This window comes from Aythya marila (assembly GCF_965140915.1).
Source record: "Aythya marila genome assembly, chromosome: 9".
Taxonomy (NCBI): Eukaryota; Metazoa; Chordata; class Aves; order Anseriformes; family Anatidae; genus Aythya; species Aythya marila.
Window position 1 is genome coordinate 22,765,331 of NC_139050.1, and position 63,025 is coordinate 22,828,355.

At 36.3% G+C, this 63,025-nt stretch overlaps 1 protein-coding gene across 1 annotated transcript; it reads left to right on the forward strand.

Annotated features, from left to right (window-relative positions):
- Positions 1 to 5,777: 5,777 nt before the first annotated feature.
- Positions 5,778 to 26,113, forward strand: ZBBX (zinc finger B-box domain containing; the record flags this gene model as incomplete). Its single annotated transcript, XM_082767242.1, has 18 exons — positions 5,778 to 5,845; positions 6,661 to 6,774; positions 8,543 to 8,636; positions 10,879 to 10,927; positions 11,080 to 11,189; positions 15,801 to 15,968; positions 16,444 to 16,618; positions 17,878 to 17,998; positions 18,508 to 18,644; positions 18,864 to 18,979; positions 19,269 to 19,375; positions 20,362 to 20,531; positions 21,108 to 21,355; positions 22,121 to 22,288; positions 22,837 to 22,984; positions 24,713 to 24,949; positions 25,305 to 25,443; positions 26,038 to 26,113. The coding sequence occupies 18 exons, from the start codon at positions 5,778 to 5,780 to the stop codon at positions 26,111 to 26,113; spliced, it is 2,445 nt and encodes an 814-aa protein (XP_082623368.1).
- Positions 26,114 to 63,025: the final 36,912 nt, after the last annotated feature.

Sequence of the window (63,025 nt, forward strand, 5' to 3'; positions counted from 1 at the left end):
ATTATGTAAAACAAAGTATAGAACTGAACACTGGGGAAGACACATAAAATGGCTGAAGTATAAATAATCTAATTATAAATATGTTGATGTGTAGAATCAAATTCTGCATTACTTCATCTCCCATCTATGTAAATCTAATGGTCCAAGTCTCATACAAAATAGGCTCTTGATACTCTTCCAGCTAAAGTACTTGATCCAAAGCCCACAAAGTCAGTATGAATCACTTAAATTTTGGAAATAAGATGCCAGTTTTTCTGCAGAAAGTTATCTTACATTATAAACTGAAAGGTTTGCATTTTTCCGAGTGGAAACTTTGAAATTAAAAGTAGTCCTGAGCATTGTAACAGTGATTCAGACATAATTCATCTAGAATAACATTAAGGGTCTCATGTACAGGCTACTGAAAGACATCATTATAGAAGATGTGATATGAAGAACTGTATTTAGGTGGCTACTTAGGATTTTCCTACAGGAAAGAATGTGTTTAAATGCTACAAATGTGCTCCAAATATGGCCCAGAATACACATCAGCTATTGCTAACGATATATATATTGCACTGGAAACACCTGCTCTGTGCAGTCATAACAGAGCCTAAACTAGTTACAGTTTGCATAGTTTGAAATTATTTTATTAAAATGAATATCAATTTATTTGTACTTTTTCATCAAAACATCCTTGATGAAACAGAAAACATCTCCAAATTTGTTTCAGAGAAGAGAGCATTAGGACATATTTTTAAATTTACACATATTATGCAAACTATGATTCCTTCTCAAGAACAAAAAATCCATATGTGTTTCCACAGGCTCTCAACACAAATTGCCTGTCACAGTAAAATCTTGAAAACTGTACTGTAACCAAGATGATGAAGGAAAATTACTGCCAGACAGATTATACAGTCAAGAAAAACTGTGTAACTTATTTTGTGCCTCCTAGCTTGACTACATATGGGACAAATGCAAATTCTCCAGATGAAGTACAGCTCAGAGTACATAAATTTCAAACAGATAGTAGTTTGCACTTATTAAAGCTTGGCTTGGATCATAAACAGAGTGTTTTTTTTTTTTTTTTTTTTTTTTTTTTCCTCAAATGCCAGCTTTTCTGTAAAGACTGTTTTTTTTTTTCCCCTAAAGGAGCATCCATTATAAATAATGGTTTAGCCACCAATATTGGAAGGGCTAGACTCAAAGCAAATAAACTGGAAGACATGATTGATTAGAACATGATTATCCTGTCATATAATCTAGGTATCCTTGGAGGGGATGGTTCGGGGGTTATTGCTTACTGGCAGATACATAAATTCCTGGTCTGGAATATCCAAGACGTGATGTTAGGGCTACACATATCTGCGGGATGTGTGTGCATAGAACTTTCCCCAAAAGTTAAATGTCTCAAGCAAGCCCTATAGTTCTCAGGGTTCTGCTAATGGGACAACTTGTATGAAAAGTTTTTAGAAGCTCTAGGTTGATTTAGGTTTAGCTTCTTATAGCATGGAGCTAATCAGTAAGAAGTGTATATTGATTCTTCTAGAGAGGAAGTTCTAAATAAACAATAATTTTGAATGAAAATATGGAAGAGTCCACATTCAAACATAAATGAGGCATACTTCATTGGGGCCTAGGGTATCATGGCTGAAATGAGATGGGAACACTTGTGGCATAAACAGCATGGATGTTGTCAAGAGGATGTGGCCTCCTTTCGCAGCACAGACACGCATCCCTGCCCCAGGGAAAGTCTGTGTCAGATACAATTTGAGATAATCCCAGTGCTGCCAAGCTTTTTAGGGTACCTAAAGTTACCACTTCTGCTTGGAGGAAGGCAGTTAATAGAAATATCACCTCATTCAGTGGTCTAAAAAGCACCTGCCACATATTACTGTTTTTACTGAATAGAAACCTCTGCACTTCTTGTGGGGGAAAAAATGTGAAGAAAGTACGTCCTGAAAACTCGGAAAGTCAAAGGATAGAAGTGCTGTGAAAGTATTATTGTGGCTCTGGGTTCTTGGTGGGCCTTGCTCTTGGCTCCTGGGCCTGGTGGCCGCTGTGTGTGCCAACACCAGCACTGGGTTTACTTGATGTGAGAGGACCCTGAGGGCCAAATTTAATCCACCTGGGTGGGAAGCTGAGAGGCCCAGGCACCAAGGTTGGACATTATAACATTTATTCTCAAAAAGAGTGGTCAGGCATTGGAACAGGTTGCCCAGGGAGGTGGTAGAGTCACCGTCCCTGGAGGTATTCAAGGAAAGGTTGGACCTAATGCTTAGGGACACGGTTTAGTGGGTGACATTGGTGATACGGTGATGGTTGGACCAACTGATCTTGGAGGTCTTTTCCAACCACAATTCTATGATCTGTGTCACAAGGGCTGGGCCCCGCTCTTCAGCGGCTGGGGCTTCTAGCTCTGGAGCCCCACATAGAAATATCAGCAGGGCTGATGGATATCACAGCCTGCAGACGGGTGGCTGCCGAATGGGGCAGCTCACAGCGCTGGCCCTGGGTGTGACTTTATCTAAAACCCAACGCGTCCCCATGGGGAATGGCAGAGGACCAGGGCCCCACAGCCCTTCCCCGGCCCCTCTCTGCCGAGGGGCGGACACCTCAGCGCAGCCCCGCCTGCCCCCCCCTGCAGGCAGTAGGCTCTCCCCGCAATCCCCTTCAGCCGAATGGACTCTCCTCCTCCGCGCGTCCCGCTGCCAGGGCAACGGCGACGGGGACGGGGACAGGGACGGGACCGGGCCGGGCCGGGCCGCCGGGGGTCGGTGGGGAGGGAGCTGGGGGCCGGGGAGCCCAGCCCGTGTCGGGGCAGGGCCCGGCGTCCTGCCCGTGGGTCAGGGCTGCGGCTGATTGCTGCTGCCTTGCTTCGGGGGGTGGGACGACAAACAAACCCCAGAGCCACCGGTAGCGAAATAAACGAGCAAAGAAAGAAGGCCGTTCGGTAACGTTTTGGGTAACAGCCTCGCCTGGCAGAGCCTCCGGGCTGCTCAAGGCAAGTGCTGCCCTCCATCCATCCCCTCACGCACCCCTGCTGTCCCCGCTCTGCAGGGACCCCACAGGGCCCTTGCTGGGGCTCTGTGACACTGATGAGCCGGTGGTTATCGCAAAATGTCCTCGGTGATTTTTTATTTTTTGAGAATTCTGCATGGAGAGACTATCCTGGTAGCATGGTCTGTATTTGGAATTAGAATAAAGTTGAAATCGTAGTTCTTTGTTTAAATGGTGAAGATATACCACAGGTGGTAATCGCTTCTCAGGTGTTTGCTTCTCAGTCCCTGTGACATCTTTCCAGTGTGTGATAACATTAACTTCAAATGGGTGGCTGATGAGTGATGTTAGACAAAATCTTGGTTACATTAAGAAGTCTTCAAAATAAATGAAGAATAGTGACGTTTGAATTATTGGTAAATGGCCAGGACTCAGTCTAGCATGAAATCCGTGTTCATGGGAATGATAATTAGATGCAAGTTATAACATATACTGTATGCATGTAAAATCCTCTTGGATTTTATGGGTTTATTGATATGAAAAAGCTGTAGGAATTTCATCAGCTCTAGTAAAACTCATGTATTTAGAAATAAACTGCAGTAATCTTTAGCTGTTTTAAGTTATGAAGTTATCATTTGATTAGGAAGAAAATTGAGCTAAGCTGAGATACAGGGTAGACGGTGTTTGTGTTCATTTAGCTTTGCAGACTTAAACTTCATTTAGCAGAAGCAGCAGTTTTTGCTTTCTTCAGTTGCACTGCATATCAATTAGCAGCACTGAGGAATCTGCTAGAACGATGAAATTTGAGTACTGGAGTGTGTACGAGAGCAGGCAGAAAGGAGGTGATATTTACTGCTTGATTTATCTGCATTGATGAGTTGCTTTACTCTCTGCCTCACTAAAAAAATGTTTTATATGTTAGAAAGAGAAGGGATCCATAGGCAGACAACAACCTCTCAGAAAAAGGGAACTCTCATCTGTTTCTGAATTACAACTTTGTTTGCAGGTACTGGCTTGGTTTATGAGGAGTTACAGTTTGGGTTTTCCACAGAAGTACTTAACTTGCTTTCAGTGGAGTTCTCTGGCAGTCCTCACAGCCCATTGCGTGGGTACTTAAGGACATCCTACAAGCTTAAGAGGGTGTGTGTTTCCCCAAATGGTGCATGTTTAACTTTCAGACTCTTACATTGAGACCATAACATTCAATGTTTAACAGCTGTTCTCATGAACATTAGGGTTGCGTTTGCTATTACAATTGACTAATATTTAATAATGGTTAAATGAGTTCATGTATTTTCTTGGAACAATTCAGGTTTATGATCACCCGCTGTCTGTCCATGACACCTGCTATCAATAACTTCATGCTTTTATTTCAACCAATATTACAATATTCTTGAAACTTTGTGGATTGTTTTCTGTCTGACACTATCAGAACTTGAAAGCTACCTCTTTAAATGTTTGCTTCCAATGGAACATGTTAAAGTTTATGGAAATAATGTTCATGACATAAGTCTTTCCCTCCTTGAGCTTGTTAAGCTGGCCCCAGTCATTTACCTCCATTTTTACTTTCCAGTAGTCTTCAGGCTACATCTAAACCAGAGCGTTATCCTGCCTGTCTAGCTGCACTAGTCCCGCTAGCACACTGGAAGAACCTTCTGTTCTAAGGTAATAGAATCTCATTTTATCTTACTGTATAATAAAAGAATAATTGTTATTGGGAAGATGGGGAAGAAGGAAGTGCTTGCTTTTTCCAGCACAGTAAGAAACATGTTTTGTGTGCACATCTGACGTTTCTGTCCGGGCTGAAACATCATTGGTTAGGTTCCACCAGATGCTTTCAACCTAGGTTATACACTATTGATGTGCATTTTGCTTCATGAATGGGGGTGTCGTGAGCATGGCCACTAATGGGCATTTTCAGGTTTAGGTGTGAACATACTGCTGAACTTTTGCTCTTGAGCTCAGATACATTTGATGTATTTCAAATACTAAGCTTCTCCACATCTTTTAAGTCTTGCTTTCAGCTGGAATCTGTCAGCCAACCGTTGAAGAACAGTTTCCAAATGGCCTGTCAGCTGGAAGTCTCTGGACTTTGGCACTGTGCTTGAAATTGAGTGTTGGCATGTTTCTTCCAGCAGCCTATTTAGCCTGTACTAGTTATACTGCAAACATTCAAGTGCAGGGAGGGTATGGATATTAAGTTTTGTTTTGGACTCTTTGCTATATAGATTTGCTCGTTGGAAGAGTATTTTACAACCTTGGGGAAAAAAATATCTTTAAAACATCACTGTCTTGAAATTTTGAGAGTAGGTAATAACTCTGTCTGCTCTGCAAGTTATTATGCTATTTTGAATCAATTTGTATAGGATTGAAGACATTTGTCATTCCAAATCAGATGAGATGGTTTTGCAGCCATTGTTACTATTTTCTCCTTCTCTGTGCTTTCTATGAGTCTGGTTCAAGAAAGCTGAAATTTGTTTAATATTAAGCTGCTTTCTTTGAACTTTAGGGAATTGCCCAAAAGAAACAGACAAGTAAATATTTTCCCTGGTACCATAAATGTAATAAAAAGTTTCTCTTTCAGTTAGATTTAATCTAGGGTTGGTTTAGGTTTTTATTGAATTTCATATAAACCGCTTCTACTCTTTGTTCCTCTCTTTCTGTGTATTAATAGTTCTTTGCTTTGTAACAAATTTTTACCATTTTAATTTCAATCAAATTCCCATTTCAACAGGTTGCTAACCGTAGATCATTCAAATTTTCTCTCTCTCTCAGAATAGATTGTACTGGGAATCATGAACAGCAGTGGTTTTGTAATACTCCCAGGTTCAAAAAGTGGAACCTCAGTGAGATTAAAAGCAAAGTAAGTGCATTTTATCTGAATATGATAGAGATATTGTTTCAGCATTTTCAATATGTTTTAATGAAGCATTAAAGTAGAAGAACTTATTTGTGTAAGAGCACAGAGAATTATCATTTAAACATAAAATTGATCATGCAATCTTCACAACTTTCACTTACGTTTCACTTCTGGCATTTTCCCTACGCTTTTATGCTTGAGCCTTTCTTCTTTCTTAGGTTTTAATCTACTTTCTGAGTAAGGTACAGGTCTTATGACTCTGTATGCTAACATATATAAAGAAATACTAATAAAGCATTCACTGGGATAGTTTATTTCATCATCATTAAGCAACAAGTCTTTCTGAATACAGACACAATTACATCACTTTACATTGGCACTATAAGTTTATATTGGAGGAGCCATTATCACTGTGAAAACCAAACCAAACAAAAAAAAACCCAAACCAGAAACAAACAGAACAAACACCAACAAACCACAAATATCTTTATAGCAGTGTGGGTTTTGCTGTATAATCTTTCTGTTCCTATGTCTATATCATGAGAGGGCATGCAACTTGGCAGAAACTTAGCTTGTCTGTCTAATAGGATGACTGTGCCATTTGAACTGTAAAAACCGCTCTGTGACGAGGTATTCTTGGGTGCAAGGATTTTGCACCTGACCTGCAGTTCATTTTCCTTTGTTGTTTTCAGTCAGAAAGGTGTCCTGCCTTTAATAACATTTTTTTTTTTTTGGTCTTGCTACTTTAAACTCTTTCAGCTATCTTACTGTCTTTCACATAATTTCTATTGCATATTTGATCATTTTAACTTTTCTAGAACTGTTCGAGAATTGCGGTTGGAGAAGGTGCAGTTAGAAATGGAGAATAAAGAGATGGAGAAGAAATTACGGCAACTGCAATCCAGCATGAGCAGAGAAAAAGAAGAGAGAAAGTAGGTGAAATTTCTGTTTAAAAGATGGAATCCAATGTGGTGCTGCCTTTGCATCCCTCCCAGACAGGATCTTTTGCAAAGTGTAGAATTCACAATGGTATTCAGTCTCCTCTCTCCAATCTTTCTTTTTCAGTGATAAACTTGCTATTTTTAAACTCCCATGTGAAACTTTGATTTTTTAGAAGTAAATTAACAAATTCCCAACAGGGATATTCCTTCAGAGGCAGAGATCCCTTTTCCTCATTTATTTTATTTTCTTCTTTTTTTCATGTGCCATTGGATTTGTCAACTTGGTTTTAAAGAAGGATACAAAAAGTTGTTGCTCTTGCACTATTCCTGTCTTTTGACATTTCTGGAGAGGATCCTGTTCTTAATATTGCTTTAATCCTGTTTTGCATGCATCCGTATAGCTTCTCGGAAAGCTGTTTTCTGTGTGATGGAAAACATGGCTCAGAAAGTAAGCATAATGTAATGATGCAAGTGCTAGGGTGGAAGTTTTAAGCGTTGGCCCTGTTACTGATGCACTCTAAATGTTAGCAAATCTCTGCAACATCTGCTTCTGCTTCTTTGTATTTCTTCCTGATGTATTTTGACCCTGGAGGCACACCTACTGTTGCACAGTGCCTTGGATACATTAGTGCCTTAGTCTTGGTAATTCTAAAGACTTGCTTTTGGCAGCTCTGTTAGCTTTTAATTTTGCTGTTGAAGCAATGTTTTCCAGATAGTGTGTGGCATTGTTTTTCCCCATATTGTTTTCCTGGCCTTGTACCTGCAAACCCTGATGGTGTTGTTACGGTGAGTTCAAATGATAGGAATCATTGGCATTTGCACCACAGCTGGGAAGATTGTTTCTTTCCCCTCCAATAAGTTTGCCTTCTTGTTTTGTATGCTTTATTATTATTTTACAGGAAACCAAACACAATGTAAAACAAGGTAGATAATAGTCATTTAAATACCTGAAAAATATTATGCAGTAGTGTATCTGCATTGAAGCTTAAAACCCCATGAATGTGAAGAACTTGTGCTTAACTAGCATACTACAGTGCAAATAGCACTGTAAACGGGAATGATGAAAAGTATACAGCAGTAGGAAAAAGCAGGCTGAAAATAATCAACACCCTCACGACCAGTTCCTCTGGGGACCTTGGTACTGCTCTTCTCAGCTGGCCCCCCAAAAAAGTTTTTTCCCTGTCCTTTTTCATCTCCCTTTTAAATATATATATGTCACATATATAAATATATGTCATATATTCCCAAAGTAACCTTCACTATTAGAGTTGGTGGCTGCCATCAGCTACGGAGTCTGCTAATAAATCTCTTTGTGAGTGAACCTGTCCTAACATCCTTTATGCAACAGTGTGCTAAAGCTGAAAAATACCATCTCACCTCCCTTAGTCTTAAATTCTTCCCCACTGTCTTCCACATTAGTCATAGTAGTTAATATCTAAACTGACATTCCCTGAAATCTGTATTTTAGGTGTGTATGCATGGCTTGTTAAAAGATGTTGTGTTTCAGCTGTGCTGGATGAATGTCCTAGGGTAAATTGGGATAATGAAGACTTATCTAAAATGCACTTCTGTTACATGTTTATTCATCAGTTAAAATTCAGTGGAAGGGAGGGTCTTGTGTTATGGGTAATTGGTGACCGTATAAACCAGTGTTTTTTCTGATGCTCTGTTCTTGTTTAAAATCCCCAAAGAAAATGTATATGCTTCTCTTGTTTCCAGAAGACATGATGAGTAAACTCTTTCTTGCCTTGCTTCATAGGAAATCAAGCGCTTATCACTGGAAATCTGGACAGGCAGGACCAATGACCATCCAAGCCCGAGTTTTGTCACAAAGCAAAGAAAAAAATAATAAGGTAATAGGCTATCAGTATATTCGCAGATAAAGCTATTTTAAACAAAAGAAGGTTTAGAAAATTAATGCTACAAAATATGGTAATTTTAAATACTGTAAAAATAAAAGATTGAGCAATTCTGAGTAGAATTTTTAGCTGTTTATTTTTCCATGCCAATCTTATGTTTCCCTTTGAGCTGGAGGAACATCAAGTTCTGTTTGGTGATCTGTTGTTTTTTGATTGTAATAGATACTGAATTGGTAGAAGTAATGATTATTTGCTATTGTAAGAGTTTAATTTGGTACTGGTGGAAGTCATCGGGAGCCTGTCTTTCAAATTAATTAGGCCTTGTCTAGTGTCTATTGTGAATCTGTAATAAAAGACTCCATGTGAAGTTTTGAGCACAAGTTTACGATCTTCACAGATATTAACTCTGAGAAAGGCACACCATATTTAAAAATACTACAGGTACATCTTTTTCTTTTCCTCAGTCACTGTGTAAAGTAGTACCGTCATATGAATGGCACAGTGAAATGTGGTTCTTTTTTTTTTTTTTTTTCCACTTCCGTATGTCTTAAGATGCTTCTGCATTTCTTCCTTCTCAGTAAGCACAGAAGGGGAACACAACTTGTCATGTGGTCCATAGTACATGGTAGGATTCCTACATTTGTCCCTTGAGGACTGATGCTAATGGGTCAAATGCAGGCTAACCAGATCTCTGAAGCATTCTTTTTAACAAGGGCCAACAAAGACTGGATATTTTGAAATGTGGATTAAATTTGTCTATGGAGTCTTGTTCTATGAGGTCCTCGCTCGGCCCTGGAGAGGGGTGTAGAACTTTTCTAGTCAGCCATTGAAAGACGTTTGCTTTTTAATATGTACAAAATAGGGTATTTCCTTATTTCTTTTTTAAAATGGCTAGGGCAATTTTGCAGAAACTCTCCAAACATATTAAGCATAAAGCAGATGTGTCTTAAGAAACTTGAGCTGAAAGTGAGTAAAGTTGGTCAAATTTATAAGCAGCCTTTCAGACAGTGTTATCACTTCAAACTGCAATAACCTACTCTCAATATTTCCTTCTGTGGTGAAATAAAATCATCACTTTAATAGCTTAGGCTTTTGTCCTTGAAGCTTTATACATCCTGGAAGCAAGCATTAGGTATATCCACGATCAAACAATGTTCATGAATGCTGTTAAAATACCAATTATGATAACAGAACTGATGGTTTTTACTCATTCCCTGAATTAGTGTGAAAAATCTGTAGGAGATTTCCAATCCAAACTACTTCAATTTAGAGATACTTCCTATTTCCTTTAGCAGACATTGATGTGTCTGAAGAGGCACAATAGGTCTGAATGGGACATAAAAAGAGAGCTTTATGATTTTTTTTCTGGAAGCTATGCTATGTATGTTGTGGTGAAATGGGAGCTGTTAATTAAGGGAGACCATTCAAAACTGGCTGAAATGAAGCCTGTGTAAGTCTTAAAAGAAAAGCAGACAATGACAACTTCAGACTAAGCCATCACAGTTGCTATTTGACGTCTTTTGAAGCAGCAGCAGTTTGGTGTGAAGGTCTTTTTCAGCCAACGCACTCAATTTCAATAAAATTGCCTACTTGCCTCTGAGTAGAAGAGAGAGGATTGGAATGAAAGGGTTTTCTTTAACCCACCTCTTTCTCCTTCCACTTCTCTGAGACAAGTAGCTTAGAGCTGTTACTACTTCAAAGTCTTCAGATTTCAGCTGTGTTGGCAAAGGAGAAGAGGCAAAACTTTCAAAATTAAAATGCCTGCAGATTCACAGGGGGGTGGGGGTAGAGGGGTGAGGGTGCAGTGTGGACCCTGTGGAAGGAAAAAAAAAATGTTGAAAATGATCAGTTACTGGGGTGCAAAATCTTGGAAGGATGATGAGGGGAAGCAGAATGAAAACCATCTAATTCCTCCCTTCCGGCCCCCAAGATCTATAGGTAGGTATATGTGCAGATGGCTGGACAGATTTGCAGTCTGTGCAAATGACTTCACTGGTTGAATTTTGAGGTTAGGTCACTACGGTTGTGAAAGTTCTGCAGGTCTGCACATGTGGAATACACTTGCTGTGTACCTAGTAAATAATACGTGCCTAGCTATTTTCCTAGAAACAGTAATTTTTTAATTTTATAAGTTATACGTGCATTCATTTTCATTAGCACCTTAAGCTTCTTTTTAATATTCATACTCTAATACCTTAATGTTTATATAAATGTACATAAATATTTTTTCATATAGGTTTCTTCAGGAAAAGTGAAGTTGCAAATACTGAAAGAACAGACGAAAGGTAAAGGCATCTTTGTTAAATTAAAACTCACAAAATTCTGATAGTGTTTGATTCTGGGAGGTTGCTGCAATTAAATAATAAGGAGGAAATCAGAGATTGGAATCATTTTTATTTTTATATATATAAATATATATATATATTTTTTTTTCCAGAGCCAGTGAAAGAACCATTTAAGCATGAAATGTCAAATTCTGTAGCTCATGAGAAATCTGAAGTGAAGGAGCTAGCATGTGGACAATGTGAAACTAAGAGCACGCTGCTGGTAAGTAAATTACACACTATATTCTGCTGCTACAGAGTATACATAATAGCTGTGTAGTAGTATCCAGATGTACTTATAATGTATAGCAAAATGATTTATCTTGGATTTTTCTAAGCTGTAAACTGTATGTAGTCTACAGAGACAAGTCATCTGATGTGGGATTCACTTTCAGGCTCCTTCATGAAAATATGTACGTATACACCTAAAACACAAGGGCAAGTCTAAATGTTATGTTAGTGTTGCGTGTGCCAGCTTTTTTGTACATTGTGCTTGTACTATGGTAGTTAATGGAAGTTGTATTAGTTGCCTCCTGCCCTTTTATTAAAAGGAATTATTTTAATGACAGTGTTGCCACTTTGAAATTATAATGTCAGGGAACTGGTCTGAACTTTTCACCAGAGAAGGTAAGGCTAATGCAAGATTTTTATACTTTGTTTTTGCCTTTTGTTCAGCTGCTGGGACAAGTAAGTCATTAAAAGGATTCTCTAATTCTCTTAAAAAGGTCCATTTGAGCTGCCAAATTCAGCTATGCACAGCAATTTAAAAAGAGGAAAAATATAGTTAAAATTTTTGAAACTATTTTGATCATACTTTATTTAATATAACCTTACCTTGCTGGAATTGAAGTTACAGTAAATTTTTTTTCACTTGTTTGTCAAAATATTTTTGTATGTTCTATATGATTATATCCATGTTAATTTTATGATTCCTCAGTGATAACTACTTAGTTCACATGAGGTAAAGGAAAGTTTTACATCCTGATCTCATGAATGGCAAAGAAACAGATAAATAACTGTTATCTGTTCTTTAACAGGGTGTTTCTTTAAGTTGTATTTTTTTTTAATTGACTCAGCATGTGAACATAGCTGAAGAAGACTAAGACCACACCATGTGTTTAAAATAAGCTGTAGGGTTGCAGGCAAATAGGGCAAATTGAATAGTCTGTGCACACTCTGTAATTTAAAGTACTTTGATAAGCACCAGGGCAAATGGTTAATTCTGGCTGCTTTCTGAGCTGGTATTTTCTGGCTAAGTTACAGTGGAAATTAGTATTATCAAGTATGAGGTTATTTTTATTTAATAAAGAGAGTTTGCCTCTTAGCAAGTGTACATAGAAAGCCTAACCTCCAAAATATGATAGCCCCTTACTATTCAGTTATTTAATTTCTGAAGTAGTTTGTGGAAAGAGAGTAGATCTGTTGTTGAATGAAGAAATGACACTTTCTTTTAAAGAATGCAGTATTTTTTTTTTTCTTCATGTAATACATGCTACAATATATTTGAATCACTTTTATGGCAAATTAGAACACTTGGAGCTGCTAGTTCTCAAAAGGAAAAGACCTTTTTTTAATTTATTTTTTTATTTTTTTATTTTTCCGCTTCCTTTGGGAAAAAAACACGTGTGGATTTGAAATCCCCGTGAAGATCCCTGCGCACCAAAGGCACCTGCGTTTTGCTCCCTTGGATTCTTTGACTGCTTCCCCTTCCCCTTTCCCCCCTCTTCAGCGGCCGGGTGTGGGGAGCCGGCCGGCTCCGGCTGCCCCCAGCCCCTCAGGGCTCCCTCAGGGGCGGCGGGGCCGGGCCGGGCCGCCAGGGGCCGCTGCGGCTCCACGGTGCTGCCGCCGCCGGGCAGGCCCCGGCCCGGCCCGCCCTGAATGCCTGAGTGTGGTTGTGTGTGTGTGTCTGAGGCAGCAGCTCTTTCACCTCAGAAATATTTGAAATTGTCCCTGAGCTAGAAATCCTTGCTTCTGGGATGAGTGAAACTACTGCTTGCTTTTCCCGCCTCCCTAAATTCACCTGGAGCTGTGCTTCAGAGCGCTCAGCTCGTGATCCCAGGAGGTCTCCTGTGCTACCACTGGCTTTGAAGACAAAGCGGGTGGATAGCAAGGTGGTGCTTTATCACACCTTAGGTTACAAAGGCATTACTTTGACACTATTGAATGTGAGTTTCTTATCCACTAGTAACTTTTACAGTTAAAAATTGTGATTAGAAAGAATCAAGGTTACTTTATTGCGAGAATAAAAGTAACAAAAATAGAGAAAATGTTGGTAGGGGCTTGACTGAGCGCAAACCAATTTAACTCTTTCTGTTCTACAATATGAGGTTTTCACGAAGACAGATTTTGCTTTTCAATAATCGCTCGATATAGTGTCCTGTTATTCCTCTAAAATTTGTTTGTTTTATTCCTTCTTCCTAGAGAGGTAGTCCTTTCAGTAATGCAGAAAATTATAAAAGTTGTTGGTCTGATAAATGCATCCCTGTCAAAAGGATACTTGCTTACAGTATTTTAGAAGAAAGATGACATCATTTGGTACAAAAAATTCAGGTGGAATTTAAGGCAGTTACAGAAGGTTACAACATCTACTGAGTATAGAAATGCCAGCAATAAATAATATTTTTGGCATGACATGTTATACTGAGTTATAAAAATATTTCACCACACATACTTAAAGGCAGGCTCTTTAGGATTATTATTATTATTATTTTTAATCTACTGTAGCAAGTCTTTTGAACCTAGAACTGAAAACTGGGTGGTGGCAGTAGTAAGATAACAATGATATATCTTGACATTTGTAATGCATTCTTTTTTAGATGCTTTTTTAAAAGGAAATGCTATTTATCTCATTTTTTAGCGGTAAACAAACTGAATTGAGATGTTGGAAGTATATTTGTGGGGATTAAAGGTCATGCAGCAGTTTGATGGAAGAATACAAGGATTTAAAATGAGAGTCATAGAGTGCTGTGAGCACTTCATCTGTGTGAGGAGAGTTTCACCTTAATTGTCTTGATTTATTTTTTTCCCCTTTTACTTGTCTTCTTCCCTCTTCTTTCCAATCCTACTCTGAAACTAATTAGTAATTGTTTCTATTAATAAAGGGAGCTAACAAAACAACACTGCAGTTTTGCACAGATGCAAAAAGTGTTTTTTTTTTTTTTTTTTTGCATTTGGAATAGAAAACAGTAGCTATAATTCAGTTTTTCGTAGGGAGAAAGATTATTGCAGTCCAAGTGAGATTCTGCAATTATTAATCTAGAATTTTAGCTGTATAATTGAGGAGTATTGGATGTTTTTAGAGAAATTACACAGCAGAAAATTTAAAGGCAGTCAGTCTAGTGAGAATCTAGAATCGTGTTTTCTAAATTTCTTTATGGGTCCCATTGCTGCTGCCTCTCTTTCTTGTCCCCTTACTCCTGGTACTTCGGGAGAATTTGATACCTGTGTTGGTTTGGCATCATACTGGGAGAAAATTAGCACCTGAGTTCAGCTGCTGGGCAGTTTAACATGAGGCCAAAACAAATCAGCTTTGCAATTCTTACAAATTGCAAAATCTAGCTTCTTTTTTGAAGCAATTGAGCAGTATGTGAATTAAAATGCCATGTTTTTTAAATAAATAATGCAGCAAGCTAAGTCTTACAAACATTGATCAATTATTACATACTGTGTGCTAGACTACCAAAAAGAACCATACATAATGCAACTGTTCTTTCTCAAGGAGAGTAGTTGCATAAAGCTACATCAGTAAAACTATTTCCTTCAAACGTGACTTCTGAATTCTACTGTAGTCTAAGATTATTTTCTTCATGTGGTGAAAAAGAAATCAACGCAATCTTTAGCTGTGTACTTTTGGATGCATGTACATTAGAAAACAGAATGAGACAAGGAGAACGGCAATTACAGAGACAAATTTAACTGTTTCTCCTTTAGTGTATGTTTGTCATCTTTATGTGTTTTAGCAACATGTTGGTGAAAAAACAATCATGATTAAGGAACATGACAAAACATGCATGTTCATACAGTAGCCATTGAAACTTATTCATCCAGCAGTGCAGTGTAAGAAACAGAGGAAGACAGCAAAAGGAAAAAAGTAACAGCTATTTGAAGCAGTTAGTGTCCTGGCATGCTCGCTGGTATGTCAAAGTACCATTTAATGCGTAACCAGCAATTGCAAAGTTGCTGGGTCGATTATAGTGTAGAGTAGGTGGAAATGAGAAGATGTGAGTAAATTCTAGTTTTGCAATGACTGCTTGACATCTTGTGACTCTTTAAGATTAAACGTTCTGCCTGTACCTCTTCTGCTCATGTGTTTTGGTGGTAAGAGTATGTGCCATGCTTTACTTTGACTTTATAGACAAATTATCTTCCCTTTTGGCCTTTCTCTGTGTGTAGAAAGGATTGACATAAAATAATTTTCATTCCTGCTTGATAATCATTCAGGAGTTGGTAATCAAAATCTTCATATTACATTTTAACAGTAATTTTTTTTTTTTGTTCTACTATAGGTTGCACATCAGTGAAGTTCCAGTGGAGCAAAACTCTTGTTCTGTAGCAATTTTTAGTCAGTTATCTAGTTCTTCCTAGGACTTTCCTGGATTTTTAAGTGCGAACTGATATTCCAGTTGGTTTGTCCTGTGTCATACCCAGTGGAGTATTCAGATTATTGACTTTTGTTCACGTTTTTGCACTGGGATTATTAAAATTAGTATGTGTTTGCATTGCCATCATTCTGTTTTCAATATGCAGTTCTCTTGCTACCTTCTATTTTGCTGTTTGGTGGAAAGTTGGATTATATTTATATTAAATTAAAGGTTTTGTAATATTCTATCAACAGACAGAAGCCAATATGCATTTTGGAAAATTGAAAGTTGTCCATCACTTCACCAACGAAGTAAATCTGAATGAATCTAAAATTAATCATGAGGAGAAGAAAGTAAACTGCAAACATCAGGTCACTTCAAACAGATTTTCATCTTTGCCAGTGTCAGTGAGCAGTGCTGAGGTAGTACACAGTTCAGAAACAAAAAATAAAAATATTGTCAATGTTTGTGACATCTTAAACAGAGTGGTCTTAGGTTTCTCACATTGTACCAAATGATGGATCAGGCTATCGGACTTGCTCAGTCTGTTAACCTCTGTTTATGTCTCTAGGCATAATATCTATCCTATACATAGGATGTAGGCTACCTGTGACTACTGCTTTCTGCCTACTAAAAGTATTTAAATATATACTTTTATGTGCTTATACCAGTTTTTTTGTTTGTTTGTTTGTTTGTTTTGCTTTTTTTTGCTCTTGATAGAACATTGCAATTCAGTCATGAGCAAGATCACTTGAAAATCGAGTGACTCTGTTTACCAGGGTAGCTAAACTAAGGCCAGAAAACAGGGTGCTCCATTTCCATAGCTAATAAAAATGTTGGTGCTGGGGAGAGGATCATTAGAAGTGCTGTATTAATTATGTTGTGGAACTGATTTAGGAACTCTTCTCGGAATCAGCCTGGACAGGCCTTGACGATCAGGACAAAGGGTTATTACTAAATGGTACATTTAATGAGGAGGAATCTGCAAAGTCTTTTCAGGAAGCTTTGATTCAATGGAGAAAGGGTAGTTGTGATCACAGAAAAGAACAGCATGCTGGCAAGGTCCTATCAGGTATGAATTTTTCTATTTTAATTGCACATTAAAAACTCGAGTGGCCATTTTGATGAGTTAGCAGCTAGTTAGCAGCTAGTGAAGATAGGTGTTCTGTTAGAGTAGTAAATGTTTTTTCTTCTTATTTTTTTTTCTTTTTTTTTTTTCTCTGCATTTTGTTATATATTACCATCAACCTCTGAAGTTTTATTTTTTTTATTATTATTTTTTTTTCCTAGATATATATAATGTACATGTTGTTGTTGTATTAGAATTTTTGTAATTAACTGTTACCTTAGCCGGATTGTTCAATCTGTGTCTATACTTTTCTATAGCATTTTTTTCTCATTTAAGAATTTAATGTGAATGGTAATGCCAAACCATAAAGTCCAAGTTTTTAACTAAGACAAAGAACGTGCATGGCTTGGGACTTTGTATGTTGTATCAAAGTATATTTTCTGTTTACATTCCACAGGCTCCTAATATTTCTTTGTTCCAGTGAAAAGATGCAATCACTTCAAGTATTCATGGAAAAATACAAAATAACTCTTGTCTGATTGGATTTGTGCAAATTGTCTTCATTCATTTGTCTTCGTTCATTGTCTTCATTCTTGGATTTTCGTACAAAAATACACAATACCGTTGTTTCCCCCTGCACTGTTTTGGCTTTCCCCAGTTTGTAGTAGTCTCCCTTTATATGCGAAGTTGCAAGGAATGAGGTTTTACTGGCTACTGCTACTGCTAAATATTTTGTATAAATATGTTTTTTAAGATCTCATGCATCTAGAAAGTAGATTTCTGTGAATTAAAGGCAATCGTATATGTCAAAGGATTTACAGGTGCAATGAGAAATGTGTTATATATCATTAGGTGCAAGGAATGCTTGCATATGTTGCTGCTTATCTGTAGAATATTTATGTGTGTCTTGAAATTTATTTACTGACCTTTTAGTCATAAAAGGAGAAGCTGGGTAACCTTTAGATATGCAGTCCTATCTAAATCTAAGCGAAGACCATATTTTCTGCAGATTCTGACAGTCCGTGAATTCTTTCCAGCTGAATCCAGTAAATCCAAACAAGTTTGCAAATTATTTATGTGACTCCAAACTCCCTGTTTCTTTTTGTCTACTAGAATTATCCTGACACTTTAAATTTTAGAATTATGCAAAGACTTAGCTAGGCATAAGCTACTAATGTGACATTCATTCAAAAATAATATATCTAAATAGCAGGTTTATAAATTTGAACTTTTTTTTTTTTTTTTTTAAATAATTCTACTAGAGTCTGTTGGAATTTGTGAGGTACAGACCAATCTGACTAGTGTGAAAGAACGTTTCCAAATTCAATTCAAGGAGGGTGGCCTGAGCTACATGGAGAAACTCTTGCTTAAGAAATACAGAAGGTATTGTAGAAATTGCTGGTGCTGGTGAAGGTCAGAAACGCTTTATAGCATTAACAAAATTGCATTGAAACTTTTTAATATTAGCTATATTACCAAGAGTTAATTAAGGTGACAAAGTACTTGATCTTAAAAAGTAATAATTATAGCCAGAGTTGATGACTTCGTGTATCAGAATTACAGCAGAGGGAATATTTGGAGAGATTCTCTCTGCTATCAGTGTGTTGTAGAATTTGAAGAGCAATAATGATATTTGGAAGCCTGTTTTTGCTACAGGAGTTTTATAGAGAAAAAGAAGGAAGATCTTCATGATACTTCCATAAATATAGCAGAATTACTTTGTTAGTCCCTGAGGTGTGAGGTCATTGCACGGAAATTAGGAGTTGCTGCTTTTTAGCAGTGGTAAATACTGATGCAGTAAATAGTGTGGATTTTCTTTAATGACATAAGAAGACTTCTTTTTTTAATCTGTTTTTTTTTTTTTTTTTTTCTTTTCATTTTTTTTTTTGTAGAGCTGCTGTTGATGAAATATCTGGTAGTTGCATTAAAGATTTAAGGCCTATGCAAACACAGACAGTGCCACATCAGGCTGCGATTGGAGGAAGTGAAAAAGGAGATGATGATGATGATGATGTCAATGATTTAACAGGTATAATAGTTTTTTTTTTTTTTATTGAAACTAACTATTAAATATTTTGGGGGGATTTTTTTTTGAGTATGATTTCTGAACAGTTACTTAAGCCCTTTCTACCTTTTAAAAAAAGAGTAACAATAATGAAGAAAGTAGAAAAATACAAGTTTTGCCTTTTTATAAGTGTATCAAAAGTGAGAAAAAAAAAAAATGCATCAAATTAATTATATTTCATAGTTGAAGAGGTGAAGAGATATTGGACATCTGTATTTAGAGAGCCGGTACCTAAAACTGTTCCTGAAACTGTTCCTGAAAGTGCAGAGCCCACTCTGAAAATTGAATTTCTTGATGATGTAAGTATGTAGTCAAGAACTTCATGGATCTTCAGAGTGATCTTAAATGATTTGTTCAAGTAGTGATCTATTAAAAACTTAAATTAACAACAGTTAAATAATTTCTAAATTAAAATATATATCTATACATACCTGTTCCCTTTTACAATAGTTTTCTCCTGTTGTGTCCATGGACTCTTAATGTATAGAAATTATACAAAAAAAAAATTCTATACACTTTTAATCACTTGAGTTCATATTCCTTTTTGTAATCATAATCAATTGCTGAATATATATTTTTATAACTTAGTCTTATTGCACGGACTTGGAAGAATCATGTAACTTTTTGGTGACAGAAGCTGGGGCTATAGAAACGAATAACCAAAGAAAAACCGAACCACTTGAAGAGTTTGAAAGGTATGAGAAATACAGAGATTATTTGGAACAGAAAAGGAAGTAATCCTAACTTCTGATTTAGTTATATTCATAAATAGCAGGTTCTTTTCTTTGCAGACGATCATACTTCATATGAATGGGGAGAATCCTTGATTGTAAATTGTTTTAAAGCACAGTTAAATATATGTCTGCTCATCCTCATCACAAGACATAGTCTTTGGCAGTGTCATGACACTGTCAGTTACTACTTTCCCTTCCTTTACATTTCTTCCAAGATACTGTCTGAATGCTGTTTGTTGTCCTTGAAAGTTGTTCTCTCCACCTCCTCCTCCATTTCATAGAATCACAGACTGGCTTGGATTGAAAGGGACTTTAAATCCAATCCGGTTCCAATCCTCTGCCATGGGCAGGGACACCTTCCTCTAGATCAGGCTGCCCAAAGCCCCATCCAACCTGGCCTTGAACACTTCCAGGGATGGGACATCTACAACTTCTCTGGGCAACCTATTCCAGTGCCTCACCTCCCTCATAGTAAATAATTGCTTCCTATTATCTAATTTAAATCTACTCTTAGTTTTCTTGTTGTTTGAGTGACCTAATGATATGATGACTATACTGTTGACTGTCTGTAACTGGAGATATATCACTTTGAAATGTATTTTATTTGCTTGATCACTCCAAATGTTAAACCATCTAAGATATATTCCTTCCTGTTAAACCGTCTAAGATATATTCCTTCATATGTTTGGAATTAAAGGTAAAATTCTGTATGCTCTTAACTAAGTAGGAGCAGGGACTACATGCAGGCAAATATGTAACATGTCAGTGTTATGCACTGATACTCATATAACTAATTTTGTAAATCCTGATGAAACTTAGAGCCCTAGTATTGACTGTCATTTTAAATGATACGTGTGATTCTTCTGACATGCCACAATATATTCATGATAAGATGTGCTATATTTTCTTTTGCTCTTCTGATCTTTCCTGCTTCGTCTGTTTCAAAGTTTTCCAGCAGTTGCAAGTCAGAACAACACACTACTAGACCTTTTGCCAGAAGAAACTGTGGGCACGATGAGGAAGTCATCGTGTCATTTAACTGCCACAGCTGACACTCTGTATCTTTTACATCTTCCTCTTGACAGAAATCCTGTTTCTTCTGAAGAAATTTTGCATGGTAAATTTTGAAAACTATTTTTACTATATAAATTACTTTTTATCCTGTGACAAAATAGTAAAATGGCTATGTCTTGTATAAACAAAGCAAAGCAGTATGTAGAATTATTCACAGTCTAATAAAATGAATTTCAAACCATTATTACAATTTTTAAAGAAAGATTTCAAAATTGCTATTATTGGAGTTTTTGTGTTGACTCTACCTAGACTATAATGGTAACTGTGAAATGTATTATCGTGGACTAGTTGGAAGTATGTTAAGAGTATTATCAAGATTTACTCTTTTCATGAACAGTGATGTATGGGAACATATGCATTAGATATGGAACAGGTCCTACTAGCTGGTAAGTCTGCTCTGGGTATGTTAGCATCTCAGGATATCAGTCAGGAAGCTGATGAATATTAACTGTTCTTTTTATTTTATGCCATAATGAAAGCCCTATGAAAATTAAAATGTAAAGTTTGAATGGAGGTTTTGTATTCTAATCTCATAAAATATAGTAGACTTGCAGATTGTAATTCATAGCAGTTTCCATTTAAGAAAAAAAAAGGCACAATTTTGTTTTTACTCTTGTAGGAAAAATGGTTGTCTGCAATGTTCTTGAAAGAAATGCAGAACAAAAGGACACTATCGAACTAAAGACTGCGGGAAGATCACTCAGCTCCTGTAAACTACCTGAGAAGACCTCTGACCCTAATGAACTAAAGAGCAACAATTATCTCTTCAAGATACGATTGCAGAAAAATGATAAAGATTCACAAGAACTGGATGGTGGCTGCAACAGCCAGAGTTTGGTTATGCCTGGAATTACAACGTCCTCAGCGGTAAAATGTTATGCTTAGCAATTAAAGATATATAAACTGTAGCTTATACTTTCCCAGGTTACCGTGAGGAACATACCCTGTTGCTGAATCGGTTGAGAGACAGTGATAGATGTATAGTTACCGCAAAATACTCTACCTCTATTTCCCATCTTCCTCCAGAAAATCCCTCAAAGCAACCAACAGTCTAGTTTTATTCAGAGGATTGTTATTGCTTCCATATTTCATCTAAGGGGATGGAGGCTTTCATACCTTCTGCTTTGTGTTGTCAGTCTTCTGTTGATATATTTTTTTATTTTTTTTTAAAGGGCTTATCTGAGAAGATAAAATAGCCCTTCCCATGTTAGTATCAAGGTTGATACACTTACCTAATCTAAAATATTCAAAATGTTCTTTCAGTTAAAAAAAAAAAAAAAAAAAAGTGGAAAGAAAAAAAATCTGGAGAAAGTTGGAACACTAGATTTAGAGTCACTGTATTGCTTTAGCTGATGTTTACAAAGATATTTGTTAACAATCAAAGAGCCACTTCTAATGTCCACAGTCAGTCAACAGAAGAAGAGACTCAAACTCTTGCAAAGTTAGCAATGGAAGCTTATAGGATTTGAAAGCATTGTATCATGGTAAAGCCACCAGCCTTTTGAATATCCATTACACTAGGCTATCAGAATCATTCTAAGTTTTATAAAATGAGCATTTTATGAATATAAATTTGCCAGGGCAATTTATGAAGCATTTTCCTGTTTCTAATCTGTTTGTGTTTTATTCAAGTTACAGGATGTATCCAAAATACAGAAATCTGCTTCTCCACAGTATCGGGGACTTGAAGGTTTCTTTGTTGTAGGTGTAAACCCTAAACAAGTAATGCTGGAAGCAAGTTCTTCACTGCCTGCTGACTCATGCGCAATGAAAAGGAGTATCTCATTTCCAGGTAATGGCGTATGAAATCCTCAAACACAATACTTATTTATCACTGCCATTGTAAGACACCCCTCACTTTATGTAGCTTGGATCCAGCTTACTTTTAGAAGTCACTTTGGAGTAACAATTACGCCAGCATACACAACTGGTGGTGTGAAAAGATGAAACAAATTCACTACCACTATTAAATCACATTAATTTAGAGCCATACATTTGTATCCTTCTCTGTATCACCTGAAAATTTGGTTCCAGTATTTCTGGAAATTTCTGCTTTTCCTTGTGCATAATATACATCACCAAAAGGCATTGTTATGCTATTGCTTCTAATGGTATATGAAACAACATGTGGCATGATTGGCAAACATGAGTATTAATTTGATTTAGTATATCACTTGAATTAAAAAATTATTATTGTTAAATGCTTGATTATATTATGTGCAGAAAACTTGATGCATGGCTTCTTTAAATCACAGAAATTAAATGCAGCAAATATAGTAACAGTAAATATGTGTAAACACAAAATCAACAAAGATTTTCCTCTACTACTTCTTATTTCAGGATATGAGAAGTGGGTTGCTGACAGGAGCTTAAGTGAATGCGCTGATGACTCTGTAGTTCAAGGTGTCATAGAAAGTCAACTGAATAGATCTTCAAGTGGTCTTGAGACTCAAAATAGAATTTCTCCTCTGATGGTAGTGTGCAGATCATACTCAGGTAAGGATAAATAAATATGAGACCCTACTTTAACAGGTTATTTTACCTCATACTTATTTTTAAGGATGTTTGTAACCTTGTTTATTTTAAGCAAAGAATATAGTTTAGTGATCTACTCAGTTTAGGTGCTCATGCCTGTGAGATGGGAGTTGTAGCACTGGCTTCTCCTCTGTTAGGATTTAATATTTATGTATAACAAATATTTTTGGAATCTGTCAATTTTTAATTAGTCTTTTGAATGGCAACAACTGATAAGGCAGAATCTGACAGCACAGAATCTTACGTTATTTCAGAGAAAACAACATTAAGTTGAAATCTGTAAAACAGCATGCGACTGTCAGTGCGCAGTGTGTGACTCCCCGTAATGCACCACCATTAAGCAGATTTGGCTGTGGTCAGGCCTGGTAAGCAAACTGCTGCTTCCCAGAGATGAAAACAAATATTTGAAGAATTGCTTTCTTCAGTTGTATTATTCAACAGGAGACATGCCTATAACTTGTGTTTGATAGAGCTTGTGTATTCCTCTTCATTACATACCATGATGTCTGTAGTGGTCTCCCCATCCTGAATGTAGTGCAAAGTGTGTGAAGTTTTACAGAATTTATGATGAAATCATTTGAAAACTTATAATTGGCACTTACATAGGAATTCAGCCTTTGTAAAAGAAACCTTTGTACCAAAGATTTAACTATCAAAAATTCATCATTACTTTGTCTCTATACCAAATACTCAGAAAACATTCCTCAAAAAACTCCAATAGGGGATTGATAGTAACACATAGAGGGGAAAAAAAAGAGAGAGAATGTATCCCCCTGTTCTTGTGTTTAGAGATGTGGAACTGACAGGTGACTTTTTGTTCCATATGGTGAATAGAAGCAGAAAAACAAACAACAAACCATTAATATTGCAGGCTTTCTGGAGTTTTGGCAGATATTTAAATCACCATGATGGATTCAGCTGCTAATAGGAAGACATTAACCAATACTTTTATAACGTTTTTCTTTTATAAATGTTCTTCACAGTCTTGCAGTGCTTTAAATGAGCAGAATATGAACAGTCACGGAAATATCAGTCTGATTTGTTCCAGCTAGGAAGAAGCACAGTTTGAGATTTGTCTGTACTGGCTGTTCATAACTGTTCCTGCCTTTCTTCTGATTATATAAATCATATTTTCACTCATTAAAACTACTGTTTTATGTAAGCATTGATAATATTACAAAATTAAATGCAATGTCAAATGTGGTTGCTAATACATTGACAACATAACCACCAGTTGTACAAGGCACACTTGTAACACCTATCATAACAGAAATTCTCTTTTTCAGTGACAATCTGCATGTCTAAATCTTTGAGCTTTTATGAATGTCATTATGAAACATTGTTTCATTGTTTTAAATATGAGAGGAAAATTATGCCTCTTTTTTTTTTTTTTTTTTTCCATTTTGAGGTTTTTAAAATACCCGTTAAAATAATTTAAGAATTTAAAAAGTGATGGGAGTAAAGTTTTTTCTTCTGCAAGAAGATTTCAGCAAATTTTTTGCTCAATGTTTTGTCCTGTGTGGACTTGTGATCTGGTTATTTAAATACATAAATAAAATTAGAAGCTTGCTCTGTGGTGATTGTTTTGATTTTAGGTGATTTTTATAACTTCATCTATACATTTGTATTTTGGGTAAAATGACATTTATATAGCAATTTGTTAGAAGTTGTGACTTTGTGTGATTTCAGGGAATGATTCCAAAAGACCTCATTCAGCAGATATGCTACAGCATAAACTGACTAGAAATTGTCCAAACAACATTCAGCCAAGACCAAAGAGTTCACCTATGCATACATTTAGAGTTGATACTGAGATACCAAAGCATGAGTGCATTGATGTAACTAAGCAAGATGAGGATCATTGGAAATATATTGCTGACCAAGAAGCCCTACTTACTCTGGAAAAAGAATTACAAAGTTATGCAAGTAAGTGGCAATATTGCCTTTTTTTCCCCTTTTATGCTTGTAAGTTATATAATGAAAACAAGTAGCTATTTATTTTGTTATTATTAGATCTAACTGATATTGGGATGTATATAATTGAAGATTGATTTATTTCTTTTTGATCATACTTCAACCTACCCTTAATTTAGTAGAAGCAAACTGTTTCATGCAGCTTTCTTATTTTTTTTTCTACTTTCCTCAATTTTGTTTGAGAAATCTACAGAATATGATAGGTACTCTTTCAGAGCATGGATTTCTTTTAAATAAGTATCCCGAACTTTTTGTTTACTGAATTTTTTGTTTATATTTGTTACTGAAATAATTGAAAATATTTCAGGTTCACAAGAAAAACTTTACAGCTTAACTTCTGAAGATGTAACCTCTTCTAGCAGATGCTTGAGGAAGATATATGGAAACATTACAGATTTCCATAAAAACTTGGAACTAAAAGACCAGAACAGAGATGATATGCCTGGGTAAGTTAAACTCCCCAAATATGTTTTTATGGTACTGTAAAATGCTTAATATGCATATTAGACAAACATATTGCCAGTACTGAAATAAAGTCTTAACTTTCTGATTTTACTTTTTATCCTGTTTACAAATGTTAGCATGACCTATTTTGTATCCTGGTGTTTTAAGTCAGTACTCTCAAATTTAGAGTAAAGTGATATATTTTGTTGTTGACACCCTAAATTATAAATTTGGGAATTTCTGAAAATTCTGAAAAATTAGATCACTAACTTTTTTTTTTTTTTTTTTTTTTTTTTCCTGAAAAGAAGCTTGCTTTCCTAATTTACTCATCCTAGGATGTGGGCTTTCTGTACCTTTCTGTACAGTGTTCTTTTGCCTTCTTGTTTAAGAGGTGAAAATGTATGTGATAAAAGCTGAGGGGGATATAATGAATATAGTAGCTTGCAGTTATGTATACTTGCATACTTGTATGTATACAGTAAAAACTATTTTTCTGCCTTTTATTTCTGTGTATGTGAACATGTCTGAATTGCTTTAGCTAGAGTAGCTTGAGGAATTTGAGCTGCTGATAATCACTGTTGTGTATTTCTTTTAAGGGGCTGTGATGAAGGCCAAATGGATGATAAGGAAGAAATTCTAGAGGATAAACGACAGGTTCTTGCGTTACAGTGAACATGCAAAGAATTTAATGTAATTTTTATCTTTGCATATCATATGAAATCAAGAAGCAGACAGAGAGGTATCTTGAATGCTGCTGATATTATTTATTAAAGATTATTTTGTAAACCTGTGAATAAAAAAAATGTTAAAATTCACTTGGTTTTGACTTTTTCCTGGTACGACGAAGCAACAGAATAATAGAAAACTCGAGTCTTGTATTATTTATTATTCTAGTGTTGAACTTGCATCTCTGTTGTATCAAAAGGTTTAGGGTCTTTAGGTAGGCATCAAATGAACTGAACTCCATGTTTTCTATGCCAAAACAAAGTATTATTTAAGTGGAAAACTAAAAAGAACAGTATTTACAAAATAATGTTAGAGCAGATTTTTGGCTGTCTGATCTGTGTGTTTAAGGGTAGTTGTAGTTCTTTCCACCTTCCCAGACAATATAAGGTTCATAAAACCAATATAACTTCAGTAAAAGCTGCTTGACTGTTACGTGCTGTGTGCTGACATGATACTGTCATGTAAAAAAAAGTTTGGTTGTTTTATACCTGTGTGTGGATTTGGCAGAATGTAAGATTTCTGTCTGATTGTGTTGGGAAATTTTTAAAGCAGGATTAACTAAAAGCTTTGGTCTGATAATTGCACTCACCTGTTTTTGGATAAATCACTTGACATGGTTAAAATTAATAGTTAATGCTCACAGAAGCTTTCCTATAGAAATAGAAACTTTACATCCTGGCTTACATCTTCCATCTGCATTTCACTGTTATCTCATAACTGGTTTACATGGGGAGTTTGCATAAGATGCAATTCAAAGACCAACACTGTACATAGTTTGGACTATATTATTATCTATTTTATGTTTAATGAAAGGATTATGCATCTACTTTAGTCATTACTCACCACAGCAACAGTGACACAAAATTTCATGTTAGAGGCCTTTTATTAAAGGTCATGATTTTCATCACTACATTGGTTAATTAACAAATGTAGGTAGTTTAAAGAAGTTAATTTTGTTTATAGCCTCAACTGTTTAAAGACATCATTGACTGCTCATCCTGAAAGCCTTGTGATTTTATGTTCAGGTGGCAAATGACCTTCATTAATGTAACAGTGGAAACATTCCAATATATTATTTGGATTCTGATAATTAAATACTTGTTTGCATTCTCCTTAATGCCACAGAACTCTAATGTAGTGTGCATTTGTTTTCTATTCCGCTCCTCAGTTATGCACTAGTACCACACAGCATGAACAATTTCTTTCTACAGGAAGAAGTACTTGAGTATCCCTAGTTCACAAAAACTAGAACTGTTGGGCTGAACAGGCCATTGATTTGACCTCCTGCCTCATTTCGCCTCTTTAAGGTGAGGGCTTAGTTTTTCACTTTAGTTTTCTCAACAAAGTTTACCATATATTGATATTTTATTACAGTAGTTTGCCAAGAATTCTAAGAATAAAATCAGAAAGCAGGTTTCCTGCTTTGTAGATTAAGGTCAATGCTTCTCTCTCATGGCTGTAACCTTTTCTTTCTTTCTGAGTTACTTTTCTAAATATTCCTATTACACTCATTTCCCTTGCAGAAAGGGAACAGATAGGCTGGCTGCTTCCATGCTGTTCGCAACCCATTTTAACTTGTAAACCACTGGTGTAGGTGCTACTGTATTGTGTGCCTAGACCCCTCAACAACCATATTAAACCTTTGTGTTTGAGATTGTAAGAGAAAAACAAAAAGTCACAGTCTATTGTCCACATCTGATTTTAACAGCTCTCCCATGCCATTCCTTTTTCCTGAAAGAAAAAATGTTTCTGACAAAACTTTGGACAGAAAATGAGTTTATTTCAAAGTAATAGTAATCTCCCTGTTTAGTGATAATTTAAACACATCTCAGTTTTATATTCCTAGTTTTAACACACCTCGAGATGTCTTTGTTATAAGGATTTTTTCTTCAAGACATAGTAGTAGGACTGCTATCCTAACTAGAAGACCAAAAAGAACATCAGACCTGATGCAGCTCTGTGACATTGATTCCTTGTTTTCTGTTGCATATAGAACAGATCCGGTGCTGGAAGCTCATGGCTTTCAACAGTTAGTGGATGTGATTTAATCTGCATTACTTCCTTGATACAAATGTGTTGTGCAATTGGTTATGGTTTAGTGTTGGTTTTGCTTCTTCCTCCTGTGCCAGTTGTAAGGGTGGCTGGAGCTGAACCCATGTCAATGGACTTGCACAGAAAAACGATCTCTTCTGGCCAATAGAGAAAGAGAAAAGAAGGACAAAGATTAAATAGCAGCTTATATTTCTGAGCTTCTAGGGTGAGCCTACATGTCTTTTTGGTGTATATTGACTTTTAGTAACATTTAAAATGACCTGATGTTATACAACATAGATCTTAGATCTTAGGAATTACAATGGCAATCAATTTGGTTTTTGTAATCTACTTTGAAGTGGACATCAAAATCAGTATATATATTAAATTATTCTAGCATTCGTGTAGATACATCTACTTCAGTAGTCTGGCAGACTCCAGAGAGACAAATGTCTGAGCCCTTGAAGTAGACGTTGGAAACAGGATGGTGGAATGCTGCTTTTCTACACCAAAGTATGTCAGAATTGGCCTTCAGTCACTCTGTGCGCTCTTAAGGTTGTGAAAACAGAAATTATGTTCGTTGTAAACAGCATCAGTAACTAAGCCTTGGAAACAGGCCAGAAATGAGTCAGGAAACAATTAGGACATTTTTAGAGTAGTAATGGCTATAACTGTAGCCTAGTTATATTAGCCATAGTTGTAGCTACAACTACAGCTTTCCTCTCATAGCCTAATTTCTGCATTTTTAAAGGTGACTTTGAAATTTGCATTCATTAAAAAGATGTCAATTGGTTTTGTTGTATATTTAGGAGAAGGTGGGAATGGGAACAAGGTTACGGACTGCATACTTTTTACTTTCTTTAAAAAGAAGGCAGTATCCTGGCCTTCCTTTCAGCAGAGATTATGCAAATGGCTTAATTTTGAATGATGGAATCTTAAGAACATCCAGGGACAGCCTATCTCTTCTTAATAAAGTCTCGGGGAGTCTTGCCAGTGAAAAGCACATAATGTTCTTAGTCACATTTTTGCTTTTAACGTTTAAATGACTTTGGAATCCATTTTATAAGACCTACTATATTATGCAACATCTTCTCCGTCATTGTAATGGATTCTACTGCCTGCATTAGCTACTGTGTACTGGACTTCATCTGCTTTCACCCTAGTCAGTCAACCTACTGACTATACAAACTGTGTCTCAGCTGTGGGGTTTGCCTATTGCTTACAGGACTTAGGTCTGATGACAGGCGTTTATCATTCCTGTTTTGTATGGTATATACATTTAGCTAGGCAACCAAAGAACATTAAGGTTTCGTTTCTGGTAATTTTTTAAACACAATAGGATGTTTAGAGCTCAACAAAAGCTTTTATTATTGTTATTATTTAGTGAAATGCCAGAAAAATAATTTGAGAGTTTTATTAGTTGCAGCTCACTCTTGCCCAGACAGCTGTGCTCTCAGCATGTTGTCAAAATAAGACTTGTCTCAGAAGCCGAAGCAGCCTAGGAAGCTAATCAATTTAAAACACCCAGCAAAAGTTATGGGGCACGCCAAAGTATTAGCAGTATTTAGCAGTCTGTCAAGGCATAGGAAAATCACTGTCAGAGTAATACCACGTTTTTCCCTTTTGGTATTAAGACTGTTACTGCTCTCTGATCTGCATTCTGGAAAACAAGAAAACAGCTAGGTAAGGGCGGTAATGACTAGTAACAGTTCATCTAGTAAGTAAAATGATGAGAGTCAAATGTCCTGTCTAGGAAGAGCCCATTTGGAAGAAGAGCTCCAATGGAAAACCTCGGAAACTTTTAGAAAACTGTCTGATAGAAATAATGTCAGTATGCATTTTTCTAGCAGTATTTGTTTTCTGTAACTGTGGGACTAAATTGCACATCAGTGAATCCTCTATGGGATGGGGAGGGCTACCCACCAGTGACTGTCCAGGAATTCAACAGGTGCTTGAAAAGAAGCAGGCTGAAAAGTGCTCAGTATCCTCACGTGTGCTATTGCTATCTTTCATTAATTAAAATCACTCAAAACCCCCCACAATATTTAGAAGAGCATAACATCTCCTTTTGGTAATATCTATTCTATAGTTGATGCTTCATTTTGATTCAAATTCTGTTGTCTTACAATGTGAGAATCTCTGTGCTTTTTGAAAGTCCCTCATAATTTACAAATCAGTTAAACGTTTTTGCATGAATGACAACCAAGGATTTGTGCCTGCAAGTATCACTGCATGAAGTGGGCTATTTAAAGCAAAATCTATTTGCTACAGATAAAAGAAAAATGCTCTGAATTTGAGTGATATGTCAAAATGTCAACTAAATTGTCAGCCAAATGTGGCAGCTGTTCCATTCTTAGGTTCATTTTATATAAAAGATAACTGAGGAATGTTGTAGCTGGTTTTGTTTAGTGAAAGTAATTTTTTTATTAAAAATGACTTTTTCGGTAATCATATTTGACAACGAACAGCTGAACTTTTATCTACGTTTCTGAAAAAACACCTGCCTGTTTCCAAAATATTAAGAAACCTGTATCTTCTATGCAGAATACTGTTGAAAACTATTAGAGATCCAGCCCAGTTTCCTCCTATATTCTTCTGTGCTTTCTTGTGATGTTCTCCAACAGCCCCTGCTGCCTTTCATTCCAGCAGTCCTAATCAAGGTGCAACACCCTGCAAGGTAAAACAAGTAAAGATCCTTGTGTAACCCTCCTCAATTCTTTCTCCATTTCTTTTGCCTCCTGTTTGCATCTACTAGTTCCTCAAACTTTGCATCTTGTCCTTAATCTATTCTCTTTCTTCCCATGGAGGCCTCCCTCCCCCTACTCCAGCCTTGCTGCAGTCAGGGGAAGTTGTGTTTTTTCTCGATTCCCCACTGTTAGCCAGTCCTTGCCCTCTGTTCCTCAGCAGGCTTGAAGGCTGAAGCCTTTGTTTTGTTCAGGGCTGTTCCTCTTTGCTCAGCAGCCCTCAGCAGGGATGTTGCTAGTACCATCGAAGCACTTCAGATAGATCTTTGTTCAGGAAACTTGAAAACAATTGATTGCTATTCTTTTGTGTGTGTGACAATCAAGAACTAAAAGCTCTCCCAAGATGCACACGACACGGGTCTTCCAGTACAAATTCTAACTTAAAAGGTGCACATTTTACACAAATGAGAATGTTGTACTTACCTTGGGTTATTAGAAATGTAGCATCATGTAAACAGAGCACTGTTAAAATCAGTAAGAGTTCCGGGTTAGTTTTTAAGAGGATGAGGGAAGTCAGCAAAGGAAGGGTAGAAAGAAAGACAGACTAGGTTTAATTGTATAAACGCACACAGTTGGCTGTGTAGATAAGGAGTTATTTCATATTTTGGCAAGGTGGGACTAGATCTAAAATGGCAAGCTGGCGTATTGAAAGAGCAGCAGTGTGTTTATGAATGCTCAAGCTTACATTCATATGTTTTCAGCGTGTGCGTATAAAAGCGATGTAAACGGCTAATAAAGGCAAATCATTTCCCAGCGATTCCGGAATACGCAGCAGCTTTAGTTTTATGGCTTTGGTCAGATTCCCTCATATACTTACCTCACTTAATCCAGCTGGAAACACCATTTAAAAGCTACATCCCCTAGTAAAACAGATACCACAGCTGTAGTTGAGTTCTTCTCAGTAAATTATATTGCAAATTGTGAGTTTTCTGTAGGGTTTGTTGAGCTGAATTGACCTTTTGTGGCACAGCTCTATTCTCTTTAGCAATCCTCCTGTTTTGAAACCAATCAATAAATTGAGCAGTAACAAATCACCAGGACCAGATGGTCTTCACTCAGGACTTCTAAGGGAATTAAAATGTGGAATTACCAGACCGCTGCTGTGGTATATCACTTAAATCTGCCTTGCTGCAAAGAGAAGCAGGGAGTAACTGTTACGCCAGCCTGTTCAGTGCCCCAGTGGGAGGCTGAATTCAAAGACAAGTCTGACTTAGTACAGCATAAGAAAAAAGCACGGTGGTTGGAGAAAGGGACAGACATATGTTGGAGAGTCATCAACATAAACAGATAAACTGTACCTGGAAGATCCTTGTTCCTTGGAGAAGTTAACACGTATGTTGATGTGGGTTACACAATTTACACAGTGTGCTTATATTTTTATTTACGTATTTATTTATTTATTTTTCCAAAAAGACTCTTAAAATTACAAAAAGACTTTTATGAAATTGAGTAACCATTGGATTGAAGAGCAGGCCTTTATGCATTTGTAATTTATTTAAAAAATGTAATTGGAACTGCAGGAGAGCATTGTATGTCTTCACATGGAGGAATGTTATAAGGCCTGGACTATACAAGTGTGGTCTGGAAAAGGAGGCAGATAGGTGTCAGTTTGCTGTTGCTATAAAATGACTCAGAATGTTCTAATTAAATCTGCCTGTGGAAGTTTACAGAAATGATTGGGTGACAGAGGAAATTGGGTATTGATAAATGAAGTACTGTCTGTGGGTGGGAAGGAGCCTTAGTCAAAGTCCTGGATGAGCTTTAAATTTGCTAGTTGGGAAATAATCATTGTCTATAGTTCCTTGAAAATGTTGGCTGAATGGCAATCAGGCTACCACATATGTAACTCTTTATGTAGATGCTAGTTATGCTACATTGTTCAGGATACAGCGGCACTACTGATGTAATGAGAGAAGGAAGATTAAAATTAGAGGCCCTGGAAGAAGCAGTCCTGTATCAGCAAGTCTACTTGCTTTGCTGGCAGCAGGTCACACAATCTTTCTTGAAGCTGTTCTTGGTTGGTTGGTTTTTGCTGTTGGTACCACGTGTAGGAGGTGCTTCCAGAACCTTGCTGCTCTAAGAGACGAGTTAGATCCTTCATCTCATTTCCAAATTAACTTTGTTTTTATTTATTCACTTATAGGTCTGTGAGGTGCTTTTTATTTTTATAGCATTTTTCGTTTACTGTTAGCATTTTTAATTTCAATGGATCTTCTCCCTCCATTAGAACTCTTCTTTCAATTCCCTATATCTAGTGAAAAGCTGCAATTAAAACTTAAAAGATAGTATTTAGCTAAACTGCTAAGCACTCTTCTTCTTGAGATCCCCCTTGGTCCTCATAGCTGCATTCATAAATGAGTTGGTTATGTGCTCTTATGTTTAGTATTAAAGGTATGCTAGATACATTGTTTAGTAATGTAGTTAAATGGCTTAGAGGAGTTTTAGTGCATCTATCCACATGGCAGAGAGAATGATTTGAGGTACTATGAAGACTGACTGTGTAATGCTAATTACAAAATTCCTGATTTGTTGCATAGATAAGAAATCTGGCATTTGGCAGAGCTAGAAGAAAGCATTTGGACGCTTTTGATCAAAGGTGCTTATGGAAAATTGTACTGCAAAGTACCAAGTTAGTGATGAGAATATAAAATGGCAAAGTTTAAGGAAGAATGAAGCTGTTGTCACAGACAGTCAGGAATTTTGGGGAAATCTTCTTCTGGTGAACATAGATGCTTGCATGTAATATTCAAAAAATATGCTTTAAATAATGGGTTTTAAAGGCCTAAAAGGTGCAGGCATTAAGGCTGAAATTTATATAAAATTCAGAAAATTGGCTACAGAGGAATGGTCTTCTGTAGCATGTTGAGAAAACTTCTGAATTCTGTAAGTGGAAACTACCTAATTTTCCTACTATTTAGTGTTCAACACTTTGCAAGGATAAATTTATTTTTATATCTAATATATAATATTAAATTATGTGCATTATGTGCTATGTGTCTGACATGGTTGTACCTCACAACTTGTCTTTTCACACTGTCACTATGTAACTTCTTCCATGTTTAGTAGAAGTGGTGGATTTCAGAGGACATTTAGAGTGAGATTTTCACTCAAGGTAGCTGTCTTGGTCTACCAGTTCTTGAGGGTGCTTCAATCCACATATTCAGATGTGATACCTGACGTGGTAGTGAGGCATCTGAGCAAAAAGAACTGTTGATAGGATTAATTTTGGAAGACATTATTATAGCAGAAATATATAATCTACACTCTAGCCTTGTGCACTGCTATCCTGTCTATAACATGGTTGATGTCGTGCTTATATATGGGTAGCATCTAAAGCAGAGGTTAGAAGCTACCCTTGGACTTTCCTGGAATGAAATTACTGTGAAGGAGTGCTTGGTTAAATATAGAGGGAGAATTTGTATGTGTCTTTTATTTTGATCAGTGCTGCATATTTTTATAGCGTAGTTTGAACATTGAGATGGGACTTGAGACTCTGATTTGTGGAAAGAAAATGGAGCAAAGGAATGAATGTGAGCAGAATTAAATAAGCCTGTTCCTATCTTGACCGATAAAAAGAACAGGAACTGTCTGAAATGCTGCTCTGACATAAAATCCAGCACAGAAAGTGAAACCCGAAAGCCCCATTACCAAAAAAATTTGCTTTGAGGGAAAATGAAATGTTGTCCATGTTCAGAGGTAGCAGTATTTTGGCTGTCGTGTGATCAGCCCACTCTTTGTCTCTACACTCCAAAGCCTACAAAACTAAGAGCAAAAAGAAGCAAACCAAAATAAGCTCTAACCACATTTTACAGCAACAGTACTGAGTTGTTGAGTTGTTGAATACTGAGGATGACATGATGTGAGTTCTCTCTTCCTGTTGCATAACATGCTGAATTACCAGAAATGGATCCATATACGATCAAAAGGTGCTACAAAAGAGGTAGGTGAGATATCTGAGAAAACACTGCACCCCTTTTGTTTTTATCATTGCTGCATGATATTGCTTTAAAATATTGTATGATCAAACCAGCTGTTTCTTCTGGCTACAGGGAAGGATTAGGAGAGGAGAAAAACTAATAACCAACCCCTCACCAGTATGAGATGCATGTAAGCAAATTAAAGCAGTCAAAAGATAATGGAAGCTGAAGCAGCAACACTTTTATGAGAGCTGAACCACAAAGTGGGGGCCTCAGGACAGCCCTGCTATTTGATCCCAAATCAGTCGCAACTCTTCAGCTGGAGAAAGTAACTGAAACATCCTCTGATAGAGACAATACTGCCTGATGTGTGATGGACACCTCATGACACCAGTGCTTTAAAATCCTTGAACCCACCCACACCAGTACTTTCATACAGGCACTTGAGTGCTTTACCAACAGTGATACAGCTCGTTGTGATACAGGATACAACTGCACTGAGACGTACGGCCAGATGGATCACCTAGGGTTTTGAAATAAGGGAGAAATGCCAGGCAGTGCTATGAGACAGTTGTAGAAGGAAGAGCTGTTTCATTCCTTGTGCCACAGCAAATGCTTGCCATGTCACGTCAAGTACTCCAAAAGCTGCCTTTGCTGCCATAGGAAACGCAGAGATAACCAGAACGGGGAGGCCAGATAAGTGCTGTGGCTCTGGGTGAACCATGCTGTGAGGGTTCCACAAAACCACCACTTTACCTGACTTGCTATTTTTTATTTATTTTCTTTTTCCTTTCCTTGTCTGAGAGAATTATTAAATGAATTATATCACACAACAAGCTTTGGGATGCCTAAGGCAACACTCAGTTTTTTAATATTTTAGCTGCAGCGTGTCTGTAATATGTTAAAGGACTTCTTCCTTTCTAAACTGTGAACATTTTCCACACTTACTGATATCAGAAATACCTCTGCTCTTGCTGTGCTACCTCCACTGATAGTGATGTTATTTAGTTTTCATTCAGCCTTGCTGCAGTCAGTTTTTATTGCTTAAGGGCTCGAAAGAGATGATTACTTAAGTCAGGGAGCAATTTAACATAGGTAGAATGTGAGGAGTTTTCCAAGGAAGGAGATAATGGAGTCAGTTTAAGTCTTGCTGCACACAGCAAACAAAGTTCCTGTCTGTCCTTCACAGGCTATGTCCGTCTGTCAAAAATGTTATCATGCATCTTGCTCACTTACTGCAACTTTTCCAACTTCATTCAATCCGTGAGTTTGAATGATAATATAGGGAGTAATAAAACAATGTTTTATGGTTGTTAACTTTTTGGTGACAATTTATATTTATTTGGAGACCCACAGGGAACTCTACAGAGATCTTCTGCTGTCAGCCTGGAATGTTTGCAGTCCTAAGATGAGTATTAAGCACTGCTTGGAGTCCTTATGGTCTGCTCAGATTACTGGGAGTAGCTGCTCTGTGTAAATAAATGCCATCTGTAGAACTTACCAGATACATGCCTCGGACAGGTACAATTTGAGGTCAAGTTCATTCAGTAAAGTCCATTAAAAATAATTTCTCCTAAGGGAATAGGAGTAGTTAGGTTAAATGAATAGGAGTGAATCAAGGCAACTGTAAGACCTGTTTGTTGTGTTACATTTAGGTTCACACCCACATATCTAGGGCTTTGCTTCCGATTACAGCCAGATATTGAAGATGGGAGAGAAGAAACTTTAGACAGTCCCTCTGGTTGTGGGCCTGTTATCAGCTAAAAAGCAAAATATAGTATCTCTATTAAATGAGGATGCTGGAAAAAAAAAAAATCAATGAAACAGGAGATTCCTAGATTTGTTATACCTCCAGAGTGGGGTCATTCACTGTAGTCTTGTCATGAAAAACTCTGAGCACATGCAAGCATTCTGTTATGCTGAGGTTGGAGAGCAGTAAAATATTTTGAATATCTGAAGAGTCCATTTGTCTGATGGATTTGCTGAAATTGCGTTGTTTAATGCATTTTGTCTCTAGTTCTTACAATTTCATCCACTTTCAGAAGTGTGTGTTGTAATTCTTACAAAGTAGGAAGATTCAGGTTGTTGCATTTTCATCCCAGAAAGCTTACTAGTACCCTCAGTACTGAATTTTCTCCCCATGAAACAGATGCTAACTTTAAGAGAGATTAATTGCAATTTTATATTGGGAAATGAAATATATATATTTTTAAAATTGATTCAAGATCTTCTTCCAAAATCTTTGAAGGAGTCCTCTTCTGTGAAACATTTGATGTCATGCTACTATTTAACTCTTCATTAACCATAGATACCAAAAAGTGTCAAGACCCACTGGGAAGGGAACAGTAAGAAGAGGAGATTTTGTTGGCGAGAGCATGAAGCCTCGGGAAAAGAAAATAGGCTCCACATGCCTCAGGATTTTTGTTGAAAATGAAAATAGTGTTTAAAGTGTCAGGCTTTGACTGTCCAACAATATGATATTAAATTAATTAGCAAGAGTTCTGAAAATGACTTGCTACGATGAAGAAACCATTAACCTCAATCGATGTAGTAAATTAGAACATTTCATTTTTACCTGCTAAAGGAAGAGGCCTAGAAAAAAAGAAGTATTTCTTTCCTCTGCAAAAGCTAAACCTTCAGTGCATTTTCAAGAGAAAACACATTGTACAAACAGCAATGCAACAATGCAGAGTAGTCAATAGAAGATTCCAGAGATGCATATTTTGTAAATTCAGCAGTGCTGCAGGAAAAAAAAAAAAAAAAAAAAAAAAAAAAGGCTGATACTTGAAAACTGTAAAAATTAATGCTTCCAAATAAGTGTTAGCAAAATATATTCAGTAATTAAAATAACCAACTCTACTTGGAAACTTGCTATTAGCTTGATTTTTCTAATATGACTACACTGGAAATATTTATAAATTGGGTCCTAAGAGACTAGCACGCAGCATTCAAAAGCTTCTGGCTGCATTTAAAACAATACATACTGCATGGATATACAACTGTGCTTAGGCATCTCTTAACAATTATTTCTAACCTGTTTCTTTCCTGAGTCCCGCATTTTAACTATTTTTTCTCTGTAGGTGTCACTATAGCATAGCAGATAGAAAACATTTCCCTTAATGAAAATGTAGAAGAACACAGGCAGATCAGAAGCAAGCTGTAATCTGGTTTACTGAGCCATGGTTGTCATATCAACAATGAGGTTTCCCAGCAACTAACAGAATAAATTATTTTATAGATTTATTTACTTATCCTTTCCAATAATGATCCTGATGCAAGAGATATTTTTTTCTCCTTACAATTATGTGTCAATTAAGAAAGGCTTCCCAAATAATTTACGTTTTGTCTTCACGTTAATACTGACGGTTAAAACAGTTCTTAATATAATTGGAGCTGATACAATTAATGAAGATTTTGCCCTTGCACAAAAAAATGTAGCCGTGTTATGTTTCAAAACTTTCCATATTTCTACTTAACTGATTGCTGAGAGGGGAATAAATTATTAGTATACGTGGATTTGATGGTGTTGCTTTTTACAGATATTCAAAATGTGAAATTTGCTTGGCTCCTCTTGGTGTTTTCTCTGCTTCTTAGATTATGCACTTGCATCAATTCTTGAAGAACTGTTAAACCAGGGTTTAATATTTTAAAGTGGGATTGAAGGTGGCGCCTTGAGGCTGCCTCTTACAACCTGGCTATTAGAGCATTCCATGGGACATGGGAAACCCAGTTTTGAGACATACTTTAGCTTAGGTATAAATTCATAGCTCCAAAAGAATCAGTTGCTGGTAGTCTGCTGGTTAAGGCACAGCTGTGGAGGGAGTGCTGGAAGCCATAGCTGTAGTCCCAGTTTTCAGAAAGAATTCTGCATTATGAGTGATTTCCTTTTTAACCTACCATTTGTGCAGCACAAAACATATGTGCGGTAATGAGAGCAGACCTAGGGTCACCGTTCCACCTTCTGGCAGAGTGTCATAATCGTAAGGCTTGCAGCAATGTTATGAATTTTACACTTGTTCCTTGTGGCACGTTAATTTGGCATGATTTTGCAGAAGCATTTGCCTTCCTCTTCATTCTTTTACGTAGCCTCGTCTATAGGATGCTCACTCAGGCATCGTATTCAGCAGTGAGTGGTGCGGCCTTGAATCCTCTCAGGAGGAAGATTGTATTGACCCGTTTTCACTTCCCTAGAGGGCTGTTCTAATTTTTAAGCTATTATCTAATAAAGTAGAAGTGAAACTCTGACAATCATTTAAAACCAATAAAGTTCATCTAGTCAGTAGTGCTTTGAATGTGCTTAATAGATCAAGGTCTCAAGGGTGCCCAGAGCCCCCCTGCTTAATTACTAACTTGGGATTTATGTGTCTGGCTCCTAAGGGTTGGATCCTTCTAGAAACAACTTAAAAGCTTTCAGAAAAAGGTGGAAACCAGTAAGAATGGTGTTTTATTTTTATATATATATATATATATATATATTTATATTTATTTTTTTTTTATTTATTTTTTTTGGGGGGGTGGGGGGATGTAGTTTGGACTTTAGCTCTAAAAATCTATACTAAGCCTTTGGGAGCTTGCCTTTGTGCGTATACCTAATGGATCAAATTGCTGGAGATACCGAGGTGTCACACTACCGTATGGTCTTACTTAAGAGCTGAAAGCCTAGTTTTGGCCTCTAGCCTCTCAAGAAATAGGTGTGTTTGAGAAAAAAGGATTTATTGCACACAAACTGTCTTGGATTTCCACTCTGTTCAAATTACTATGTAATTTATACCACACCTCCTCACAAACTCTCCCTCTGCTTCCTTGGAGAGTACAGCACTTGAAGTTAATTAAATAGAGAGGCTCTGTGAAGCTCAGAAGAAACTAGAACAGCGCTGATTGTCTGACTGGAGAAGATCATCTCAAGCTTGCATTTGGGCTCTTATTAGCACACCGGGTAATTACATGCTAAGATCCAGGGCTTGTATGTGCTGTGTAAAATCTACAGAAAGACCTTTGTCCATGTCTTGAAGGAGAAAGAAAAAGTGTTCAGTAAACAAGTCAAAGAAAATTTAATCTGTATAATAGAAATAGATTTAATACCTCATTTGGGGACATAAAAGGAGAGCTTTTGTGTCTATATGGGCCTTCTAAATGTATTGATATTGAGTCTACTGGTTTACGCTGGTTTGAAATGGGATATTTTCAGAAGATTGCTCTTGGGGTTGGAGGTCTCTGCTTTCAGAGGAGTTGTCTCCCAGCCTGTAGCTACTATGATCTACTGTTATTGAAAGAAATTGAATTAGTGTAATCCTTCTGTAATCGTTTGGCTAAGGTGCACACACATGCTGAGATGAGCAGGTTTGTAAAACTACAGACAACTTTTCTGCAATTTTATGTGTTTCTGTGTGGTAAACTGAGAGTATGAGGTAAATTTTAACTACTTTAGGCTGATCCAGGTAGTAGTACCGTGATAAATCTGAACCCTTTATTTTAAGGAAACGAATTGTTTACCGTCTTACATGGGGACTTGCCCCAGATATTGGCACTCTGTGGCTGCTGTATCTGTGGTAGCCTGACACTAAATGAAACTGTTCTTCATGTGAAATGTTGGTTTAACATTCAGTTAGCTATCATGTTATTTATTTATTTATTTAGTAACTTTTTACAAGTTTTATCACTCCATTGCTAACATGTGTGTATGTTCTTTGGAGCTTCAGCTGCTTGTTTCCTTTCCATGTCCTATCATTGAGCCTCAAGCACTATCTTAATGAATTGATTCATAAGATTTGACACTTGTATTGATCCTCCCCCATCCCCCTTCACTTCTAGAACCTCTCCAATTTTTTTTTCCCTGTCTTTTTTCCTTTTTACTCTGGCATTTTTGGATCTTACTTGCTATATAGCTTACGAGTGACATTCCAAGACCATTCTCAGTGTGTAGCTTTGACTCATTGTTCCTTCATGCTAGGGTTGTTTCTCTTAAGAGACAAGCCCTAGAATATAACGGAGTGTAAATCCCCAGAAAGAACAGGACACTGTAATCTTCATAGTGGGAGAGAAGAGAGGATGTTGAAGTCTAAGTACTAATTATTAGCTTTAGGCACCTTCTGGTAATTTCATGGAACCTAGCTATATTTCTGAGCAATGTGGCTCAGCATTTCCTTCTGGGATTTTTGTTATCGCTTTTCTATAATGGATCGCCTTTAAAATACATATTTGATAGGTGTGAATGCTTTCGAAGGACTAATAAATAGCATTAATATTTACTGATATATATATATTTTTGGCTGCTTATTTTGTGTTAAAACTTCACTATCTGTGTATGTCTTTATAATAAATAGAATGTGAAGGAAACATGTTTCTGAGAGTCTGTTCTACTTAGCCAAAAGCAATAGAGTTATTTATTGTTGGCAGAGACTACTTCATCTCTGTTTGTCCCAATAAGGCTCTAAATCACTGGTGGGGTAAATTCATTTATCAAGAATATACGAATACAGTCTGCTGTTCCACCAGCTAGGATAAAATTACCAGACTATTAGTTCTCATGCTGCAGGATATAAATAGATCATTAGATAGGTTCAGTGTTTTTTTCTTCCTGTACTAGCCAGATCCTTTAATTCCATTTTCTTTTTTTTGACAGTATTAGATATTTTACTTGAAGCACGTGATATTAGATTTTTTATTTGAAGCTTGTGATATTGGCTAGTGCTGCAGATAAGTTGAAGCTGCTAGGCATTTCTTGAACCTTCACACCTCAGGGCTACATCCATCTCAGATTCCACTCTCCCTCATTGTTTTTAGTCTGTCCTCATACCAGATAAAAAGAAAGAAATTGAAAAAGGAGGATTGATGAAAAAGGATGAACTTGTACACAATACATTGAAATTACAGTCAGGATTCTATAGAGCGCTTAATTTGTTACACTTATTTGGTGGAAAAGTCTGATGTGGTAATCTTGAAGTAAGGACTTTGTTATACAGGATATAGAATATTAATATAGTATAGCGAGAAGAGAAGGAACGAAAAAATAGGGGAGGAAAGAAATGAATAATTTATAAGAAAACACTTTCTTCAACTCATTAAAATGGTCTGACAGTCATGGAAACCTAAGATTTTTCTTGTTCAAGATGAAAGTAGAACACATGCAAATGAACTTTTTAAAAACTAATCAAAAGAAAATTTCTCCCCCCTGTCTTTAGAAAGAGAAAAAATATTATTCAGTGAGATATTTAAGTTTAAAGTTTTTACTATTTTCTACAATTATATTTAAATTTCTGTGAACAGATCACTGAGTAACTAAAGCTGATGCTTGAAAAAGTGACCTCGCTCCTTCCAATTCCCAGTGACAGGTAAGTGAGTAATCACAAAGAAATGTCAGACTTTTTTCTTCTACTTCAAACAATTTTCAATATGTGATCTGGGACGAGTACGGGTTTTGCTCTCTGATGCTCCTTTTTGGGAGATCCTTATGTAGATGATATGAAGAGCCTAGCCAGGAGTGTTGGGGTAGTTCTACCAGCTTTCGTTCAAGGCTCAAGGCTTTCTTTCAAGATTTGCCTTCCATTGAAGTGGTGTGCCTTGCCTTTGCACTCTTTAGTTTCTCCCCTAGAGTTTAGTGCTGATGGCAGCAGAAGGATTCTCAGGTGTATCTTTGGCATGAGTCATGCTGCCATACAGCTGGAAGAAGGGGTGGGGAGCTGAAGATGGTGCAGCTTTGCACAGATGGTTCCTGTCTCAGAAACCCCTAGGGTTCAAGAGTACTGCAAATCTTGGAACTTAAAGCCTCTCACCAAATTTTTCTACCTAAGTTTTATAAAAATATGGAATTTTCATAAGACATTTTTATATTTATAGGAAGTGTTACTTTTTCTACATAATTTTCAGGTCTTTGTAATAAAAATAAAAACTTGAAGCAAAATGTTATTAAACCATTTTTTCCTCCTTCAAAATTTTTAAATGTCATTGATGATTCTTTTGGTGTGGAATACTTTTAAAGGACAGGGAGATGGAAGAGCAAGTGTCTCACAATTCTGACTACCTTAGGTTACCATCCTCATTTTGGACAGAGGGAATATAGTCAAATTTACATTCCTTGATTTCTTTGAATGCTGTTACGGATTTTTTTTTTTTTTCTTCCTGAAATAAGCCATCCCAACTATTTCATCAGAGTTTCATTGGAATGAAGACACATTATGACTTTCCCCCCAAAAAAAGATTCAGTCTGCAATCAGAAAATGTAGTGCACCACACCACCATCTAGTGTCAGCTGGGTGAACTCCTGGATAGTCTGCAGACAAGTTACCACGTACAGGTTATGCAAAGTTCTAGGCGCAGAGTAAAAAGTTATTTAGTAAAGAACGGTAACAACAACCACATTATCTGATGTACTCTGCTAGGTTTTGCAATCAAAGAACAGGATTATTTGTGCAATTGGTATTCCTGATTTTGCTCTACCTCAATATATTTTTTTTTTATCTTCTTCTGAATGTTGGTCAAAAATGCCCTGAGAAATTATTCCTGTTTCTCAGATGGATACTCTGAGGATATGCTGACTTTGTCTGGGTGTTGGACATAGAGCAACCTGATCAGTCATAGGTGCTCTGCTGTAAGTGACCTGTTTGGTCCAGAAATGTTAGAGCTGTCTGCCATGCTTATGCAGATTTTCTCTCAGATCCACAGCAGTTCTTGCTGTCCAGGAAAGCATGAGACTTATGGATAATTTGTGCAAGTGCAGTATATCTCCGAAGTGCTGCATTTACTGCACACTACAGAGCAGCTATAACCACCAGTCCTAGAGCTGAAGCTGTTTCATTTACATGTCTCTTAGCAAAAGGAAGTACTTTAAAACATAAAATGATTTTTAAATGTCTGCCTTAACTAAATCTACTCATTTGACATCCAATTTTTCTAGCTTTGTGCTTTGTTTTTCAGTAAAGTACAACTGCTTAGAGAGCTAAACTCTTAACCTTGTGTCTCAATTTCGTCTTGAATTGGGTTAATCAGGACACCCTGCTTAGTTGTTTATTCTTCTGGTACAGAGAAAAGTACATGCAAGGAAGGGATAATAACCTGAAATGGCAATACGTTTTTGCCTTGAGAATTTTGGACCAGCAAGTTGATGAATACTGATGTTAAAAAAGAATGATCACAACTGTGTTGATTTAGAGGATAGGAAAATCCTACTTAACAGTGCGCAGGTCACACTTGGCACACACACACAATTGACCTGGAACTGTTCTTTGCATGTCCAGCAGTCCATGGCCAGTTTGATCCTATTACTTTCAAAGATAATGTACATTACTGCTATCTGTTTAGGTGGTGCCTTCAAAATAAATAAAACAGCAGTTTAATGTGTAACAATGCATAATGTGTTATCAGGGCCCTTACTTCCAGCCTTGACTGGCAGTTTGCTCAGCTTTGTAGGAGATGAGAGATTAAAACTGTTGTCCAAAAACTGGACTGTGGCTGCCTTTGGTGAATATTGTGACCGTGATTCATTTTTAGCTGCATGCTTAGGCAAACCAGCTATCTAATCTTCACTCTGTCACGTGCCATACAACAAACCGTGGCTGTTGATTTCACACCTTTCATGCGTTACTAACAGGATACAACGTGATTTTATGTACTTTGTTTTCTTATCACACATGTCTTTAACTTGGAATAGAAAGGCTCTTTTAAGATCAAAGATTTTTTCAGTTCCTTTAAGAGCAGAGGACTATTCATTGAAAACTAAATACATCTCCATGCTTATTCCAAAGTAAGCTGAAAACAAAAGAAAAACAACAAAAAAACACCAAGTTTCTCTTTTGTTTATCCATTAACACGCTATTTGTATGTTGCTGATATTCATCTTTTCTTATTTGTACATCCTTTGGCATTTCCACACTTACTTCCAATCAAACATGTAAGATTTTTTTTTTAATTGAAGACAGCAGACTATTATTTTTAAAGGTGCCATGCATCTCTTGTACTTGCTTGAAGAACTTATTTCTGAAATATGTGATTTTAAAATATTTTTAATTCTTACTCCAATCTTGCTGTGACAAATGGAAGTCTTGAGACATGAGACTGACCAATCTGTTAATATTTTATGAGCATTTGTGCATTTTAAAACTAGAAATTTTAACTATTCTGTGTGGCTCTTTAAAGTCTTTCATAGTTCTTTTATAGAAGAAGAGTCAGCTAGATTTTGTTGTTTTTCTAAATTTTATTCTATTTTTCACTCCTACTGAAAGAAATACATATAATTGTTACCAAGTATATAACTGTTCACAAGAAATTACAGTTCAAATCAAATTCAGAGTTCCTACTCTGGAACCTCATGGGCCTCAGCAAGGCTCTATGACGCTGAACAAATTTCCTTGAACAAAATCAAAACAGGGAAGGAATCAGCTGGAAAAGTTCAGAATTCAGACCATGTTAATTTCTTACAAGTAACCTCCACTGTTTCCTTGCTAGAGGGCATAGAAGAAATCCCGGGTTGCAAATAGTGCAGACGTCAAATTTTTAGAGATTTTATGTTCTTTTAACAGAAGTGGAACATCTTGTCAAGGAAGCCAGTTCAGAGGGGCACTGGCTATGGTAACTCACATCCTTCCAAAGATCTCCTTGTGAGGTTATATACTTTGGTGGTCTAATACTGCTACAGCCTATGACTTAAGCCATTCTTTGGCTCCAGAGTGATGCCACTTGCAACTTTCTCATTTCTTCATTATTAATATTTGTCTTACAGCTCTCCAGCAAATACCATCATGTCCAACTTTACATGGCTTCCCTTCATCTTCAGTTGCTACCAATAGCAACGAGAGAGGTTAATCTTTCTGGCCGTCTGCAGCTGTGAACTGACTCAGCGTTTGCATTTCCTGATGATAGGCTGATAAAAGTGGCATAAATCATCCTCTTGAGAACTGTGTATAAATACATCTTGTCAAACGCAGGAGTTTTGGGAAGACTCAGAATTAGACACCCCAGACCTCTCTGGAGTCTTACACTGGCTCTCCATTGTAAACAATTTCTATACACAGTGGCTGGCTTTACCACTTAGCTATTTTACTTCTGCTTTGATTGTTCATGTTTTTGGTGTCTTGACAGACAGCATTGGATAATCCTTTATACTCCACATGAGGTTGTGTGTGTATACAGAAGAATCAAATGTCTCAGGTCAGAGCTCTTTGAGAAGACAGAAATTTATTACTCTCTTCACAAACAGCTTTAAGTTCTGCTGTGTGTAGGCTAAGTCACAGAGCTAGTGGGATTTTTTGTCTGCTTCTTGCCTTCTGTGAGATGAATGGATGGATGTTGCTTTTATTCACAGACTGTGTATGCATTTGAAAAAGACCTTGGCTAACTTTCCTTTTTCTTGGTTACAGCTCAAGCCCTTGAACTTCTGATACTGTTTTACCTTGCTGGATCTGTTTCAAGATTAAAATGCAAAGACCATCAGCTTTTCAACAGGAATAGTCTTCAAGTTTTACTCAGAGAACACACTAACAAGATGATTTACCTTCTGCCCTAATTATTTTCCTCCTAAAAATGTTTGTCATTTGACCAATAGCATAAGCAACAAATGAGCAACCAACCTAGATAAATAGTTGAAACTCAACAGTCAAAACAAAGTGTCAGACTGAACTTTATTGGCCTCAGCAATTTAGCAAATACAAATAATGTGTTACTTGTGAAGATGGTGAATTGAATGTGTGCCCAGTCTGAGACAACAAAGGTGGGCTTATGCATGCCACTGTGCTGTCAGGCAGCATTTTCTGGGTGAAATTCTGGGCTTTTATCTCCTTAGAGATCCAGCCTGTGAAATGATGTAAAGCTGAGACATGCACTTTGACTTCACTTTTGTCCTCTGCTTGGGGACTACGTCTCCCCTGCCCCTACAAGTGACCTGGGACCTTCCTCTCCCCTCCCGGGCATGCTGGCCTGGCCCTTCTTCCTCCTCACGAGGAGGCTACTTCCTGCTTGTCTTCTTTCTGCTCTTGCAGTAGTTTTTAGGCTCCCTAGATATATTAGCCTTGAGGGCTTGCCTTCATTCAGTATCGTTACTAATACAGCTGCCTTATTGGGTACACACAGACTTCAACTACAGTTTGTAAAAAGGTCTTTGGAAGCTTGTGCAGGTCTTGTGCCTCTCCCTTTGGTCAAACAGAGGCCTGCCACAGGTTTGCATAACACCAATCCTTTTGTATGGCCTAACATGTCTGGAATGGAGCAAAAATGTTTGCTGTTGTTTTTGCTGTTGATTGTTTCATTTCTCTGTGAACTGGGACAGGGTTTCATAGGAAGAAGCTACTTAGGTGTTTGGAATGAGGAGCTTCTAAACGTGTAAAAGAACATGCACTGAGGTGCTAGTGGAGAATCGTATTGCAAAATAACCACTTGAGTTCATTGCTTAAAGGCGATCCTTACACTGAAGAATATATAGTCCTACCTGTTTTTGGCATCTTAGTTACAGAATGTTGGTCGTTATATGCAAGAGAGGTGGTCTGAGTTTCAGTGATGAATTTAATTTCTATGATGCTAGAAGTCAGCAATGATTATTTGTAGCAGTAAGCAAAGTTAGAACTACAGAATTAGAAGAAAACTGATAAAGAATGAGCAAAACTGACTGATAACACCTGGGTTGGTAGTGCTAAAGAATTTGGGTTAATAACCTCTGCCTGCTGTGTTACCTAGTTTTAATCCAAACTGTTGTGTTCCATGAATACACCACTGAGTTTCACAGTCCCTCCTTCAGGTACCAAAGCAGGTTAAGAAACCCCAAGAACATTCGGTTAAATGTATTAGGCCATATTCATTTATATGTTCTGGCTAATTTGTGCTGCTCTGGTGATGCAAAGCAGCCATAAACCTGGATTAGTGCAGTGGAGCAGTGGGGAGACTTTAGTAAAGAAACAGGAAGACTGTAGTTTGCTGTGGTATTTGCTCCTCTCTGAGACTTGTATCATTAATTAATTGACTAACTTAATAAAATTCTAATTCAATGCAGATCAATTCTCCCAGGAGTCATGCATATAATAAAATTATGACTTTTTTTTTTTTTTTTTTTTTTTTTTTTTTTTCCCCTGGAAGAGACATAGACTGTATGTAGGGGTAAGTCTTCATCTGTTTTAATTAGTTATTACTCATAGTCTTAAAGGATTTGCCCTTAGCTGTGAAAAATGAACACGCTTTACTCTGCATCTGCACAGTTTTGCAGAAGCAGGAAGGAGACGGGAGAACAAGACTGAGCATTTGCTCTATATCCATGGAGAGGAGTAAGTCTTTTTTTCATTTGTTTAAAAAGTTGTATTTGCTTATAGTTGAAGGGTATAAAGAAATAAAAGAGCTTACAGAATCTGAGGTCAACTTCTAAGGTCTGTGATCACCACCTTTGACTAAATTAGAAAGGCAGTGGGAGTATCTTGTCTTGCTGTATTAGACTGTCACAATGCCTACCATGAAATAGTGAGCAACTGACATTAAACAGATACTAAAATGGGAATCTTTATTTCTAAACTCTTAAAATTATATATGATCCCATTCTAAGAAGAAAATGGAGTATGCTTTGCAGAAGAAAGATAAGGCTAGTCTTAAAGCTAGTACAACACAATGTTTTATACTGCCATTTTCTCCTTATTATATTTTATTTGCACTCTCTGTCAGCATAATGAACTAAATCTTGGGAGACATAAAAATTCCAGAAATAGCTAATAACGACTCTTGTTTGAAACACAGCATAAGTTAAGCAAACTGAGCTGAAGTAGGTGTTAATACTTCATTTCCTTTATATGTGTAACTAACAAACCTATTTTTACAATTTTTTTTTTTTTTTTCCCCAAAGAACAATTAATAAAGGACAGATTTTCATAACTTCAACTACAGTCCATACACATGGCCCCAGTCTCTCTTGCTTCTGTTCCTTGATTGCTTTCCAGTAGGAAATTGATGGTATCTCAGCTCAAACTTTTTGAGCATTAGGATCAGTCCCAAAGGAATGAATTTGACAGCATTCCCCCTACCACACTGAAGCAAATATATGCAGTATCATGAATGCGGCCTTCCCCTTTTTTATTGAGATTCTTAGAAGTACTGAGTTTTTCAATTTGCATAATTTACAGGAAGTCCACATAGAAATTAACATTAATTACATTGTTTCTTATGCTAAATTTATTCTTCTCAACTAACTATCAGGTCAGATTTAATGCTGTGTTCTTCAGAGCTGTGCTTTCAGAAGCTGAGATGTACAATCTAGCAATGTCTATAGCTTTTTATATTCATTCTTTCTGTATTCAAAGCATTACTTGCCATAACATTAGGGCTTGTTCATATGCATTACTGTACCTCTTTAAATTAAGGTGTAATTTAAAATCAGTGTCATTAAACCAGTCCAATAGACTGTGTTGCCACTCTTATTTCAGCATAAACTACATTTATTTCAGGTTAGTGTAAATCAGCTAGGAACACTGTTAGCTTAAGATATAATAATCCATTAAATTAGACTAAAATTGCAGACCTCACAGGATTTTGCACTGCTATACACTTGCTTAAATTAGCTAGAGCAAGTTTATGTGTACACAAGGAATTAGAAATGAAATCAAGCATATTAACTCTGGCAGAGTGCTTCTCTCCTTCAGGCAAGCTGCCTTCTACACCTGAATGTGTTCCTTCAGCACAAACTGGCGCTGTTTGTACATGACGTTGCATTGGGTGATGTAAACATCACCAGAAATACTGCAGAAGTTTCCAGCTCCCAGCTTCCCAGAAGTTTCCTCCTTTCCTCCTGTGCCAGGCTTTCCTCCCCTGGCACACAGCCAGGCTGCTGTCCTGCCGGCCCCTGTCCTGAGCTGTCTTCTGGGTTCCTGTGCCCTTAACTTCAGAGCCAGAGGTGGGAAGAGAAGAGAATTTGATTTTGCGGTTCGCCCAGTACATTTTGCATGCTTGTTTTTCTCACAGCTCAGTCCATCTCTCTATTCACAAACATAATAGAGAAGGGGGACGGAGAGGGTGAGTAATACTAGGAGTGGGTTTTTTGCGTGAGGAATGGACTGTATGTTGTTGCTCTTCTGCAGGATTTTTAGGAGGGAAATATGCAGGTGCAAAATGGTAAAAATAACCTACGCTCTATATCTGGAAAGTTTATAGCACCATCTGTGCTTTGGCACAGCTTTCATCAGCAGAGAAATACTGGACTGCTTCCTTACTACTAGTGAATTCTTTTACCAAGTTGCCATTTAAAAAAAAAAATAATATCTTTGTGTATTCAGCAATATTTTCTGAAATATTTACTACATTTTTCTTTTGTTCCTTGAAATGAGCGAGTTCAAAAGTGCATTTTTGGGGCCTTTATTTTTCTTCTGCTTAATTTAGGCTCAAATTATTCTTCTATTTTAGATGAAATTCTGAAAAAACTCAGCAGGAAGGATAAAAGGAAGGGGCATCTTTAGCCTTTAATTGAGGTTCCAGTCTTGTATTCAATACCTGTGGAGTTCTACACAGTGCCCAGCAAGAATTGCATTGGGAGCACTGTGATGGTGGTGCCTTCCCTGGCAGGAGTACCCCCACCAATTGAACTCTCTTGTTTCCATCACAAAATTCATGGGGGGACAGAAGAGGTCCATCTGCAGCTGGCATCACTGAAGCATTTTCTCTTAAGAGCAGTGATAAAGAAACCAGAGTAGCTATTGTCTCATGCTTACAGCAGGTGTTAGTGCAGCAACCTCAGTGATCATCATGAGGGCAGCAGCTTGGTATCATATTGATATTAAGAAGGAACTAAGGCAAATACTATTTTTTTTTTCCAATTTATTTTATATTTCTCTTGGTTGCATGTCAACATCAGTAAGGACAGCAAAACAGCTTTTTCCTAGTTTTTTTCATGCTCTGAAAAAAAAGAGAAGAGGCATTTAGGCTTCAGTCACTCCTAATGTGTGCTGAGTGTGATTTTGATCGGAATAGATATTCTTCCTTTTTATCTATAAATTCATTTATATAGTCCTTGGTATACAAGTTGGGACCTCAGTTGTACTGGTATAAGAATTGTTGATGTTATGAGATGTCTTAGGTTTTTGTTTATTTTTCAGGCAACGAGAAGGTATGGCTTGTTAATTATACAGCATGCACCTCGTCAGCTCCACTATCTTTAACCTGTATGAGAGGAGCTGTATTAAATTTGTACCCTTATGAAATACTAATTGGTCATCAACTGCACCAAAGTATTGGAATAAGAGATTGTTTTTTGTAATACTAAAAAAAGAGAGCACCATTTTAGAGGGGAAATTGAATTAAGGTTCTTGAGAAGGAAGCTCCTAATCTTTGGGAATGCATGAATGTAAGCCCCGTGTAGATTTTATCTCCTAGTTGTAATAAAAGAATGAGCACTGTAATTGGAATATATTTTATATATATATATATATATATAATTTCCTTTAGTTGATGGCAGGTTCTAGAAAAGGGAACCCTTGAATCTAGCAGTTTCTGAATTCTTGCAGTTTGTTTGAGGGGGCATTAAAACATTGTGAGGAAGCAAGTAGATCTGCAAGGATCCACTGGCTGGATTAGAAAGCAAACTTGATGAAGGTGGTATTTCAGAGTTCCTCAAAAGGCTCAGTTTGACCTGAGGTTCTTACTGGGAGCAAAATGTTTGCTAAGAATGGTCTGGTGAGTTTAATATTGCTAAATCGTTAAATACAAAGGAAAGTCAAGTTGCTTTTGTGCTTAAGATGCCTGAAGAAAAAACGTGGTAAGTAGGTTTGGGATCTTGTGAACTTTGAATATGCTATAGCTGGAAATCCAAATTATTTTAAATTTTTTTTAAAAGAAATCACAGTTTACTGACAGATTGGCCATCTGCCTTCTGTTACATTGACATTGTTTGCCTTTAATTTTAAAATGTAAATAGCTCTAAAATGTTTACAGATCCTCAAGGAAAATATAGTTTGGTGTTATATATCTTCAGGGGCCTATGCTGATTTAAGGAGGATTACTGAGCTAAACTGTCTTTTATTGATCAGCTGTGTGTAGCTTTTTAATTTTTATTTATTAGTTTTGCAGCACCTTCAATGTTTTTTGAACTACCAGACAGAAAATACATAGTCTTCAGATACTCTCCATTGTAGGCACTGATTCTGAAAACCTGTAAGTGCTCATTTAACATAGCTGTCTGTTGTCTTAAAAATATAGCTACTGTATGCATGAGTAAGCACAAGCTTGTTTAAAAGCTCCTGAAGACTTGTCTTAAGGTAGAGAAAGCATAGCCATTTATATATATTTGCTACAGAGAGTTCTTCATTTCTACGTTTCATTTGATTAGACAGTGCACTCAGACTTGTAGTTTATGAATGTATATATATTGTGGTAGGTATATTGATTATTAGACATGTGAATCACCGCTAAAATTCCATATTTGTATGTAAAAAAATAAATAAGTGTAATAGAAGCTCAAGCTTCTGAATGCTGTGAAAGCAAGGTTGGTTTTCTTTGCACTGTAATCCATGTTCTTTTAACTGAGACTTCAAGTGATGCACTTACTGCTTTTGTAGGTATATTCATTTGTTTCTGAGAGAGGAAAGGCAAACTCAGAATTTACAAGACCGATCGATGCTCTTTACATGAAGCAATCCTGGGAACGCTGTGTACAAATGTAACCAGGATTGTGGTTCCTGCCCCCCCCCCCAAAAAAAAAAAAAAAAGAATTTTTGGCTTGCTGAAGACAATAGGGAAATGTAGCAGGACAGATTATCTAGAACAATTTGTTCTTTCTACTTCTTTATTTCATTTTTCTACAATGTGCTGTAAAAATCAAAGTACTATTCCTGCCTCAGAATGCTGAAGGCCGTGAAACCAGTGTTGTGAGGACGGAATGAAACTGGAAGCTGTATTTCTCTCAGGGATTAGAGTGAGACCTGAACTTGAATTCCTTGTATAAAGGGGATGTTCGTGGCATGTTTAAGCCCTACCCTATTGTGACAAAAGAAATTATTTGGCAACATAGTAGAGCAGCAAGTAACACAGGATGGTCTTGGCACCAGTCAAATGTTTTGACTTGGTAATGAATTTTTCATCATCTTACTGAGATTTTGGACATTATAAAGAACCTTTTCTTTTTAAAAACATCAATGAATGTCCTTAACTGTCTTGCTGTGTCTACAGACTGTGTCTTCTCTACAATGCATGTAGTCATTTGCTTCATTTCCGTGCTTTATCAGGAATGAATGCACATGCACTGCGGTTCAAAGTATGGTATGGGTCATCACATCTTGTAGTAACTTTTGTGAGATGCAGCTGTAAGTGCCTCTTATATCCTAATTATTTTCATGTAGAAGTTATAGAAATATTATGTCCACGTGACATGTACTGTGTCCAATATAGAATAGAATTCATACTTATTTAAATTTATTGTTAATCAGACATTCCCATCTACAGTGTAAGCCTTAAGATGTAATAATTTAGCTTATTGTGAAGCTGTTTATCATTTACAGTGATGAGTAATTACATAATTCATAACTATGTTGCTTTACAGATTTCAACAGCTGTGTTCATACCCTTCTTGTCCTGGTGCATATATATATATAAAATACTTGTCAGTTTTTGTCTTTGTTGATATTCTGGTCAAGCTGTATCTGTGCAAAATAGCTGGTACCTGGCTTAGATTTATTAGATTTGCTGTCAGCTGAATTACCTATTCCATTAACTAGTTATGTCTTCAATTTATTTGACACTGTTGATGAAAATGGGAAAATGGAAAGGATTTCATATTCTTGTGTCAATTTCTAGAATACGGAGAGCTGAACTGTGAGTTACAGGGTGGTTTTTGTCCCATTAATATGACAATGTGATCCTGTTATGCAGCTGAACTTTAAGAGTTGAGAGATCTCAGGGCAGTAGTGCTGGTGAGCGTGTGTCTCTGTGCACATACTGCATTCTGTTTGGGCAAGTGGAAAACAAAAATATCACTGAGAGTTAAAATAGGCAAAGAGAAGTGCTTGAGGTATCAGCAGAACAAATTTGGGGTATGACATTAAAAAGTACACACACACAAAGCTCATAGTGAGACTTAATTGAAACAAGAAATTTAGTTTTTACTGAGCTCGACAAGTGGTAATGAGGAACAAAGTCTGATACCTTATGCAAGATGTGAACTCTGACCTGGCTGCCAAAGCCACCCTCTGGAAGGATTTATGTACCAATCTGCCTAAGCTGAACTGAAAAATTTCCAGCGGTTGCCTAGGCTCTCATAGAAGATATCATTAAACCTCTCCTTATTGAGAAAATAGCAGCTGAACATGCACTACAAAATGCTAATTGGACAGCGCATTATTGTGGTTTGAGCTATAGTGAGACATCGATAAAATACGCCAAACCAAGTGAATTATATTATTAGACTTCACAGTTCAATCAGGAGAACAGGCATCTTATTAGAAAATTTGGCAGTTCAGTCAATGCATTATGAATCTCAATCCCCAAGGTATATGATAAAGCAACGACTGCTTTAATGTATGCAATCTGATCATTAAAATATAGAAACATTTATTGAACTAGTAAAGTATGTGCTTGAAAATGGAATGAGTTCTGTCTTAAATGGCATCTCATAACAAGGATCAATAAAACACTTATGCCATATGAATCCTTAAGATGATTATGTATCTCAGAGTTGTTTGTAGTTGGTTTATTTTCTTGAGTTGGTGCAGACAACTGTAGAGAAAAAAAAAAAACAAACAACAGTGAAGACTGTCATTCAAGTACATTTGTTTTCATTCAGCATGATAAATGAAATCCTCTTGAAGATACTATGTACTTGAATGTATTTTAAGGCTAGGAAGGTTTTGTTTGCTATTTTGTGTGTTTGTGGAATTGGAAATAAGTTTTGATTTCACTTATACTTAAGTTTTGTGCATCATTAACTGCATATTTAATGAGAGGCAAGGAAGACAAGTGGAACGCTTTCTTAGCTTTATACTTGTGTAAGGCAGAATTCTGTGATGGGACTGGCAACCAGCAGTCTGAAGACTTGGCTTTTCTGTTCTGCTGGTTATAGGCTGGTTTGCATAATCTCTTGGTCAGTTACTTCTCTATACTTGTTTTTCCACTACTTTTTTCATCATTATAAACAATTGTTCAGTAATTGAATGTTCATTGTAGTATCAAAGGCCTTGTTTTGGTGTCTGGAATGGTTTCTCCTTGACATTTTAAAGTTCATTTACTGGTCAGGATGATTATGAAATGGTTGAAGTCTTCCCATACAAGCTGTGTACAGTTATGTACTATTAATCCGTGACACAAAATTGGTGAAATATTTGGTTTCAACTTTTCACAGCAGTTGAGTACAAATAACAGTCATTTGTGTATGGGCTTTCTTCTCATGATGATTTGTTCTTTAGTTTAGACTTTTTATATATTTATCATAGTCGTAGTGGAAAAAATACAGAAATAACCTGCAAATAATTTATATCAAAGAATAATAACTACTGTTCTTTTTTTTAATTATTATTATTATTTTATTTTTATTTTTTTTTATTTTGTTTCTGCACAGGGGCTGAAAACTGCAAATTTTAAATATGCATCCAAAGATGTCTATTGCTAATTTTATCATCCGTAGGATGGACTGAGAAAATCAACAAGCGTTTGGGCTGTGCAGTCTCTCATTAATATGTTTTGGCTTCTGGGATGACTACTCAGAGGACATACCGAGATAAGTGTTGCAATATATTTACACAGACAAGAAAAAGCTGTCAAGAAAATTATTAATATGTGTTGAAAAATGCACATGAATATATATATATATATTCTAGTCTGAGTTAGTGGCATATGTAAGGATTATACATATATGTGTTTAAGGGGTGTGTGTATGTGTATAAATGCATATTACTTCTCAAAATCGAGAATTGCTTGATTGAGATTGGAGTTGTTAATTCTCATGGCAATGACAGTCTAAAAAGGCAAAAGAGAAACGATATATAAACAATTTCTTGAAAGTGAAGTCTGTAAATAATGATTTCTAACCTCACCTGGTCCTAGCTCTGTTACTCTTTCATTACAAAAGCTATTTTTAACAGTTTTTAATTGCTTATCATTTGCCACTTCCTAGTAAATCTATGAAATACTGAAGAACAGACAGATAAGATGATTTTTCTGTCTTTTCCAACTGAATTTCTATTTCAGATATGGATGAGAAATAAAGATTTTATAGTATGTCTTACTGTTACTCTCATTATCTAGTATTTTTTGGGAAGAAGATACCTTCTAAGGTCTTGGTCCCTTGCCCTCTAAAGGTTAGGAGGTTGGAAAGAGAGTACACATCATGAAGTGAATCAACAAATAACATTCATTTAATGTCTCAGAAATTCTCTTAACATGTTTGTTAATACATGATAAGAACTGCTTTTTTTAATTTATTTATTTTTATTTTTTTAAGACTTCAGTTGTGAGGAGAATTGGAAATCCTTATTTAGAATCAAACAGTTTTTTTACGCAGTATGGCTGAGGGTCCAGTTTCTTACAAGCTTGCATACCTACCTCCAGCCTTGTCTGGTACTTTGAAACTCATACAGGACTGTGGGATACCTTCACTAAGGTTTTGCAATGAATATCTGTATAAATTTAATCCTCCATTAATACTGGATTTTGAAAATGGCTCTGGAAATGGATTAAAGTTTACAGGTAATACAATTTTGAAGAGTCAAATGTATTACGAGAGCCACTCTTCAGATCTGGTCATAAGCTCAGCATCCAAATCAGCTTCATACAGTTATTACTGTTTGTAGGTGAATGAATATAATAGAAAAAATAGGGAATTATTCAAATCACTCTAAGATTGCCAAATATTTATCTTAAATTCCCAGAGACAAACTGGGCATTAAACTGAAAGCTAAACATTTAATATGTGCTACTAGATATTGAAGGAATTATCAAAGTAGTTGATTTGCCCACTTTTGCTATCATCTATTATTTTAAACTCATCATGGTCTTTGGAAAGCTGAATATGAAATAACATAGGAATGATCTGGATAACCAAGATCCATGGTATTTTGTTCCTGTTCAGTGACTTTGCTACTTACCGTTCTGGAGATGAACTATACTGAGGTAGGCACAGTTTATTAAAGTTCGTGATAGTTCTGGCTAGCACTAGAACTTGATTAAAATTCCAGTGCTAAGGGTCTATAAGATAAAGATTAGTTCTCAAATCATCTGCTAAAAAAGCTACTTATTAAAAGCATGAAAGAACCATGTTCTCTAAGGCATTATTTTAAGCTGTAGGAAATTGCGTTGAAATCTTTTAAAAGTAAGTTCTAACGTTACCATTTATCCTCATTAATGCACAATAGCAATACACATTTCTGTTTATTCAGATTATATTCTAATAGTACTCTTACCTGAATAAATTTTGAGGTGACACACACATTTTCAAAACTGCTTATTTACTCCCATCTTTAACTTTAACCCAGAGATTCTGCTCCTTTTTCTCCATCCCAGAACCAGTAACGCGTTTTCTCTTTGGGAAACATGATTTTCCAGCTGTTACTCTAATCTTTCAGTCTTCTCTACTTGCTTCCTTTTCACTCATTTCCTGTGTAGTTCTAAATGTTATCCATCCTTTAAAGTTTGGTTTTTGAGTTCCTGAGAACTTTTTCTGCTTCTATAGATTTGTATCCTCAAAGAGCTCTCTGCGGCAATGTGCTCTTCAGGTTTTCCTACTTTGCTTTCCTTTTTCTGTGCTGTTCTTCCTCTTTTCCATTTTATCCTCCTACCTTTGATCTGAGCAGCAAATATCCTTATGATATTTACAGGAGAAGTAATATTTGGATAGTTCTTTGTTTGGTATTTCCATTGGAAATATCACAAGCAGTCATGTTTCCATGATATTTCCATTGACATTAACTTCAGAATGACTTCCTTTAATCGGGCTTATGGGGGAAGAAGCTTCATATTCATTAGCAGCCTTGCATATTTGCTTTATCTTTTAAAAAATGTTTTGATAAATGAATGGGGAGGAAATGATCACAATCAACTTGCTTGTCTTTATTCTGATTGAAAACTATAGCACATGTAACGTCTGCAGCTAAGTGATGTTCGTCTTCAGGAAGAATGTATTGAGGTGATTTTGATTATTATTTTTATACATATAAAATAATTCATTGAATAGTTAGTCTAGCTAACTGTTATTCCTGGAACAGTTGCTACTGCTTTTATTCTAATTTCAGGATCAAAGATTTCAAAACAGTAAAAACTTATTTTTTGTGATATTCTCTGTCTGATCACCTTAAATTTTCAACCTGTTGTTTTACAATTTCTGCTCCCTGATGCACTGCATCATATTTTTCCTCTAGTTTTTGATACTGCCTTTTTTTTTTTTTCCCCCTTTCTTCTTGATGCTTGAAATTTGAATTTTTATTTTTATTTTTTGGTAAATCTGCCATGCTTGATTTTGTCAATCTACTTCCTAAAGGTAAGAAAGTTAAGAATTGCTAATTTTATAAATAAAATTATGTTTTCAAGATAATTTTACTTTCTTTTTAAAAAGTCTCTGAACAGTGTAAGTTCAACTTCTGCAATAATTGTGTTATAATGGTGGGATAGTTACTGTAATTTATGACAGATAAATATTCAGATTCCTGTCTGAATTTAAGAAGACCTGTCTGAATTTAAGAAGAGATTGGACTGTGCACTTAGTCACATGGTCTGAACTTTTGGGTAGACCTGTGCGGTGTCAAGAGTTGGACTTGATGATCCTTAAGGGTCCCTTCCAACTCAGGATATTCTATGATTCTATGATTCTATGATTCTATAATTAGGAACTGGATTTTTCTGCAGTCTCATTTGGAAATTAGAGAAGAATGTATATATAAATTTGTTGAGGAATAAAAAGGATGAGTATTAAAATAATAATAACATTTTTTTTTTTGAAGATTGAAAGCAAAAGTTTAAAAACAAACAAACAAAAAAAACCAAAAGCATTTCTCCTTTGAAAATTATTGATTGTGCGTGAAACTAGAGAGAATTAGTAGTAATTAAGACTGTAGGATAGTGAGTGTCAGAATGTCTCTGCGTCTGGCCTGTGTCTTGATGTCTCTGAGATGTCTCTGCAAGTAAACCTTTGACAACATTTTTTCTGTCATCTGCATATGTGTGTGCAGAAAAATGAGTTATTCTCAAAAAATGAACACACAGAATGGTAAAGAAAGTTTTTTATTTTTATTTTTTTTTTAAAATCTTTATGTAAAGTTGTCTTGTGTTTTATCACCAAGTTTATTAAAAACTTAAGCTGCTGAAAGAATGCATTAAACCTAATGCGGACATAAATACAGGCTAAGCTTTCAAAAATAGCGTTTGATTTCATGTACTGAGAAGTTTTAACTGTTGTCCAAACATGAGATGCCTTATTTTAAGGCCTGATTTTTATAGGATAATTATTCAGAAATTCTGGATAACTACATTATTTCTTTTGGGAATGCAAAAATCATTAGCTGCAGTTTAACATTTTATTCATAGAACCACAGATTGTGCATATCAGAGTTTCTTATAGTGAGGTCATTTCATGACAGCAGGCAATGGTGAGAACAGGGATAGGAAATATCTGGGAAGCTGTTACAGCTGGTACAGCTGGTGTTTCTTAACTTCAGTGATGATAAACAACATAGATATGCCATACATTAAATCAATATAAGATATATCATAATCTTCTGAATATGATTTTTTTAAAGATTTTTTTTAAAAGAACGCTTTAAATAAAATATTGATTTTAACAATGAGAAAGCTTGTGTTGAGACAAAAGTTTAGATTTAGTTCTGAAGAAAAATAAATCAATTATATTGATCAAGAAATAAGAGTAACGAATTTCTGCATTTAAAATTTGCCTCTGCAGTATACTGTGCCTAGAAGAATTGTTATGTGGAGTTAGGACATGTGGGTTCTGTTCTTGGCATTTTCACAGAATTACTGAATTTCTGTAAATCAGTCATTTAATTTCTATAGTTAAGTAAAACATCTTCTCTACTTCATAGGAATGTGAAGTGAATATTAATTAATGATTGTGGGGTGCCAGGAGTAATGTTGGCTGTACAAATGTCTAACTAAATCAAGGTTTTAGGACACACATTTGCATAAAACTATACTAGAAAATTAGTTAGAGCCAGCCATCAAGCATCTTTTAGATTCCGGATAACATTTTACCTTAATTTGCACCTGGCAGAATTTATAGGCACAAATGGATTATAGGGTGGTTGAAATATCACCCAGTTGAAATGTAAGATGCATCTTATTGTAGCAGGTGTTCAGACAAATATCAGTGAATCAAAATATGCATAAAACCATACAGCTTGTTTGAGATTTCTCACATTTTTCCGATTGACTTTGACAGGTTTTCAATTGCTTTTTTAGAAATGCTAGTGTCCTGTGATGAATGGCATCTAGCTAACAACATAGCCCTATTTTTACCCCCAACTTGCTGAAACATGAATTCAAATTACATAGAAAAAAAAAAAAGATTAGAAAGGAAGATTAAAATATTTAGCTTTAACATTTTCTTAGCACTTTTAATGCTTCTCAAAATCTTCAGAAGCACAAACATTTCACCTGAATACCTTGCCATTATGAGGAACGCTTGAAGGAGGTTTGGGAAAATCTCATTATATAGAGAGAAGGTGAGGATCTTCTTGAAGCCTGGATACTAAGGAGCTGTGATGGCTGAAGCTGAAGATCCTCCAGACTCTGCCTCTTTAGCAAACAGAGCAGATACCAAAGTGAGGGGAGAGGTTTCAATGTCAGGTGTCAGCTGCCTTTAGTTTACATGAAAACGCTACCACAATGATAACTCTCATGTAGCATGTCTTGATTTCAGCATCAGAATTTTCCAGTATAACAGAGAATTTGTTTAGACATTAATTAATGAAACTTGGCTTCCTGCAGATTTGCATCTAATAACTGACTGACATTGAAATATGAGAAGTCATAGTGGCTTAATTCCACTGCCTTCTCCAGTTGGGACTCTCTGCCATATGGATTGGATCCTTCATGTAACTACACAATAATTCTTATTTTATTATTATAATAATATATATATATATTTTAATGAAAAGCAAATTATGTTCCTATACTTTTAATCTGGCAGATCTGACTGAAATTGGCTAACAGTTCCAAAAATTCCTTTGCAGCCCACGTGCAGCCCACAGACCTTGTCTGTCAAGAGAAGTCACCATAGTATTAGCTCATTTTTTCATGTATGTTTTTTTTTTTTTTTTTTTTTTTTGCTTCTTGTTAATTCAGTCACCTTCAATGATGAAGTAAGCCCCAATATTTGTTCTTTGAGATGCATTGCAATGGCTTACCTATTTCTTTTCTATTTGCACTGTTTCAGGCTTGGATCTTTATGTTTTCATTAGCCAGCATGTAGAATGTTGAAAAAGGATAAATTCTGTGAACTTGGTTTCAGGTAATCTACCTTGAGTATTTTATTGGCAGCAAGATATAATTCAGAATCAGGAAATACCTGTGAAAGTCATGGATGACAGGGACTGTGTTTATTCATCAGGAATATAAATGTCAGTGACAGGAGGACTGTTTTAAATGCTCCACCTCTTTTGACAAAGTTGTGACAGCCATACCAGGTTCATGAGGCTTTTAAGCTTATAGGACAGCTTAATTAAGGCAAAGAAAATTTTGTATTTGAGAAAATCATAGAAGCAAATAAGCCGAATATAGTGCTTTGACAAGTTACTTACTCTGAGCCTGGTCCTTTTCTTAAGCCATCTGGTCTTTGGCTGATCACTTCACCATCCGGTATTTCAAGAGCATGTCTGCACCCAGGAATGAGATTTCTGTGCAGTAACTCTGTCCTGGTTGCCTTCTGTATAAAACACCTGCAGGCAGTGGATCCTTCCCCTGGGATTGCCTCCAGTGAAAGTGAAGATATCAAGGTCATAGGTCAGCTAAAGAGCTTACACTCTCTCTTTACCTCCATAGGAAACTACTTTGTAAACTACTATCATAAATTTTAAACTTCTGAGTGGAAGGATACCCAGGATGCCTTTGATCAGATTAGTCTATGTTAAAATTCCTTTTTACCAAAAAGAAGTGCTGAAAGCTATTTTTAGACATATATTTAATCAAAAAAACCCCAAAACATTAAAAAAAAAAAAAAAAAAAGGCAACAACAATGCTATTTTTGTAAGAAATGAGGAAATGGCAAACCAAAAATCCTCTAAGTTGTAATTTAAGAAGGAAAACCAAATAAATAAATAAATAAATAAATCTAGCACTGCACTGTAACAGGATTTCCTTATCAAACACTTTCCAGATGCTGTAACTGTCATTTAGGCCATGCCAGTGACTGGTATCATGCCAACCTAATACAAGTTGGTTCCACTTGTCACCCTTTCAATTTCCCAGCTGGACCCAGTTTTAAAGGGCATATTAGCATTATCAAAGTAATCTTTAAGACATGTACTGGTTTTCTTTTAAATCTGCTTTGTTTCTAAATCATATTAGTGGGGAGAAAAAAAAGAAATGCTGGAAAGATAAAAGGAATATTATTATTTTTGTATGCTCTCAAACTAAATGTATTCTCTTCTTCTTTCAAAAGAATATGAAATATCCAATACATGACAATTGAAAACACTTCATTAAAGAGTGTAAGAGAATTCCTTTTGCAGTCAGAAATTCAATTAATACATATCCCCCGTTATTAAAATAATGTTCATTAAATTAGCTGAAAAATGTTATTGCTTCTTAACTTTTCTGGAGTTTTTAGAGATGCTTGGATGGAAAGTATTGTGTGGAAGATAAGTATTTATGCACAAAATTATATTGTCTTTAATTCTGTCAAAGACTGTGACATATTGGAACAATATCTCTGTTAAACCATTATGCAGATATTTAGAGCAACTCAGCCCTTTTTAAGTTGAGCACAGACCTGTATTATTGGTAACCTCAGTAAGAGAGATATCTAGCTCCTGGTATTGCTTTATTTGTTGTCTGTTGTGTTGGCAGCACCTGTGAACTAGGTGACTCAGAAGATCTGATGCAGTTGTTGGTTTTGATTTTTTTATTTTTCTATAGTTTCAGTTAATACAATTGTTGTTACAAGTTATTTCACAATGTGTGACTGCCAAGAGAGCTCTGTGAAATAGCTTCTGGAAACAAGACCCTGTTCTTTCTTTAAAATTTTACATGCTGAAATAATGGAGAATTACGAAAATTGAAAAGCAATG